Genomic DNA, 72,089 nt, shown 5'->3' with positions numbered 1-72,089 from the left:
TGCCCATTATCAATAAAAATATAACACACCTTACACATACCAAGTTTTTGGCGCCGTTGCCGGGGACACAAGGATTTTAAGAAAGTTAGGAATGAACGGCTTAATCATTTTTTCTTATTTTTCTGTTTTTTTAGGATTTTTTCTAGATTTTTCAGCTTCTGCAGACTTCAGCACGGGGTCGTGCCTGGTTGGACACGGGCCGTGCCCAGCATCATTACTGGCAGTTTTTGTTTTCTGAGTTACAGAAGGGTGACCACGGGGCCGTGGTAGTGCAGCACGGGGCCGTGTTGAACCTTTCAGTAACTGGGATCTAGAAAACAATCACTGTAACCCCGACTAAGGGCCGTGGTCAGCGACCACAGGGCCGTGGTGAGACTTCTGACCAACAATCTTTTTTGTTTTTATCGCAGGACTTGGAACCCAAGCGCAACACCTGAACTTCCTACGCAGTGCATGAGCTCCAGTTCCAATAAAGACGTAAAAGAACCTCTAGACGAACCCGAACGCTTTCTAAGAAAAAGACTTAAAGCTAAAATCTAAGAGAAATTTTTGGGGGACCCACTTCCAATGGCGGGTCAGCGTACCTTAATGGATTACCTACGGCCCACGGTAGGTAATCTCGGCGCCGCTATCAATGCACCGAATGTCGATGCCAACAACTTCGAACTTTGGTCGCATTTGATTCAAATGCTCCAAAACTCCGCAACTTTCCATGGGCTTGCGGACGAAGATCCACATTTACATATTACCAACGTTTTGGAAATATGTGATACTTTCCTGATCAACGGGGCATCAAAAGACGCCATCCGCCTCTAAATGTTCCCATTTTCACTAAAAGACCGAGCTAAGGCTTGGCTTAACACCCTCCCAAGTGGTTCGGTAAACACTTGGGATGAACTAGCCCAAAAGTTTCTATATAAGTATTTCCCTCCTTCTAAAACGGCTAAATTAATGACTGAAATTAATACATACTCACAAGAGGACGGGGAATCCTTATATGAAACTTGGGAAAGGTTCAAGGAGCTATTAAGAAAGTGCCCTCATCATGGTCTTGTAGTATGGCAACAAGTATCCACTTTCTATAATGGGTTGTTGCCACACACAAGACAAACGCTCGACTCTAGCTCTGGGGGACTTCTAGGTAATCGTCGCCCAAATGAAATTTATAATCAAATTGAGGAAATTGCTCAAAACAGTTTTCAATGGCACACTCCCCAAAATCTATTGCCCCGGGCGCCCATAAGGTAGACGAAAGCGCTTCTTTATAAGCCCAAATCGAGGCCCTCTCTTCAAAAATCAAAAAGTTAGAAATGGCAAAAACGGCCTCGGCTATGGCTTGCGAAAGGTGTGGTGGGCCACATGATAATTGGATTTGTATGAAAGAAATGGATAATCAAACGGAAATGGTTAACTACGTTGATAATAGACCAAGGCTGCCAGGTCCCCCAACGGGTACCTACAACCAAGGATGGCGTAACCACCCTAACCTTGGCTGGAGAAAACCCGGCAATAGTAGTAATCAACAAAACCAAAACCAACGAACAAACTTTCAACAACCAAGAAATAAGTCACAAAATTTTCTCTCAACAACAACAAGGGGGACGAGAGAGGCTCGAAGATACTATCTCCCGCCTCATCTCCGACATCGAAAAGAAAAACTCGGATCGATTCCAACAAATGGAATCGAGCTTTAGAAATCAACTAGCTAGTATTCAAAATATTGAAAAACAACTAAATCAAGTAGCCCAAAAATTCCCCGAGAGACCACAAGACACGTTACCTGGCAATACCGAGACCAACCCAAAGGCGCAAGTACATCTCATAACATTGAGAAACCGTACCGTAGGACCCGAGGAGGCTCCAATGCCTACATCCGACAAAAGACCACCCATTCAAACCACGACCTCACCAACACTCCAAAAAGAGACAACTCCTCAGCCAAATCACGAACCTACCAAGAAGCCCTCAGTGCCCTACCCTGGTCAGTTACTTCGCCAAAAGACCGATGAGCAATTCACAAAATTCGTAAACTTACTAAAACAATTGCACATCAATCTTCCATTTGTGGTAGTCCTCACTTAAATGCCTAAATATTCAAAATTTATGAGAGACTTTCTCACTCACAAAAGGAAAACTGAAACATTGCAATTAGTCAATTTAAGTGAAGAATGCTCCGCCGTGCTACTCAACAAACTCCCACAAAAGAAAATCGACCCCGGAAGTTTCACCATCCCTTGTTCCATTGGGAGATCACCTATACGCAATGCGCTAGCCGATCTTGGGGCTAGCATCAATCTCATGCCCGCATCAATGTTTGACCGACTCGGACTAGGTAAAACAAGCCCCACAAAGATGAGCATACAACTCGCCGACAGGTCTATCAAATACCCACAAGGTGTCGCCGAAAATCTATTGGTAAAAGTCAGAGACTTTATCTTCCCGGCCGACTTTTTCATACTTGATATGGAGGAAGACACTGAAGTACCACTCATTCTAGGAAGATCATTCCTAGCCACCGCTCACACAATGGTAGATATGAGTGGTGGGAAGTTAACATTGAGGGTAGGAGACAAAGAGATGGAGTTCAGGGTTATGAAAAGAGTAGAAGACGACGACCCGATCAACTACATGGATGTCATAGACTCAAGCTTGGATGATGCTCTCCGACGGTACAACATGGGATGCAAAACATCCCACTTGGGTAACATATGTCTGACTTCGGGTCTAGCCAAGGACCCTTATAAACGTGGCGCACCACGGAGGCATTACGCGGAACTATCCTTAGTTTTAGTTTAGATTAACTTTTATGTTTTCTAGTTTAGTTTTACTTTTCAGGAATAAAACACACTCGAAATGGTGGGGGTTACCAAGGGAAAGAATTGTAACACCCCGTGCTACGGAAGTCAAAGTCAAAGTCAAGATTGAAGTCAAAGGAAGAAAAGATTGCTAATTGCGATCTGTCACTCCTTGCTCAACTACTGTTTTGACTTCTTTGACTTGTAATTAATCTATTTTATCTTATTGCTTTAGTTGTATTATGTGGAGTACTTATTAATAATCGAGGTTTAATCGCTATTTATCGCATGTTTTATCGCTTTTATCGCTTATCGCATCGCAATCACATTCGCGCCTTGATTAATAGGTTCTGTATATTGTTTTACGAGTGTGTGTTACTTATGTGTTACTTGTGCATGTTTACATTATGTTTGTGGTGATTAATCGAAACGCAATCGCAAATCTATCGCATCGCAACTTAATCGCAAACTCTAAACACAAGTTATTAAAGTGATTGTATGTTAGATATAGTAGTTAGGTTATTTGTGTAACTAATGGGTAACTCTATCGCATCGCTTGCTCGAAACACATCACAATGCTCAGCATGCAAAACGAAACACCGAAACTCAACACGCAAAAACCCCTCGATCGAGTGGCCAATCGAACGATTGGCCAACCGATCGGATAGCCATCCGATCGGGTAGCCAACCGATCGAGCGACTATTCGACACTTGCTTCCCTTTCCTCTTTTGGAAACCCTATAAATACCTCCTGTCACATCATTATTTGTGATGTGACAGCTCTCCACTCGACCAGCCACACACAGTGATAGCCATCCTTAAATCACGTTTATTTCATCTAATATTTTTTTTAAGTTATATTTTGTGTTTTTCTTTTTTATTTGCAGTTTGTTTATTTCCAACATGTGCTTTTTCATTTTTATTTTATTTAGTAAAACCCATGAACAAGGATAATGGGAGTAGTGGTCGGTTATTGTAATTGTAGTTTAAATATGTACTAATGGAAAGAAGCAAGGGAGTGAGTTTTGAGTAAAGAATTTGTTTTGGTTAATTTTCTCTCAATGGATTTTGGGGTGAATTAATTTTTTTCCTTGCTAGTTCAAACTTGGCATGTTTGAATGGTGTTCTTGGAGCCTAGATTAGAAGCAAGTGGTGTATCTGTATCTTGATTCTCATTTAGTTTTGCCCTAATCGTTTCCTTGTGAGGTGTTTCTGTATCACAAGAGACCGTTAGATCTATCCATTTTATTTAGAGTTTTAATTTTCCTAGCCGTTACCGAACCGTTTGCTATCATTTGGTATCAGAGCCGAAGCGATCCGTTTCGACTCGTTATCTTAAAGAAAAAAAAACACTACTTTGAATTGTTTATTGTTTCAGAAAAATGTTCCTTACATTCATCATCAAATCTGAGAATTGTGAGTTTGAAGCCTCTAGAGGGATCACTTTTGCACCGTATGATGAGGAGCCCCGGTACGATGAATACGGGATCCTGCCAGATGAAGATGAGTGCATGTACGTGAGACAAGCTCTTTACGGGATTTCGGATCAAAAAGAAGAATCAAATGAAGTGGAGGTTGGATTTAATGATGAAGAAACATTTGCCTCCATCAAAGATGAACAGGAACCTATTGTCACTTCAATATCTACACAACCCAACGAACCAAAAAATGAAGAGGAATATGATGTTGAGCTGAAGTTACAACTAAAGGAAACCAAGGTAAATCTAAAAGCAGGTTATGATTTTGAATGTAACAATGAAGGACTTATGCAGATTTGGAAATCCACTAAAGTCATTCACATTTACAATTTCCACGTAACCAATATTTCCTTTCAAGTTGTACAAAACCCATTGCGGAGTCCGTGTAGATTTGGGTTTCGTTTCAAGATACGCACCGCTGGATACATAATGGAAATACCGCCTGAACCGCCCCCAATGCGAGATACAACGTTTGGTGCGGATGCGATTGTCCCAAGTTTGAGGACAAACTTTTTCGAAGACGGAGAGAATGATAGCCATCCTTAAATCACGTTTATTTCATCTAATATTTTTTTAAGTTATATTTTGTGTTTTTCTTTCTTATTTGCAGTTTGTTTATTTCCAACATGTGCTTTTTCATTTTTATTTTATTTAGTAAAACCCATGAACAAGGATAATGGGAGTAGTGGTCGGTTATTGTAATTGTAGTTTAAATATGTACTAATGGAAAGAAGCAAGGGAGTGAGTTTTGAGTAAAGAATTTGTTTTGGTTAATTTTCTCTCAATGGATTTTGGGGTGAATTAATTTTTTTCCTTGCTAGTTCAAACTTGGCATGTTTGAATGGTGTTCTTGGAGCCTAGATTAGAATCAAGTGGTGTATCTGTATCTTGATTCTCATTTAGTTTTGCCCTAATCGTTTCCTTGTGTGGTGTTTCTGTATCACAAGAGACCGTTAGATCTATCCATTTTATTTAGAGTTTTAATTTTCCTAGCCGTTACCGAACCGTTTGCTATCACACAGGCTCATCTTTCTCTCGATTTCTCGCGATTCTTGTAAGTTTTCAACCTAAATCTTGTACTCCTATGATCTACACACACTTCTTCATCTTTTTCTCTTTTGAATCTCAACTTTTAACCGTGAAATCAATGGAATTGAGGTGTTTTAGGGTGATGTCATCATGAAGTTCTTATGAACTTCAAGTGTTGGCCTAGTTCCACCAAGAACGACTTAGATCTGAAGGATTTCCACAAGATTAAACAATGTTTTCGCATAGATCTACACATATTCATGGTTATGAGGACTGAAAGATGGTTTTCAACTCTTTTACACTCAATGCACTCAAAACCGATAGAATCGGAGCTCTTTCTGATCTTTTACTCCTTCTTAGTGATGTGTTGGTTCGAGATCTGGTTTATATCCAAGAGACTACCGATTTCGGGTTAAACATGAACAACCGTCTTGATCAAAGTTAACTGGTCGGTCTAGGGTGATTCCTCTTCGATCGGACCACTTGGATCATCATGGGGTTTCTTTTGTTTGGCACGTTATCACACCGTCTCGATCAAAACTACAAAACTTTCAAAAATAGTCAAGTTCAAGACGATTTGGGTTCGTTGGGACGGATTGCCGCCCGATCGGATAGCCAACCGATCGGATAGCCATCCGATCGGCTTGCATTTGATTCCACACTTATCCATTTTCATAAATTTCAAAGATCATCAGTAGCTAACGGATTGCCAATCGATCATATTGCTATCCGATCGAGTGACCATCCTGCTGTGAACTTGTTCTCACTTAGTGTCCTACCAATCGGATTGTTATCCGATCGAACGACCGTTCGATCGATCGGCCTGAAGGGTAGAGATATTTCTCTGTTTTCAAAATGCTAAAACAAAAACTTCAAAGCCATCATACACAAACACATCCTTACCAAACAGAAGTCAATCCAATCGAATGGCCATCCGATCAGATGACCATCCGAACGGATGGACATACGATTGAATGGTCAACCGATCGGATAGCCATCCGATCAGGTTGCCACTCGACACTTATCACTTTTACCATTTTTACACACCGCTTATCGTTAGTCGCTATCATTAACTTTTCAGGATAATCTCTCAATGCTCCCTTAAATCCAAGAGAGTGTTTATTTACTTAAACACAATCTGTGAGTATACTCGAACCCTTTTTGTTTTATGCACTTTTGGGTGTTACATACGTTACTTATGCTAAATCACATTCGACACACAACGCAAACACTATTTATACGTTGACCGCTATTGCATGCTACGTGTTATTCGATGAATGCTTGTATGTTATGTTAACACAGTGATTGTTGCCTGACACCTTAGCAACGATAGTACTATAGTTTGGACTCAGCACCTGTCGTGGACAGGGGTTGTTAAGGGCTTTACTTCACGTGTCCCGGTGGGGATATGTGCTGCGCATTCTACAACTCGCAGTCATGTCTGTGCATATTTCTCTGTCGATAACCTACTTGCCTTCACTTTGTACATGTTACATGCTGGTTATGCGTAAACGATTTCGAACTCTATTATATCTATCAAACTTGTATGCTCACCTTTAGACTATGTGTATTGACCTCTATTTTAACGTATGTGACAGGTGCTTAGGATGTTTTGCTGCTATGTGGAATTCAAGCTAGGTTGGAGTCTTAGAAACAAACAATTAAATAAAATTTGAGTTGTCAGAACAGAATTCTTGTCTTTGAATTATCTGTAATAACTATGCTACTTGTTATGACATGGTATGGGATGTGATGTTTAAATAATTGGTAATCGTAGTTGTTATGGAAACTCCTGGACAATCTGTTTTGCCCAGTGCCGCGCCCCGATGTTTCCGTCATCGGTTGGGGTGTGAGAAGAATAACCCACACCCCATGCACAAAAACAGAGCCTCCCGACAATTTTCCTTCATTACAGCAAGTTCAGCACGGGGCCGTGCTCAGCCAACACGCCCCCGTGCCTGATCTTCTGCAGAAAATGCCCAGTACAGGTAACTGGAAACGGGGCCGTGCTCACTGAACACGCCCCCGTGCCCAGCCTTCTATTTAATATGATACTGGCAATCTGACCACGGGGCCGTGCTCGGACCAACACGGGCCCGTGGCCAAACTCTCAGTAACATAAAATTTTGTTTTTAAACACCTTTTTACACATTTAATCAACCGAACAACTTATTTTTGGGACACATTGAGGACAATGTGTAATTTAAGTGTGGGAGGGATGCTAAAAGCTTGAATTTTGCAAGTCCTAATAACAAGCCTTACACAAAACTCTATTGGAACCGCTAATCACCCCAAATTTTTTTTCGAAAAAAACTTTTCATTTTTTTACTTGTCTTGGTTTAATTTGAGAATAACAAGTTCTAAAAAGGTTATATTTTTACAAATTTACAACCAATAGTATTGTGATAAAAAAAACCAACATAAGAAAATTATGAAACGGCATGACAAATCTAGTCAAAATTTGATTATATATACTTGGTCATATTATAAACCCATTCCCACAATTAGTGAGTTTTGAGCCTTTATTGAGCATACAAGCATACATCTTTAAACTAAATGCTCATTTTTCGTTTCTTGTGTGAATAGTTGCTTGGTTCTTACGACTCTAGAACTTGTCACGGTGATACATTCCCGGTCCTTACCAACTTAAACCCAAGTAAGTAAATGATAGAGGCGTTAGGACTAACCCATTTTTCTTTCAACACCATTATTTTTCATTTTGTTTATTACCTACCCAAAATCCCCCTAGTTAACTCCTTTGAGCCTAAACCTTTTCATTTCTAAACCCACAAAACAAACACCCTTTACCCACCAAAACCTTTTTCTTTTAAACCCTTTATTTTAGTAAAAAGCTTGGTTTTCTTGTGACATTTCTTTATAAAAAAAATGAAAGTCTAGCAATAAACAGACAAGTTCCTCAAAGAAACTTTGTTTGAAAATGCTTAGTTTGAATAAAAGTCACAAAAAAACAAAAAGTTTTACGACGACCGATGCTTTTTACGCTTTTAGCCCTTTTTACTAACCACTAACCTAAAACCACCTACCTTTAGCCCAAGACTAACCCTTCCCCAAGTCCTCTTGATATTTACAAAGGTTTATAGTTAAAAAGAGGAGGATTGATTGCTTGGCAAGCATATGGTAGAAGTAAGTTCCATGCCGGTCTCTAGTGTTTCACAAAAATACATCTTCGGCCGAGTGTTGAGTGATCTCCCGTGAGGTATGTGAACTTGTATATAAATGGGATTTTAAAAAGTCATGTTATGCCCAAATAAATAATTTCTCTTATGAAACGTTCTAAGTAAATCATAACTAATAGGATTGTAAATAGTATAAAATAAAACCCAATAAAGATCTTGGATTCTCGACACTCAAGACAAGCCCAAAACTTCTCTTCTACCCTTTCCATTTGGGTGTGTAAGCCACAAAATAAAGAATTTTGCTTGAGGACAAGCAAAGATTCAAGTGTGGGGGTATTTGATGTGTGTAAAATGCAACATATAAATTACATCAAATGAGGCATAAAACTAACCCCTTTTTAGTACTAATATTGAAAAAAGTGTGCTTTTGTCTTCCTTTTGTATTTTCAGGACCAAATGAGGTTAAATGAACAAAAAGGAACAAATATGCGGCAAAAACTAACATAAATACAAAGAAAATGAATAAACGTGGCATGCCCGACCCCTCGACAGCATCTCCCTAAGCAAAAACAAGGAACAGAAGACTGACCACAGCCCGTGCCCATTGGACATAAGGGCGTGGTCAAGTGTTTGCAAAAAGGAACAAACTGTAGAAGCTTCTATGCCCACCACGAGGGCGTGCTCAGCTTAGCACGGGGCGTGGTTAACGCTAAGATTCGTATAATCTTGCAAATATTGGTAGTACAGATACGCTTCTGCACATGGGGCCATGCCCAGCGAACACGGGGCCGTGTGGATCCTAATACAGACAATTGCAATTAATGAAGGAAGAGAAAATGGTTGGCCATGGGGGCGTGTCCAGCGGACACGGGGCCGTGGCCGAGCTACTGTTCAGGCTATAAATAGGGGTGTTTGGCTCACTTCAAAGGCATCCCTTGGCAAACCACCTCTCTCCCACTTTGAAACCACTCCACCACCACTACAACACCCACATCCACCACCATCATCCATCATCCACCTTAGAGTGTGTGTAGTAGTCTCGGGATCCAAGATTGATCGTAAGAGTTCTTGTCAATCAATGCCCATGTTTGGCTAAGTTTCTTACATCACTTGGTGAAGACAAACATTTAATGTATTACTTTTGATTTTTAATTTTTTCGCACATTTTATTTGGTTTTGTATTCATGACTTTAATAACTAGTTTCTTATGTTGAAGGTGAAACTTTCTTATCATTTGTCCATGGTGTCTTGGCATTACTTTACTGTCTACATAAAGTAAAGATTTTCACCATTCATATCTCTACGGTCTATATAGAGATATGTTGGTTACTTGGTCGGGGGTTAAGGGAATAGTTTGGTAAGGTTCTTGCCTTGTTCAGTGTATAGATCCTGCAAGGACCTGGGTCAAGCATACAAGGACCTCCTTCAATACGCACTGGTATTGGATGGCGGGTGTGCGAATGACTTGATCCCCTCATATGTAAACTACTATTAATACACTAAACCGGCTACTTGGGATTGTATCCCTGCTGACTCAAACCACTTAGCCGAGGGTAACGTCACCTTCAAAAGAGGGGCCTACCACTTTACGCATTAATAACTTAATTAATTATCTTTCAATATTCCGACCCTTTGGGATTGTGTCCTTGGTGACTCAAACCACTGGGTCAAGGGTAACATCACCTTCAAAAGAGGGGCCTACTAATATAACTAAGATAATCTCTTAAAAAGTGCAAAAGTGCGGAAATCATCAAAGGATACATTAAAGGCGAGTCGGATCCACGTGATTCATCTTGTCTATCTGTTTTATTTTTTTTATTTTCAGCATTTTTAGTTTATTTTTCATGATTAAAACCTTTTTCTACAAATTTTAGTTTGATTAGACGTTGAGGATAAACCGGAATTAAAAGCTCTTGTGTCCTTGGACGACCTCGGTATCTTACCAATGCTATACTCGCTCACGATGGGTGCACCTGCCCATGTGTGTGTTTAGTGTTAGTAGAATATCGTGTTTAGTGTTAGTAAACAAATATGTATCTGTGAATGATTCTAATGTGGATGATCTTAGGAATGGCTAGAATGTAGATGAAGATGTAACTGTGAATGATTCTAATGTGGGTGATCTTAGGAATGACTTTGATATGGATGATGTTGAAAATAGGAATGAGAAGTGTACTAATGATGATGTTGAGGATATCCTAGGATAGATTGGACATGCTTCTGTTAATGACTTGTTTAGTGATGATATATCGAACCATCATCTGACCACATCGAACCATTGTTTGAACCATCAATCCATCATATGAACCATTGTCAGAACCATCGAACCATCATCTAAACCACTGAACCATAATCTGTAGATGAGTGAACCATCAACCGAACTCATGAAAACCCAATTCTATCACTAATTAATTTAAATAGATGTTAGATAATTAACAAACATATTGGTTGGTCGCTGTCACACCCTGGCTTTGCGGAAGCGTGGTTAATTTGGTGTGACTTCTTAATACCATAGCTTAATCATAACAAAGCTATATGAAAATAAAACCATGCAAGATCATCCATTGATTTAAGTTTTAAAACATAAGTAACACAACATTGTCTTAAGGCGTTGACTCATGCAACGGAAACTACAACCTGATAACATAAAACATTGTTCAGAAGACACAAACATCAACATGAAATAAACGCAGTTTAAGAACTGTGACTCATCCAGGAAAAAGTCACATCCCTTAAACTTGGATGACCTCGTAACTCTTATGCAGCGGGAAAACGTAACATACCGCGCCAGATCTTTAGTTCCCTGAAATACATCTAAGTTGGAAAAATCAACAAAAATTGTTGAGCGAGTTCATGTGTAAGTGAGTAATAAAACCTTTGTATGTATAAAATCCTGGTATGTAGCAAATAAGGAAAAAGAGATCACCAATGGTTTGCAAGGCCATTGATATGTGTGAAGTGCAAGTAGGAAGACTCAAACCTAGCATATTTTGTGTTGGGTACAAAGTCACCCCGAGGTCCGTTACGCTGGGCCTGGGGCTGGGCTCGCTACACCCAGATAGATCTACCGCTACTGTCCCTCGGTCCTACAATGAGGATTAATGGCCTCAAGTTGCGCCTACCCACTCACATGATCTAAATAATAACCCTCCTTACGCTACCCATACCATGTAAAAAGTACTTGTAATCATAGTAACATGTATTTCACCCCCGCAGTTTAGAAAACTAAAAACAATTAAGAGAAAAGGGGGACATGAACTCACAGTGGTGCGTCTCTAATAAGAAAATCTCCTGATCAATCTGCTGAGCGTCGACCTACACGTACTAATTTCTATTAGACGGACGGCCGTGCCTTAGCTTAAGGTTTAATGTCTTTGGGAAATAGTTAGACAACTATTTCGTGTTTACACTTCGTAATTATTTGGTAAATATTTTCCTTCCCAAGGATGGGGGCTTTAATACATGTGCGTTCGTATAACTTCGAAATATATTATTAAGTCTCACTTAAAAATATATTTTAGTTCTAACTCCAAAATATAAATATTTTTCCCAAAAATATTATATTTTATTTCACATAATTTTTCCAAAATAATACTCTTGTCAAAATACGCGTTCATTAGTATTTTTCCGAAAATACGTAAGTTACGTTTAAAGATCGGGTGGTATTAATTATACCGTTGTAACTTAATTATTTATGGTGAAGGCGTTCAAATTATTTTGGAATCATTAATATCTGGTAATATTATTTTTACCCTAAAAATAATATTTGTATAGTTCACAAAATAATCGTAAAAATCTCACAAGTGTTGTTATGAAAATATATAATACTAAATATATATTTATCAAGTTTTATTTTGTGAAAATCCCACCTCCGACACTTAGAAATGTTGTAAATAAAATCGTGGTGAAATTTACATTTTTGAAAACAAGTTAGAAACATATTTATAACACTTGTGGTGAAAATATTTCCAAGTGTTAGGTTTTTGGAAAAATTTCGCCAGAGTTTCCCTTGTAACTGGAGGTGGCCACACTTTCAAGGGTATCATTTTCTTTTATAATTCAAATCAACAATTTTCTCAGTCAACAATAAACAATATTCAAACCATCAAACTAGTCAAAATAGATATAAATCGCAAAAATACATGAACTTGTGGTTTATCTAAAATACGTAGTGACTTCCCATTATTTTTAGTGGATCTTTGTATAAATCAATCCGGTTTCTTGAAAGTCTCGTTTTTAAAGAAGTTACATCTTTACAACTTCTTGTCAACATTTACAAAAATAGTTTTTTTTGCAAAACTTTGTGTTACACAAGTGTCTACACACTTGTGTGTTTACAAAAATCACTCTTGTTCATGTAAAACCCGGTTTTAGAAGACATGATTTCTTTGACGCTTGGTCCGTTGAAAATACCACTTGTAGATCCGTAGATCTACTAGTTTGCAAGTCTATTTAATAAGAAATATATTCTTTACACAAGTTCATGCTTAATGTGTAGTAGTGTTCATCATTTAACCCCTTTTACACTTAAACATACTCTAGGTCATGTTTCATGGACATGACTTAGCCGGGTTAGATGACGATCCGAGCTACTACTAACATAGATCAACACTAAATAATCACAACAAAACAAGTCTTACAAGTTTTACACAACTCTAATGCTTTTATCCAACATGTTTAACATTTTAGTAAACTTTTAGTATGTTATCTTGCATGTTCATGATTTTTAACCGACAAAGTTCATTTTAACCACTTTAGAATAGATCAAGAAGGCGTTTAGAGTCACTTACTACTAGCTCGAGGCTAGGGAAGAAACTAGTCGAAAAACGAGTGGATAAAAGCAATGTAGTGAGGTCCTTCGCAATCCAAATGCACCGGGCTTCCTTATACGCAATCCTTAACCCTTGTAGATGCTTGAAATGGGAAGATGGAAATCGAAAGGTGGTGGTGGGATGCTTGTTGTTCTCGGCCGAAATGGACAAGAGAGGGAGAGAGTAGTGAATTTTTGATGTGTGTTGTGATGAATGAAAACTCTTGCCCCTCATGTTTACTTATAGTCCAACTTCCACTAATTATCCATTAGATTTTATGTCCTCTTGATATATGACACAAGGATTAAAATAATCAAGATTTGTAAGATGGTGTCCTCCAGGGGGACCGAATTCGTTAGGGGGGGGGGTATTTGGTTAGATTTCAACTAGGTAATTAGGATAAAGTTAAGTTAAGTTGGAGGTTACTTGGTTACTAGCATGTAGTAAGTTGTGACGGGTGTTAGGGTATTCGGGGACCCTAACTGGCTCAGAAAAAGAGAAACAATGTTGATGGTAATATTTTTATGTTCCGGGTATAGTCCGGTTGTTCGGTTGGATAGTGATCCGTTAAAGTGCTTAACAAAGCTTTAAAGTGTCGTTAATATTATTTTTTGTGACACAACTTATTCCCGACACTTTAGAAAGTGTCTAGTAATATTTTTCTCATGTTTTGGCACTTTATTAGTTAGCTTAATGTTGAATTTTTATTTAAAGTGCTGAATTTTGTATTTAAAGTACGTTTTAGGCACATCCGGTCACTGTAACTTATACCTAGTGACGCAGTTCTACAACCCTCTTTTCCCTACACTCTCTACTAGTGTAGTAAACTATCTCTGGCTCATACAGGCCTTAGAGGCAGTGTCTGCCTGATGCTGGCTATACCAGCATGTTTAATGGGTTATCCGTTCATTGTGCTACTGTGCTTTTGTGCATCAAGGTTGTCACTAAAGTTCTGTATGTAAATAATGGAGTGACAACAAATAAAGTATGATGCAAGTATGTTCATGTATCAGTATTCATGTAGCAGTTTATCCATAATTTCAAGCAAGCACAGTAACGAAGCAGTAATTAAATATTAATTAAGTCGTACGGATACCTGGTTTGGTGAGGGTTGTCACATTCTCCCCCCGTTAGAAAAATTTCGTCCCGAAATTTTAAGTTCTGCTTCAAGATGCAGGGTTCTTGGGAAATAAGTGGGGGTATTTCTTTTTCATTCGGTCCTCACGCTCCCAGGTGTATTCCGGACCATGTCTTGCATTCCATCGAACCTTGACGAGCTTGACACTGCTCCGGCGGGTTTTGCTCACTTTCCAATCCGTAACCTCAACAGGTTCTTCAACAAAATGGAGCGTGTCGTCAACATGAATCTCGTCGGTGGGAATGACAACGGTATCTTGAGTTAGACTTTTCTTCAGATTTGATACATAAAATGTATCGTGAACACCATTCAGCTCGGCAGGTAAGTCCAGCTTGTACGCTACTAACCCAATTCTTTCCAAAATTCTGAACGGACCAATATACCGCGGATTCAACTTTCCACGCTTCCCGAAGCGTGCCACACCCTTCCAGGGTGATACTTTCAACAATACTATATCACCTACCTCAAACTCTAGAGGTCTTCTTCTTCGATCCGCATAACATTTCTGACGATCACGAGCCGCCTTGATGCGATCTCGGATCTGTGCGATCTTATCTGTGGTTTCCTGTAACACATCAGGACCAACCAATTGCCTATCACCTGCATCAGACCAACAAAGCGGTGATCTGCACTTGCGACCATATAAAGCTTCGAATGGCGCGGCACCAATACTGGTGTGGCAGCTGTTGTTGTATGAAAATTCGACCAATGGCAAATGCTTATCCCGGCTACCGCCCAAATCCATAACACATGCTCTCAGCATATCTTCCAAAGTTTGTATCGTTCGCTCACTTTGTCCGTCGGTCTGTGGGTGAAATGCAATGCTCAGATTCAATTGTGAGCCAAAAGCTTCTTGGAAGGATTGCCATATTCTTGATACGAACCTTCCGTCTCTATCAGAGATGATTGAGAGGGGTACTCCATGGCGCGTAACGATTTCTCTCATGTAAATTTCAGCCAACTTGCTCGTATTATCCTTCTCCCTGATAGGTAAAAAGTGCGCAGACTTTGTTAATCGGTCCACTATTACCCAAATAGTGTCATGACCTCTTGGCGTTCTTGGCAACTTCGGAATAAAATCCATTGAGATTTTTTCCCATTTCCACTTGGGAATCTCAGGTTGTTGCAGAAGTCCTGAAGGCTTCTGGTATTCCGCTTTCACTTTAGCGCACGTTAAACATTTGCTCACATAAACAGCAACATCGCCTTTCATCCTAGGCCACCAATAATGATCTTTAAGATCTTGGTACATCTTATCCGCTCCTGGATGGATAGAGTACCGTGATTTGTGAGCTTCATCAAAAATAACTTTCCTCAATCCTCCAAACAGAGGAACCCAAATCCTTTTCATAAAACATAACGTTCCTTCCTCGTTTGGCAATAATTGCTTCTCCATCCCATGGAGATATTCTTCTTCAAGGTTTCTTTCCTTAAGAGCTTCTTTCTACGCGGCACGAATGCGCAAGGAAAGGTCGGTTTGGATAATCATCTCTAAAGCCCTAACCCTTATGGGCTTGATCCTTTCTTTTCGACTTAGAGCGTCGGCGACCACATTCGCCTTCCCTGGATGATACTTTATCTCGCAGTCGTAATCGTTCAACAACTCAACCCATCTTCTGTGTCTCATATTCAACTCCTTCTGGTTGAATATGTGCTGTAGGCTCTTATGATCTGTGAAGATTGTACACTTTGTACCATATAGGTAGTGTCTCCAGATCTTTAATGCAAATATCACTGCGCCGAGTTCCAAATCATGCGTGGTATAGTTCTTTTCGTGTACCTTCAGTTGACGCGATGCGTAAGCTATAACCTTTTGGCGTTGCATCAACACGCAACCCAATCCTTGGCGCGAAGCGTCACAGTATACCACAAAATCTTCTGTACCTTCAGGTAGTGCTAAAATTGGCGCATTGCAGAGCTTATCTTTCAATAGCTGGAACGCTTCTTCCTGTTTGATTCCCCAATCAAACTTCTTATCTTTTTGTGTGAGGAACGTCAATGGTTGAGCGATCTTTGAAAAATCCTCAATGAACCTTCGATAGTAGCCAGCCAAACCCAAGAATTGTCGAATCTCGGTTGGCGTCTTTGGCGTCTCCCAATTCTTGATCGCTTCGATCTTGGTTGGATCCACGTGAATCCCACCTTCATTTACTACATGTCCAAGGAATTGGACTTCACGTAGCCAAAACTCGCACTTAGGGAATTTGGCATACAACCGTTCTTTCTTCAGCAGCTCCAAAATAGCTCTTAGATGCTGTTCGTGCTCAGCCTTTGTCTTTGAGTAAATCAAAATGTCATCGATAAACACAATCACGAACTTATCTAAATACGGCTTGCAAACTCTGTTCATTAGATCCATGAAAACTGCAGGCGCGTTTGTCAACCCAAACGGCATAACTAGGAACTCGTAGTGTCCATAACTAGTCCTAAAGGCTGTCTTCGGGATACTCTCCTCTTATATCCTCAGCTGATGGTAGCCTGATCGCAAATCGATCTTAGAGTAAAATCTTGAACCTTGCAGTTGATCGAATAAATCATCGATTCTTGGCAGAGGGTATCTATTCTTGATTGTCAGCTTATTCAACTCCCGGTAGTCGATACACATTCGAAAACTACCGTCCTTCTTCTTGACAAACAGGACCGGAGCTCCCCAAGGCGAGAAGCTTGGTCTGATGAATCCCTTGTCTAACAACTCTTGAAGTTGTGTCGACAATTCCTGCATCTCAGACGGGGCAAGTCTATAAGGTGCCTTAGCCACAGGCGCGGCGCCTGGAACTAAGTCGATGCGGAACTCCACTTGCCTCTGAGGTGGCAATCCAGGCAAGTCCTCTGGGAAGACTTCTGGATATTCCCTCACGACAGGGATGTCTTCGATTTTCGGCTCAGCAGCTTTCTTGTCTACAATGTGTGCCAGGAAGGCAGCACATCCCTTCCGCAAACACTTTCGCGCTTTCAAGCAGCTGATAATTCTTAAAGGCGTATCTCGCTTCTCTCCGTGAACCACGATTGTTTCACCATCTCCGGTTGGGATACGAACGACCTTTTCGTGACAAACAATCTCAGCCTTGTTGCTTGATAACCAATCCATCCCTACTACCACGTCGAAGCTTCCCAACTGGACTGGTAGTAGATCCAAAGCAAACTCACGCTCTCCCAACACGATTACACAACCTCTGACAACTTCATTGGCCTCTACCAACTTTCCATTAGCCAATTCGATTGAGTAGGGAATATCTAACTTACTAGCGGCTAACCCAAGCATATTCTTAAACTCTAACGATACGAAGCTATAATCGACACCAGTATCAAATAAAACGGATGCATAGCATTGGTTTACAGGGAACGTACCAGTAACGACATTGGGATCCTGGCACGCTTCCCTCGCTTCGATATTGAAAACTCTTCCACGGGCTTGGTTCAATTCTGGGCAGTTCCTCTTATAGTGCCCAATATCACCACAGTTAAAGCATCCAGGTCTTTGCCCGTTTCCTCCACCATTTCCAGCTTGATTGTTGTTCTGATTACGGTTCGCATTACCAGCCTGATTCGCATTGTTGCCTCGATTCCCATTTCCTCCACTGTTTCCTTGTGGGCGATTTCCATTTCCATCCCGGTTATTGTTTCTATTTCCAAATCCTCCTTGGCCTCCCCGGCCAACAGTGGCCCAACAAGAATCCTTCGAGTGGCCAGTTTTCCCACATGCTTCACATACTTTTAAACCACATCGGCCAGAATGGTGACGCTGGCAGGTGTTGCACTTGGGATGGGTACCCATATATCCCTTTCCTTTCCTTCCAGTACTAGCTGTAACTTGAGCTGGCGTTCTTGACTCTCCTTTCTTATCAACCCCACTGGTGCCTTGTTTGAAAATCGAGAACTTTCTTTTGTTACCCCCGGTCGACTCGACATGAGTCTCTTTCTTCTTTGGCTCAGCATCAGAAAACTTGTTTAGGCGTATAGCCTCCTCTGTGAGAGCCACGCTCAGATCAATTGCCTCAGTGATTGTTGTTGGCTTTGAAGAAGTCACCATACTTATGATTTGAGGAGCTAGACCCCAAATGAAGCGCTCAATCCGCTTGAACTCTGGAGTGACCATATAAGGTACCACATGAGATAAGTCGTGAAACCTTTGAACATACTCAGCGATCTTCGGACCTTCCATCTTCAAATGCCAAAATTCAGTTTCCAACTTCTGAATTTCAGCGCAAGAGCAATACTTTCGGCGCATGAGCTCTTTCAGCTCGTTCCATGTCATTGCGTATGCAGTGGCTTCACCAAGTGTTTGGACTTGTAAATTCCACCAGGACAGGGCTCCGTCCAAGAATAGCCCCGAAATGTAGGTAACTTGCTGGTCTAGAGCACATTTGCTCATGCGGAGAACTGAGTCCGTCTTTTCGGCCCAACGAACAAAAGCGACAGCACCTCCGGTGCCATCAAAGTTGACAGGCTTGCAGTCTAGAAACTGCTTGTAGGTGCACCCTGCACATACGTTACAACATATGAATGGCATTAGCATCCTTGCTAGAGATATCCAATTGTATCATGGTATGCCTTAATGACTTAGTATTACCATGAGGCGGATTGTTGTTGCCAGTATTGCCAGGATTACTTCCACTAGTCCCTCCTTGAGAGGCGGCGTACTGTGCGATGGCAGCTGCGATGACTTGCTGAAGCTCTGCCTCATTGGTATGCATTGGTGTTTGACGTCTCGGCGGCATCTTCTAAACGATGTGTTTACGTGGGTCAGGCCATAGTAAAGTGTACGTATATAATGATAGTAATAGTACATAACATCTCATGTTATAAATAGACCAATCACATAACATCCCATGTTACAATTATATCAATCACACAACATCCCATGTTATAAAACATAAATAATCAATCAAACATCATATATGATGAGAATACTGCGATTGCATTGCCATAAATCGAGACCACATGGTAAAGTGTACAAGTACATAACTATAACATACAACATCAACGACTAAGGGCTACATCACCCCAGTCCAAAAATATATCAAATCAGTGTCAATACATCCATATACATATCAACAAAAGTCAGGATCAGGATGCAGTCTCCAAAAAGCTGTGCGGTCAGAGCAATCGCCGTCTTCTCACCAAAGTCCACCCGTGCTGTACTAAAGAGCTCTACACTGATGGCGGTGGAGGAGGGGGAAAATGGGAATAGAACAAATGACGCAGATGGAGCCAGTCCTCCTCCATGGCTCGCTGGGAACGCAACCAGGAAGCCATCTGCTGCTCTAGTGCCAAAAGACATGCAGCAGGGTCTGGTGACAACGGTCGAGGGGGCTGCGAAGTAGCAGGGTGGGTCTGACCCTGACACTGGCACGGCGGTGGCTGAGCTCTCTCGAGCTCCTGTATACGCCGTGTGAGTACTTCCTGCTGGACAACAAACGACATAAGAATGTCCTCAATAGAATACCCCATATGAAAAGGATGGTAGAGGTCGGATGGTGGCATAATAGGTGGTGACGTCCAAAGGAATGGCTCACTCGCTGGGGTAAAAGGTGGCACAGAAAACGGTGGAACAGGGGGAATAGCAGAAGAAAACTGTGGTATAACTGGGCCAGATGTCGGCACATGGCCGAAGGGATGAGCCGTGGAACCCTCTCCAGGTCGGGCTGGAGGTGTGTACTGAGCGAACGAAAAAGGGATATCCATGTGACGTGCATCGGTGGTATGTGGGGGAAAAGGTGGGAGCTCATCATCAGCATCAATCCACCCATTCTGGGTGTGCGCATAACGGGGATCAATATGGGTCGCGAATAGCGCATGATCGGGCTCCAAAGGAACAGGATCAGGAAGAGGAGCGACAACATCAGGCTCGGCGGGTACATCAGCGATGAGAGGGGCATCAGCCTGATCAGCAGCAACAGCATGATCACCCTCCAATAGTGGAGCATCAACAGGGTGATCATCAATGGGTAGATCAGCAATCACAGGGTCGACAATGGGTATGCCAGCATGAATAGGGTCATGCTCAAACACAGGGTCAGGAGCAGCTACCGGCTCGGGGGCCATGGCAGGTTCTGGGTCATCGAACTCCATCTCAAAATCTGCGTGGTCAGCAAACGCAGGGTCAACGGGGTCAACTGGGTCAACCGGGTCCTCCATGGGCGGATCCAGAGGTATAAACTCAATCTCCTGGTCCGGGTTAAACCCAGGTGGAAAGACAGGGTCGGAATCCTCATCAAGGTCGTGATTAAAGGCGAAGCTCGGGGCAGGGGCAACAGATGATGCTCTATCGGGATCTGAGGCATGAGAGTAGTGCTGCGCTCCCTGAGTGTGTGATGGTGCAGAGGCCACAGACTCGAAAGAGTCTGGGACGGGTGAATGAGCAGGTGACTCCTTAGCTGGAGCATCTGCGAGCAGCAAAAGACCACCGTCGGCTATAAGGGCCTCGCCCTCAATATCATCCTCCAGGGGCTCGTCATCAAACAAATCGACGTCGTCATCAGCGTCGGCGTCGAGGAGCATATCAAGAACAGGATAAGCGGCAAGAGGTATAGGGGCAGGGATCTCCACGAGCGGCAAATCCCCGGCAAAAGGGCCATCAGCGGGCTCGTCGACAGCATCGGGTAGCGCGAAGGGCTGAAAATCATCCTCATCCGTGCTGGTAACATCCGAAGCGTGTACCTCATGCTCTGATGATACTCGGTCGTCTGATACGATGGGCATAGGACCCGTAGTGTCCGACTCACCAGTGTGCCTGATGAATCCATGGTGTCTGTAACACAAACACAAATATGCACAAATAATCAATCATACAATCAGATAAACACATTAGTCACCAATTAAGCAATCAAATAGTTCTCCTAGTCCCACTAGCCTCCCAGCCTCCCAGACTGATCTTCCTAGTCCCACTAGCCTCCCAGCCTCCCAGACTGCTCTTCCTAGTCCCACTAGCCTCCCAGCCTCCCAGACTGCTCTTCCTAGTCCCACTAGCCAATTCTCCCAGCCTCTCAGACTGACTCTCTAGTCCCACTAGACAACTACCTCGGTCTCCCAGACCAAGCCTCGGCCTCAATGTAGGGTGATTTGAATACACACACGCTTATCATTTATCTGTGTAAGGTAAGTTTTCAACGACTAAGGACGAATCCTTAACCCCTATCTTTTTTTATCTAGTTCAATTGTTTATAAACCCATTTGATTACTTATATACCCATGGAACTCCTAACGACTTTTGACACCTTGATTCATGTAACAACCCTTAAAAAGACCGATAAATAAAACTAGAAGTGTGCACGATGAAACTTGATGGTTGATGAAATAACCCACACAAAAGTACCTTTATTAGACTCGCAATTAAAAATCGAACCATTTAGGATCAATACTCGAGCATACGCGATAAGCACCAGCACAAAAGTTGAGAAAAAATGCACGATTGAGTGAAAAAGGCGGTTGAGGACACGTGTCACATCGAGGCGCCACGTGTCAGACCTATGCTGGATACGTGGCAGGTCTAGGCTAGGCCGACCCTCTAGGCGACATGCGGAAGAAGACAATGTGTCTTTCACGACGCGCGGGAGAAGCTAGACTAGGCTATATAAGGCTAGGTCTGGGAGAAGTTCAGTTGCATCAGTTCGATTTCAAATTGACATTTCTTTCTTTCTCGAATTGTTGCTCTAGTACCAGATCCCCTAAACTCCAAAACGCTGCCCCGTTATTAACGTGATAACTCGAATCACTGGTACGGTACCCTGTCCGATCGATTAAAACGAGCCAACGAATGTTTAAGTGCTGCCTGAATAAGGCTATACTTTGTCATTCATTGTAGGCTTTGATCTCGTGATTATCGTTAAAGTTGAATTGAGTTAATACACTAATACGTGTGTATTGTGTGCTTAACTAGGAAATCGAGACTTAAACCAGAATGCTAGTACTGAAACCCTAAATCTGCAATGTGAGTCATTCTGTTTTACTCAAATAATTTGCAAAACCCTATTTGTTTTCCAAGTTGTATTTACAGTGATCAAGTTTTTGTATTCTGAAATTACTGCCGGCATGTGGGGTTTTGTATACACTACTTGATAAGCTTCGCTATTGGACAATTGAGGGCCAATAGTGATATGACCATACTCACAGGAACTGCCACATAGTGACAAATACTGATTGAATAATTGGAAGATATAAACAAATGTAAAAACCCTTAATGCGGTAATTATAACAATGTGTTTTTTATACAAATTGAATGAACTCACCTGTATTTTTCGCTGATCAAATGTTTTAAAACGCGTTTCAGGTGACTTACTGTGAAGAGAAGAAAAATTGCTATGAAGCACTCAAGTTTAAATAAGTGGCTATGTAAACCTGAATAAAACGTGTTTTGTAAACAAGGATTTATCCATGTGAAGATCCTTTATGTAAATACAGGTTTTATCCCACAAATTATGAAATGAAATTTTGGTGTTTTGAAAAATCCGATATTTTTCCTGACACCCGGTCCTGATAAGTTTTCCGCTGTGATAATTTTGCTCATGGCTCCCGCCTAGGGTAGGGTCGGGGGATGTGACTATTCGTTTCACCGATTGTCATTTCATGTACTTTGTAAATATTTAACTTTTGCAATATGTTTGTTCAAGGAGAGTGATATGAATCTCGAATATATTGGTAAACAAAACTTTGATAACCTATCAGGGTGTAGTACATTCTTTGTGGTATTTCCTATATATAAACACTCGGCTGCATTATAAAGGTAGTGTTAATCAGGACATATGAGTTTCATGTTACGATTATTCCTCCGATTTGTTATGCTTTGGTCAGTAATATGTCTCGACTCGACCCTGTTTCATGCGGTAGATTTATTCATTCTTAAACTCATTATCACATGTTCCGATGCTTATGATATATGTTAATGTTACTGTTATAATTGTTTCTAGTTAACTAAGATCTGTTACCCTAAGTACTCTGGCTCCTCCCGTGATGGAATCATCAGTTCATGGCGTCCCTAGGTACAAGTGTGGTTCATAGCTACTAGGAAGCATATGGATACATCCTAGGTACATTTATGGGGATGGATGTTGGGTAGGCCGACCCGCACAATCTCATGTGACTGATTTGTGGTTGTCACCCCTATTTAGCTTATGGGTACATCTGTGATACGATACTGTTACAATTAGTGTCATTTCTATGTTATTGTTAGTGTTATTATCCCGTTACTGTTATTATGCTATCGTGACTACTTGAGCTTATTATAAAGTACTAGGCATTCGGCTCATTCTGTAAACTTTATTTCCATAGAGGTTTACAGGTACTTTGGGCGGGGTGAAGAGAGAGGAATAAACATAGGACGCTATCTGAAGATGTCTATAACATATCTAAAATATTATGTATTTTGGCCTTTAGGCCGTGAACTACCTTTGAGTTTGTAACCTATGACTTTTATCTTGGTAATGAAACTATGGCTTCTGTCTCAATTCTCACTGATTTTGTGACACGCTAACCCTAACCGGGTTGGGGTGTTACATCTATTCTACCTGGTCAACTTTTATGAAAACGTTTCCACATTGAATCGATCTAAATGAACACTACAACAAAAAACCCTTATAGGGACGACACCTTTAGAGAGGACATAAGTCGTCTCTATAGATTACCCTATAGAGACGACATGTTGTTTCTAGAGAGGTTTCGTGATTTTTGAGTTAGGTTACCCTATAGGGACGACATGTCCTCTCTATAGGGTGAAAATATTTTTTTTTGTATTTTTTATATTCTCTAGTTTAATGAATTAGAAACCCATGTTTCAATGATTTTAATTTTATTGATTATCTTTTGTTAATGATCAATAAATATTGAAAATTAAAAAAAAAAGTTAATGATCACCTTATTAAAAGTTTTAACAAAAAGACTATGTAATAATAAACTATATTGTTATAAATCTTTTTGGAGGGTGAAATTCTTATTAATCGCATAAATTGAATTAAAACAAAGCCTATATTATTTTTCAAATACATATATTGTTAAGTTGCTAACTATACTTTTATTCCTTCCCTTCGTAAATGAGAAAAAAAAAAGCAAATGGAAGCTGATTGAAAAAAAATGGTTAATATTAGCAAAAACCAACGGCAAAAAATCTCTTTATAATTTGGGCACATAAAAGTTTTGCTCTACATGTCAAAAGAACATAAACAGTTCAATTTGTCATATTAAAGTCTCTGAATTTGTCTAGATTCCATGTATTTATGAAAAAAAGTATTTAATATTATGACCTTAATTAATCCATCAAAATGAGATTATATAGTTTATATCTTTTTGTAAAAAGTGAACACCACTACGTCACTTTTTTCGTAAATTTAAGAGGTAATGAGTCATTGTTTTAGATAATTTTTTACATGTACAAATATTCTATAGATTATTATTATTCAACGTATACAAAACTAAAGAGCGGCAACAGTATTTTCATTGTATTGGTTGATTTGGGCGGCCACATGCCATCCAATTTTTTTTTTTCAAATTGCGATTTTGTCCGTTTATATTTATAGTCATGGATGACACTCCCTATTGGCCCAACAAATTTACGATTTTATCCCGTTTGAAAATTACGATTTTACCATCAGTTTAAAATTATCCTTTTACCCTCACTTAAAAATAAATTTACGCTTTTGCTCTCAGCTAAAAATTTTCAATTTTGCACTCGGTTCAACGTTACGATTTTGCCCCATTTAAATTTACAGTTTTGCCATTAGGTTTTTTCCTTATAATAACGATTTTGCCATATGTTCAGAAATATGTTTTTACCCTCATTTAAAAATAAATTTATGCTTTTGCTCCCAGTTAAAAATTTCAATTTTGCCATCGGTTCAAAATTACTATTTTGCCCCGTTTAAATTTACAGTTTTTCTATTAGTTTTTTCCTCACACGGCTAAGTTACGATTTTGCTCTCGACCCAATTGGTTCATTTAATTTACGATTTTATCCCTGAAACAAAATTATGAATTCCCCCTCAGTTCAAAGTTACGTTTTCCCCATTGTTTTAATTTTTCTAGCAAAACTATAAAAGTTTTTGTTTTAATTGGTTGACTCGATTTATTTTTTTTTTCGTCTAAAGGAGCTGCCTAACACTCGCTCATTAGTCCTGAAAAATTACAGTTTTGCCCTTAGCCCAAAATTACGGTCTTATCATCGTTTTAGTTTTTTTCCTAGCAAAATTATAGTAATGTTTTTTTAATTGATTGAAAACTATTCGGCCATAGCCCCGCAATACGAGCGGGAAGTATCACCCTGCCATTGGTTCAAATGGGCGGCGAGCAATACCCATTGGAACAACCAGTTTATTATTTTATATCCATTTTAAAATTACGTTTTTGCCCCCAGTTAAAAAATACGGTTTTGCCTCAACTTCAAAATATGTTTACCCTTTTGCCCTGAGCTAAAAAAATACGTCGCCCTCGGAAAAAATTACGCTTTTACCCTCAGCCAAAATTACATTTTCGCCCCAGTTCAAAAGAAAATTTTATTTTTCCCCGGGCTCAAAATTACGAATTTACATCAGTTTATTATTTTTTACCTACTTTAAAATTACCGTATTGCCCATAGTTTAAAATTACGTATTTGCCTCCGGTTCAAAACAAATTTATGCTTTTGCCCCAGCTAAAATTTATGAATTTCCAGTGGCGAAGCTTGAAAAAAATGTTTCGGAGGGCGGAAGGTACCGGACCTAAAAAAAATTCTATGTTTGGGTCGGACGTCGGTGATTCGATTCGAGTCGGATCGGATCAAATATTAATATCAAATAAAATACGTTCTCAAACATTAAAACTAAGGTGGCAAAAACAGCTTTTAGCAGCAAAGCAAGCAACAATTTGTTTTTTTTTTTTTGTTTAACTGTTAGCAGCAACAGCTTTTAACTCCCAAGTCCCAATCTCTTTTACATTGGGTAATTTTTTTTGGGTTTATCATTAATGGGCTAAGTAATAAACATACAATCCAAGTTATAATGGGCTATATAAATAATTTTATTTAGGCTATATAAATATTTTTTTATATAACCAGAGGGGTCGAAAACGTATATACCAAAAAAAATTTAAATCGGGGGGTCGAGAAAAATATATACCTATTTTTTTTAAACCGGGGGGGGGGGGGATGGGGGGGCGAAAACGTATAAACCTAAAAATTTCTATACGAAAAATAGATACGTAACACTACTCCGCAAAAAGTTCGGGGGGTCGGGCACCCTCCCCCCGGCCCCTCATATCCTGCGCCTCTGTGAATTCCCCTCGGTTCAAAATTACGATGTCACCCTCAATTCAAAATTATGTTTTTGCCCCCAGTGCAAAATAAAAATATGGTTTTCCTCTAGCTAAAAATTAGGATTTTACGCTCGGGAAAAAAATTGATTTCCTCCCAAAGTAAAAATAAAAATATGACTTTTACCCCCAACAAAAAATCGTGTCAAAGAGCTGCGTAACACTCTTTTTACTTTTTATTTCTAGCAAAACAATACTACTGTTTTTTTTAATTGGTTGAGAATTATTCGACCATTGTCCCGCAACGCGTACAGGGCATCACCTAGTTCTATACAAGTGTAAGGGCTTTAATATAGCAAAGCTGGGTTGAGTGACTTTCTTTTTTTTTTTTTGCATGTGCAGAATCTTTTATACAAAATATGGTGAGCCCCTGAAAAAGTTTGAGTTAAATGCTTGGTTGGTCCCTGTGGTTTGTCAAAATTGCAGACTTGGTCCTAGTGGTTTACTAATTACACGCTTGGTCCCAAAAGTTGTTAAAAATGCACTCGGTTGGTCCCCAGCCCTAACATCAGTTAAATATCTCAGTTAAGTCCATGTTAAATGACCAAAATACCCTTTCTTATTAACAAAACCCACTGTATATCACCATCATCATCTTCATCAGGTGTTTAAAAGCACACACATCGATACACACAACCACTTCACACTTCACACTCCCAAAGCCTCTCCAATGGCTTTACTCCTCTGTTCCCTCATCTTCATCCTCACCTACGGCGAGACAACATCCACAGATCCACCGTCAAAACCTACATTTTGACACCGGAATATGGTCGGAGAGGCGGAGCTTTTTTGATCTGAATCTGGGACCGATTCCGAAGCGATGGAAAGGCGTTTTCCAGATCAGAGTACGTTTCAATTCGACAAATTGTAACCGGAAGATCATCGGAGCTAGGTTTTTCTCCATCGGGCAAAAACATAATTTTAAACTTAAGGCGAAATAATAATTTTTGAAAGGGGCAAAAATGCGAAATCGTCATTTTTAGAAACGGAATGAACAGTGATTTAGTATTTATTTATTTAATTTATTTTAAATTAAATTAGAATGAAATGAATAGTAACATGATTAAGAGATGAGCAAATGGTATCGGGTATAAGAAAACTAATTGCAAAAGTGTAAATTTAAACAAGACAAAACCGTAATTGAACCGACGGAAAATTTTAAATATTTAGCTGGGAACAAAAACGTAAATTTATTTTTATGTGGGGACAAAAACATATTTTTAAACTGATTGCAAAATCGTAATTTTAAAATAGGGTAAAAATATAAAGGTAAAAGATCAAATAAAAATAAAATAAACGTACGAACTGTACGAATTGAAAGAAAAGTCAAAAAGTGGCGGTGGCAATATGGTAATTATCAGCAATTTCAATAGTACTGTACTGGGGAAAAGCAAAAAGCATCTGTAGGGTAATTTTGAGCATCAATAGGGTAATTTTGAGCATCTGTAGAGTAATTTTGAGAAATGTAGGGTAATTATCAAATTACTCTAGTAGAGTAATTTTGACTTTTGTAGGGTAATTTTGGGAAATGTCGTGTAGAGTAATTTTGTTAGCATTTAGTTATGGGGTTTAGCTTTATGGTTTAGTTTTTAGCTTTTAGTTTGGGTTGGGGGGGGGTTAGGTTTTTTTAGGTTTTTGGGGGTGGGGGGGGGGGGGTTTAGGTTTTTTTTTTGGGGGGGGGGGGGTTAGGTTTTTGGTGGTGGGGGGGGGGGTTAGGTTTTTTTAGGTTTTTGGGGGTGGGGGGGGGGGTTAGGTTTTTTTAGGTTTTTGGGGGGTGGGGTGGGGGGGGGTTAGTGTAATTTTGATAATTACCCTACAATTTTGATAATTACCCTACACGACCAAAATTACTCTACTTGAGCTTTTACAAAATTACCCTACAGAAGTTCAAAATTACTCTACTAGAGTAATTTTGAAGTTGCTGATAATTACCAAAATGCCACCGCCACTTTTTTGACTTTCTTTCACTTCGTACGTTTTGTACGATAATTTTATTTTCACAAGAACTTAACTCAAAATATAAATTTATTGGGTCAATAGGGGAGCGCCAGACACTATTACCCTGGCCACCCATTTTAGCCAATAAATGGCCACAACTAGCGCCGCCGGAGCCACGCCGTTCGCCGCAGATGACGAAGATGATGCAGATGATGATGATGGAGATGAAGATGATGATAGTGATGAAGATGATGCAGTGGGTTTTGTTAATAAGCAAGGGTATTTTGATCCTTTAACATGGACTTAACTGAGATATTTAACTGATGTTGGGGCTGGGGACCAACCGACTGCATTTTTGACAACTTTGGGACCAAGCGTGTAATTAGTAAACCATTACAGAAATTTCAAGTGAAAAATTAATAGGTGGTTTATAGTTTTTTACTTGTTAAGCATCCATAATAAAAATAAATTGAGTAAAATCTGCTACTTTAATTTCTTTACATGAAATAAAACCATTACAGAGGCAAAAATGTGACCTTAATAATGTGCATAAAAAAAAAAAAAAAAAAAAAACGATCTGGTAAACAAATAAAATTCAGAAATAAAAAAGGTAAACAAATAAAATTCAGATTTTTTTTAAATGTGACCGTATGACAATAATCAACAATGGTGTGTCACCTTCCTTCTCTAAGATTCCCATTGTTCATAACCTCCGACAACATTGTGGGTGTATTTTCAGTTGAGGTTGTTGTGTTGGTAGTTGTCGTCGTAGTTGCAGTCGTCATGGTTGTATTTTCAGAAGAAATAGGTTCTTCATCATCGAACGTGTTGGTGATATCATTAAAATCCCAATCCGTCAAGTAACTTGGTTTTGTTGTGACCGGAGTTACTTCAACGTCGCCGGATAGCATGGCAATCACACGCGACATTGCTGGTCTTGACGTTGGCGATGCTTGAACGCATAAAAGTGCTACCCCTAGCATACGAGTAGCTTGTTGTTCATCAAAAGATGACAAAGATGGATCTATGAGGTCCAAATGACGGTTGCTTTCGTATAGACTCCATGCCTGAACAAAAAACGTTAATTTTTTATTAAATTAAAGAAATTATTATTCATGTTGGTACAACTAGCATGATCCTGTTCCATTGGTTAGCAGAGTATTGATGGGTCCCGTGAGTCTTACAATAAAAGATTCTCACAGATACCAGAAAAGCAACAGAGTATTGACATTGGTTAGCAGAGTATTGATAGGGTCAACTCAAGTTATGAAACGGGTCAAAACGGGTCAAAACGGGCCAATCTTAAGAAGCTTGCTAACGTAAAAAAATATAGTGGGGTGAACAATGAACCCATTTCGATACTTCATTTTCTAAAACGACTCGTTTAAACCCTGTTCATTCTAGTCAAAACCCGTTTTGACCCATTTTGATCCAAACCTGTTTTGAACTGTTACCCAACCCGTCCATTTTGCCAAACTTAGCTCAAATACATCCCCAATCTACTAACCCAGTGTAGCAGGTACTTCTGTTCAGGATCCACTTTCTCGTCATAGTTGGGCCTCCCGCTAAGAATCTCCAGACAAACAACTCCAAATCCAAAAACATCAGCCTTCGATGTTAAATGCCCGCGCATTGCATACTCTGGTGCAAGATAGCCGCTATACAGGATCCAGGATACAAATAACTAGTTAGTAGATAATAAATTGAGTAAAATGCCATTTTCGTCGTTGAGGTTTGGCTAGTTTTGCAAATTTCATCCAAAGGTTTGTTTTTTCCGTATTTGGATCCAAAAGGGTTGAAATCTTGCCATTTTCATCCGGCTCGTTAACTCCATCCATTTTTCTTCCTCAAGTCAGTCTTTTTTTTGTTAGCTTGAAGGGCAATTTGGTCTTTTTCAAGGGTATTCGGTCTTTGTACATAAAGTGAAAAAGACCGAATTGCCCTTTAAGTTAACAAAAAAGACGGAAATACCCCTGACTCAATGGAGAAAAATGAATGGAGTTAACGAGCCGGATGAAAATGGCAAGATTTCAAACCTTTTGGATCCAGATCCGGAAAAACAAACCTTTGGACGAAAGTCGCAAAACTGGCTAAACCCCAAAGACGAAATGTCATTTTACTCTAAATAAATAATAACATGGTTCTTTAGCAAGGCTAGAAGAACTCACATAGTTCCAGCAACACGGGTACTCATGTGGGTTCGCTTATCATCGTATAATTTTGCTAATCCAAAGTCTGATATTTTGGGGCATAACTCTCCATCAAGCAATATATTACTCGATTTTACATCGCGATGCACGATTCTAGGCCTTGATTCCTCATGAAGGTACGCCAGTCCCTTTGCCGTGCCCAAACATATATTAAAGCGAGTTGACCAGTCAAGGTGCACTTTGGTTTTCCCTATTAAGATATCAACATATCAAGATTTTGACATTATGATTAAGATCACAAGATAGAACAATATATAACTAGAATATGAATATATGATCAAGGCTGCATACCAAAGAGTGCTTGATCAAGACTTTTGTTTTCAAGATACTCGTAAACCAGAAGTCTTTTAGATCCTTCGATACAAGAACCATGCAACTTCACAAGGTTCCAATGTTGGACCGCTGAAATGGTTGAAATTTCGGTTATAAACTGACTCCTTCCATGGTGTGATGCTACCGACAGTCGCTTCACTGCTACCACCCTTCCATCGTTCAGCATCCCCTATGACATGTTACGAGTTTTCATTAAACACAACCAAATAACAATTATGTGTGATTTATTTTAAACGGTAAATTTTGGTTAATATCAAACCTTGTAAACAGGTCCAAAGCCGCCCTCTCCTAACAAATTTGAACTACTGAAATCGGCAGTTGCGGTTCTCAGTTCCGCATAGGTATAAGTTTTTACTTTCGGCCCCATTCCAAGAATCTCTACTAAAAATGAAAGGAAAAAAGGGTAAGGACTAGGGCTGTAAACGAACTAAGCGAACACGAACAAGGCCATGTTCGTGTTCGTTCATTAAGGAAATTAACATGTTCGCGAACTGTTCACGAACGCATACCGAACATAAGTTTATGTTCGTGTTCGTTCGTTAAGGAAATTCAATTGTTCCCGAACAGTTCGTGAACACTGGTCTCGAACACAAACGAACGCAAGCAAATAAAAATGAACGCAATAAAAAATGAAAACTTTGTTATCCTTAAACATTGGATATAAGTAGTTAAATACAACCATCAAATGATAAATCAAAACACAAGAAATTTACCACACCACCAAACGATCAATAAAGTTTAACAAACTTAGACATAATTATCCCCAAAAATGTCTTAGAATGTCCAAATTTTAACTAACTTAAAAAATAAGGTTTTAAGTTTTCAATATGTTTAGATAAAAGGTATATTACTTTTTTTTAATATAATCAAACGAACATATTACCGAACGTTCACGAACGCAGTCGAACGAACGAGACCTGTGTTCGTGTTCGTTCGCTAAGCTAACCGAACGAAATTTTGTGTTCGTGTTCGTTCGTTAAGCTAATCGAACGAACATAAACGAACTTCCCGCCGAACGGTTCACGAACTGTTCGCTGAACGTTCGGTTCGTTTACAGCCCTAGTAAGGACTCCCTCCAAGATACAAAAATGATTAAAAAAATACTATGAAATTAAAATCTCACCATCTTCTTCTGCATTTTTTGACCTTTTCCTTTTCATGTACACACCAAAAATAAAGAGCAGAAGAATGACGGATGTCACGGCAGCTACAATACCGACGATCATTCCAGTTTTGTTTGACTTGCTCTTGACTTTGAAATCTGTAATTAAAAAAGTTAGCAATCACTAGAATCAGAAAAGAATATATAGTATTATAGTATGCATGTATGTATTCATGTTTGGTACCAGGAGAAACTCTTATGGCAGAAATTAACGGCCCGTAATCTCCTTGTTCGGGTATGCAACATGTCCCCTTCCCGGCCCAAAACAGATGAATTTCGAGATAACTTTGTGTCACAATAACATCAAACTTCTTTTCAAGAGCTCTTGCAATACCACCTGCCTCCTTTGATATGTCAAAATCCTTCTGTCTACGATTTCCCTAGAGAAAATGACAACGTATTTAACTCGTATTAAAAAATTACAAGAAAAAAAATATTTAAATTATGTTTTAAAACATATGAGGGCATGTAGGCAAATTTCTTTTACACAGATGGTCCCTATGGTTAACCAAATCTTTGGATTTAGTCGCTAGCTTTCCAAAAGTACACTTGTGGTGCCTACGATTTGCACTTTATAAAGCATTTAGTCCCCAACTTTTGCCAAAAGTACATGGATGGTCCTTGTGGTTTGCACTTTGTAAAGCATTTAGTCCCCAACTTTTAGTGACTAAATGCGTTACAAAGTGCAAACCACAGGGACCTTCCATGTACTTTTGGCAAAAGTTGGTGATTAAATGCGTCACAGACTACAAACCACAGGGATCATACGTGTACTTTATTAAATCCAAAATTTTGGTTAACCACAGTGACCATCCGTGTACTTTACTCTTTCTTTTATGTCTAACCTGGATGTAAATATCAAAGAGACGCCTCCCGTGACCCTGCCAGGTGTTAGGGGTTCGGTTAAAAACGGTCTCTGCAAAGAAAAGGGTTATAGTATATGGCCCGTTTTCCAGCCCCAAACCATAGTATCTAAGAGATCCTGGAGACTTTCTAGAAGTTCTGTAAAGTTCTGGATATCTTGTGTTATCGACTTGGATCGATGTGGAAACTATAAATGACGGGTCATCTCGGTCAATGACAATGCCACCATTGCTAACTGCCCATTTTTCTTGAAACAAATCGTAGGAAGCCGGTCCAAGAGTTGTTTTGTTCTCCGTATCGAATAATACGTTGTTGAGGGATCTTATTTCTGAGCCACCACACTTGATCGCAAAGCTGGTATCTTTAGCATGCAACAAAGATCATCATCAATCGCCATATCATCATTTTTAAGTAACCTTGATGAATTAAAAATTCTTCGAGGATAAGAAACAATGAACTTACAAGGTGTTGTGTTCCTGTTGCAAGGAAAGCCTCGCTGAAGACAGTTTAATCCTGGGAAAATACTACAAATGGAGATACAATTATTCAAAATAAAAGGAATGACGATATGAAACTCATCAAAACTTTTGAGTTATTTGCCACATAAGCAGTCCATGTCAGCGAAACTTTGACTTTTTTGCCACATAAGCAGTCCACGTCAGCAAAAACTAACTGGGTTAACTTTTACTTAGTATTGGACCACCGAGGGAAGTTGAGATTATTAAAATCCAATTTTTCTAAATTATTTCTCTGGTTCTTACAAAGTGCATGGATGCAGTAAATCTCTCGGAACAATGACCGTACAAAATATAGAAAGGGTATTTAAATGATTACCTTACGTTTGTGCTGTCAAATTTAAAGTTATTAGCCACCAAATTCCTGAATAAAAACAGGCAAACATTTCAAATTTAAAGTTACAAGCCACTAAATTCCTCAAAGTTGATGAAGAGAAATTAACATACAATTGCAGATTAGCCATTGACCATGTTGGAATCACCCATCGAGGAAAAGATCCCGACAGATGATTGTAAGACAAATCTCTGTAAAATAAAATTCATTAAATCATGAGAATGAAATTTTTAAAAACTTGTTTAAAGAACAAAACTCATGAAAAAACACAACGTATTCTTATGTAACTGATAAATCTTAAAAAAATACTAATGACCGATAAATGTTCAAACAGTTGTAATCAACTTACATGTTCTGAAGATTCGTACTTTTGTCGGGAAGAAGGGAACCGGACAGGCTGTTGTTTCCTAGGAACCTGACCACATGAAGAACGATAAACAGCTTTGTATAAGAAAGAAATACAAAATTCGAAAAATAAACGACTTCCTATAAGAGAAACTGTTGCGTTTATCAGATATTGTAGATTTGTAGGGGAAGATTTAGTAATAACTTACAAAGAAACTAGGGAACTCATATTCATTAATGTTGGTGGAAGCGAACCATTTAAATTATTGAAGCTTAAATCCCTGCCAAAGAGAATAAATAGTGCATGAAATACAGTAGTAGAAATCCAATACAATAACGGTTTACTGCCTTTAAGAGAACTATGCATAAAAACTTACAATGTTTCTAGCTTTTGCAATTGATTAATGTCAGTCGGAATAGGACCAGAAACTAATGCGTTTCTTATAACTCTAGTCAAAACATTAAAAATACGGTTAGTAACTTAGTATAGTATATGTTGGAAAACTCCACAAGAAGATAGACATACAATTATATATATATTTGCATGTCAAAGAGATTTGTGTGTCTTACAAGTCAGTTAGATTCTTTAAGTTGCCGACAAAATCAAGAGATGAACTCACATTCTGCAAATCACTTATTCGCCTACAAAATGTCATGTATGAAAATTTTAACGTAACTGAATAACCAAAGGAAGAGATATCTATAAAGACAGAGAGAGAGAGAAGCGTGTAACGCACAAAGAAGTCAACGACGTTAAATTTGAAAAACTAGCTGGTATAGGACCTTCGAAATTATTCCCTTGAAGTCTCCTATAACATCAAACATCTACAAAATGAGTAACTTATACTTTTTTAACGTAACGAAAATGTGCGCTATAACCATTCTTACTCACAGCCTCTCTAATTTTGTCCAGTTGCCTATAAACGAAGGTATCTTTCCGGAAAATGGGCTGTCTGAAGCCCACCTGAAGGCAAAAACAAACGAATATAATATATACGGTTTTCACTTAATCCAAAGAGATAAAAGAATATTAATGGGACGAAAAAAAAGTACATGACACGCATATCTATGAGGTTGGCGAATGTTGAGGGAATCTCGCCACCAACACCAGAACTGTCGAGGTAACTGCAAATTTTCGTTAAGATTGTATGAATTAGCTTCCTGTCGGATACTACGTTATGTATGTGTGTTTGCATATAGCATTCATGTATTTAAACGAACGTACATTTGTTGCATCTTGACTAGATTTCCGAGTTCTGGAGGAAGAGTGCCTGAAAAATTATTGGAACTCACAGCCCTGAAATAAACATACAACTTTAAACCATACGAAAATATGTAAATAACTAACTTTTTTGTATAAACAAGGAAATAAAAGAATTATAAGTACAAAATGACATAAAGAGTTACTTACAACATTGCTAGTTCTTTAAGGTTTCCGAGCTCCTTTGGTATTGTACCAAAAAATCGATTGTGGGCAAGTGACCTGTTAAGAAAAATATAATATCATAAGCTATAACTATATGTCAGTATTAGTAATAAATATATTAATAAACATTCTACACTTACAAGATCACCATATCCGAAAAATTTCCGAGGAACGGAGGCAAGGTACCGGTGAATGCATTCTGATCAATTTTCCTGCAGAAGCGAAAGATGTAAGTGATTGCACGTAGAAACGATACCATCACTGTGATAAGGAAAAGGAAAATGCATACAATACGGCTAGATAAGTTAGAGCAGCAAGTTCTTCAGGAATAACCCCTCGCCTGTTAAGTTGAGTGACTTTCCTGGATGCATAAGATGAGAAGTTTGAGGATACCATTTTAATAACAAAAAGAATTAAGATAATTAGTTAAAGGACTCATAACAGCAAAATAAACTAGGAACAATAACACAAATAGTCATGTTGACAGAAGAATTTTCCAAAATAGTCATGGAAATATAGCACTTCACTAAAGTAGCCAGCTGTTTGCCCTCATTTCCATCAATTAGAAGCTGCTACATCAGTTCTGCCGTTGAGACGGCTAGGATTTAGCCAACATTTTTGGCCGCCGGCTTAGCCCGCGGTTTTGACAAAAGCACGAGCTTAGCCTGCTGTTTCGAAAGTGTGGGCTAAGCTGTTCTTTTTGGAGACGGCCAAAATTCAATGACTATTTTTGAACAAAAAATTGTCAACCGGACGATTTTGGTAATCTTCCCAATTATTTATCCAACAACCCAACCTGTACTAGGAAATTTAAAAACATTCAAAAAGTGTCTAGTCAGCTATCACATCATAAAAACACTCATTCTTCAAAAACACCAAAACCCACCCAATAAGAAAACTAAAAAAAAAACACTAAAAATATTGTCACATTATTAGACTGTCCGGTATGGGGATCGTCCCCGGTTTGTTCTGGTCCGGCGCCGGGCCAAACACCGCGCCGCCCCCTCCGGCTTCGTCCTGGACGTCCTCTTCTGGACGTTGGAGACGCTCCACATGAAGACAAAAACCTTGCCTCCCCCTCTCTCACACACCTATAGATACAATATATACATATACATTTTAGGTCCATCCTCCCATTTCCATACCTCCATCCTCTTTGCTCCATCCTCACACCCATCCTACGTGGCGCCTACGTGGCGGATCATCCTCCAAAGGAGGACCATCACCATACCGCATAGCCTTACGACATTCTTAATTTTTAACCGCTCATTTTCTTTCTCTGTCATAAACATGAAATGATGATCTGACAAAAACACTAAAAAACATGCATCTCCCAAAAACATCTATTGTGGATGCTCTTAATTTAACACCAATGCCTCAGCAAACATCATGGTTTTCCTGAACACACCTTTATACATAAATTCACAACAGTGTTGAGTGTAGTTACACGACGAAAGATAAAGACTGGCAGTTGGTAAGGTAAAGAGAAGCCTTACAGTTTAGTAATATGGCAAGTGGAGTTGTTGTCGAATGTGCAGTTGCATTCGATGGATGGGTTGTTGTAAGCCACGTCGAAATCTGGTCCGAGGGCTGTTCCGCTACATGGTTCTCCGCTTATGTTCCATAGGTTCCTTGGAATTTGAACGTCCCATTTTTGAAATATTGAGTTTAACGCCCTCACTGTTGTACCATTGTTAAAGTCAATATACTTGTGACATACAAAATAATGAAATATCCCCTCATAATCGATTGGGAACAAGATTTATGAACATTTTTTTAAAGTGTTAATAAAATAGCATATCAGTTTTATTCTTCTAATTATAAAGAACATAAAGAGTCTTTTTTTAGAACCAATTTTATGTTAAAGGTGAGCGGGACACTACTCGGGTACCCCTTGCGAGTTGTATTGTGACCACGGGATCACTGTTGCCACCTTTTCGGGTAGGCTTGGTAGGTTGTGGGTCCGGGTAGAAGTCACCGAAGAAAGGTCTCCTCATTTGACCGTTGGGTTGGTCAACGTAGGGTATTTTTCAATTAATGAAAAATGATTTAGGATACTTGGAGTGGCGTCACTAATTAGGGTAGTTGAAAGTAAGTTTGAAGTGGCCAAATCTCATTCGTGAAAGGAGTGCTCTATGAGAATCGCATAAAGAACTTGAACATGACTATTTAATGAGGTAGTGGATAGGTAACTGAATGCTTATGTAACCACCTTTTGTATCACACTTAGATCATGTGTAGTGGGACGTTTTTTTTTTTTTAAATTCACAAAAAACGCCCAAAAACGCCCAACACCCATTACATAGGGCGTTTTTTTTTTAAATTTCAAAAAAGCCCCCTTGGCGTGGTTTAAAGCACGCCCAACACCATTCTCCTTGTCCAGTCATCTTTGATCTCCTTTACACTCTGTTCCCGAGTTAACTTAACGAGGGATAAGAAAAGAAAGCAAAAGTGAGAAAGGAAAGGATGAGAAAGGAAAAAAAAAGATGTCTTTCCCACCGTTTCCTTCCAAATCGGAAGGAATGAAAAATTAAAGAATTTAGCCTAATTTTCCTGTCATTTCCTTTCTTTTCCTTCCTTAAATGAAACTCGGGAACACGACATGTTTTATTTTCCTTTCTTTTCCTTCCTTAAATGAAACTCTGGAACACAAAATATTTTTACTTTCTTTTTGTTTCTTTTCCTTTCCTTCCGTTAGTAAACTCTGGAACACAGTGTTATTGTTAACCAATGAGATTTTTAGTTGTTTTTTCTTTATTTTATTTAATGCCCCGATAGTGCCCAATAATGCCCCATCCCCACTACACCCATTTTAGAAAACGCCCAATAATGCCCCTTTGCTGACTGAACCGCCACATGGCGTAAAATGTCATAGGGTGGGGGCATTATCTTCCCCTACCACTACACATGGTCTTAGAGCAAAAAGTAAAAATGCATTATGAAATTATCACAGTTTTCAAATTTTTTTCCTAAAATCGACGTTCTCAAGGGGCATATAATTAAAATTTTATATAATATATAAACTTCAAAATTTATTAGGACGTACACTAACTGGTAACTGGTAGTGTGGTCGGTCATCAAACCGGTACTACTATCAAAACATTGCTACTGGAAAAAAAAACATATCTTGCTAGTATTTCATTTTATTACATTAAATTATAATTCAAATTCAAATTATAATAAAATGAATCACAAAGGTCATACATGCATCTTAACATATGCATTGAACTATAGAACGTGGTGACACATGCTAAACTATTTTATATATCTACAAAAAAATCTCCTAAACATATAGTTCAATATTTAATCTGAAATGATTTAGTAAACACAATAGGTAAGTCTTCCAACTATAAAATCAACAAATACAATAGACTTGTTAAAATGTCAACCATATTCTGATATGGTAAGAATATCAATGGATACGTGATACAATCTCTCGTAAACGTGGCATATTATAAAAGAAAAAAGAAAAGAAAAAGTAGATATGCAAAAATATTTTCACGTATAAATAAAACAATAAAAAGTACCACTTTTGATAATACACAAATATTTACAATAAAAAGTACCATTTTAATATATTCCAAGTACTTTTAATAATACACGAATATTTACAATAAAATTGCCCTATTAATAAAGGGAATTGGCCTGTAATAATATCAACTATACGTTATTTGCCATTGTCAGTCCCACATTTGAATATTCCCATGTCAGTCCCACCTTTCACGTATTTTTCCTCCATCGGTTCTCAGTTAAAAAAACTTAACGGAGTTAAGTTTTTTTTTGCCGAATTACAAACTGACGTATTAGGGCATTTGACCAGAACGAGGATACGGGTCTATTGATGCAAAACTTACCTCGAAACAATTCCAACAACAAAAGCATCTAACTGAACGATTTCCATTTTGCTTATTAGTTAAGAGATTCTCTTAATTGGTTAATAGAGATTAAATGAAATTAAATCAATTTATATCTAATAGTCACCAAGAATACTAAAATGAATTTCAAGTACATAACAAAAAAGCTCAGCCATGACCCAGACCTGCAACAAAATTGTTTGACTAACAAGTAATCAACTAAAGCTCAGCCATGTTAACTCTAAAGCTATAAGGTGTGGTCATGACCCTCATGATCACCATGACCTTCCATGTCAGCGTCATGTCACCCATATCTAATCCATCATCTAAAACCACTACCCTAAGGGTGTTGTTATGACCCAAACCATTATTCTCTCAATATCAATTCCTTACCGATGTTTGATGTTTTATGTATCAGGTTGATGTCGGTTTTTACCTTGATGTACCGAGATCGAACAGGACCGTAACAGCATTTTGATAAAAGATAGGTAAATGGAAAAAAAAAAACTTGTTGCGTGGCAAGTTTTGAATGAAAAGGACACTATTCATTAGATAAATGAAAAAAAAAAGCTTGCCACATGGCAAGCTTTGAATGGAAAGGGCACTATTTATTAGCTTTGCTTTTGAGAATTTTTAATATATAGTAGAATTTTCAAGTACATAACAAAAAAGCTCAGCGATGACCCAGACCTAGACCTGCAACAAACAAAATTGTTTGACTAACAAGTAATCAACTAAAGCTCAGCAATGTTAACTCTAAAGTTATAAGGTGTGGTCATGACCGTCATGATCACCATGACCTTCCACGTCAGCGTCATGTCACCCACATCTAATCAGTGGCGGACCCAGGAATTAGTTGCTGGGGGTGTGGATGAGTGGTTCAAGCATATTTTCGCGGGGTGCAGTCGGGTTTTTTGCCTAAAAAATACACTAAATTTTCTTTTTCAAGGGATGCGTCCGCCCACCCTGAGTTTCACCTAGGTCCACCCCTGCATCTAATCCACCATTTAAAACCATTACCCTAAGGGTGTTGTCATGACCCAAACCACTATTCTCTTATTTTAATTCATTTTAGTGAAAAGGAAAAGGAAATATTGAAAAAGAAAAGAAGAGTCATGGTTCCCATGGTTTAATCCATGAAAGATTTGAACTCATGAAGTCATGTTTGAAAATAGCATGCTTAACGAGTGATGCATTGCACAATTTTTTTTTTAATATGGGTTCACCTAAAATTTATTTATGGGTTCCTATAGAATTTTCTGTATAGCTTTTCGCTAAAAATTACAAACCCAGTGGGTTCTTAGAACCTGGTGTTTTAACCTAAATCCGCCCCTTCACAAAGACCATCTACATACTTTTAAAAGTTTAGAAACTAAATCCAAAATTTTGTTCAACCTCAAAAACTATCCGTGTACATTAATACAAAGAAAAAATATGTTTAAAATAAAGAAAGACTACTAAAAATAACTATTTGATCTAGAAAAAGATTCCTTCTGATAGTCTATACTTACCAAAAATAAAGTCGCCAATTTTGACCATTTATCAAACTATTTTGATATTTTGTTTTTGAATCTATTAACAAAAAATAATATTACTTTTGGACATTTGACAACTCTCTATGTCGGCAAATGAAACCAGGTAGGCTTCATCAAATCAAACATTAATTCGGTTAGTTAATCTAATACTTTACTTTCAATTCGATTTCAATTTTCAAATCAAACAAATCGATTAATGCAATGAAGTGTTCGGATCCAAAACAAACAAAAACCGGCTGAATCACAATAAAGATCGAAACAGTTGAAAACTAGACTAAAATATGAAATATTCGAGCTAATAAAAAACGGTAAGAATTGAGAAAGAAATAGAGAGAGAGAGAGAGAGCGTAGTACCTTCGGAAGGATCTGTTCGAGGAGCAGTTTGAGCATTCGATATATAAAACTCGATTATGCAAATAACAAAGATGATGATGATATTCGAAAGCGGTTGAGTTGGTGCCGGAAACTTGAACCGGAGAATCATTGCATGTGTTTTGTTGTGATAATTGAGAGGAAGGAAGACAGAAGACTTTAAACAAAGGTCAATGAGATATGTATATGTAGTGTAGGTTTGAGATATGTATATGTAGTGTAGGTTTTTTAACTTATTGTGAAGGGGCGGGGCGTTGGGCTCCCACGTGCGGGGGTGTAAATGAAGGCTTTTCAATTTTCATTGGCACCCACTATTCCTACGCTTTTACTATGTATTCTCGTAACAAGATGGTATAGTAGTTAATTATGTGATTTTCTTCTCGAGGTTCTAAGTTCAACTTTTACTAGCATTATTTTAAAGAACATTTGTGGTGACTATAAAGTTTAGAACTAGGCCTCTCTATGGTCGTCAGTTCATAAAAAGAGCTGAACTGGGTATTACCGCAGTGGGCCTTCGGCCAGACGGGTTTTCCCCGGAACTGGTGGCTTTGTGGCTCGGATATGCATCCAACTCTAACCCTTATAAAGTAAGGGATGTATTTGTTCGATTGAAGGCATCCCATTATGCATATCCACTTATTTAGTTGGTTGTTCAAAAAAAAAAAAAAAAAACTATTCCCACACCTATATATTATTCTTCCTACACTCTTTTTCACTATATATATAGGGTTAGGTTCATTAGTGAACAACCCTTTAATAGTGAACACCAATGAACTAATCCTAACCCTTGATTATCAATAAACAAGTGTATACACAAGTGTAAATCATCTAGAGATTTTTAAACAATGGCAAGATTGTAATTATAATGTTATGACTTCCATTTAAAATAATTGACAAAAACGTATTTTCGTCTTCTGTAATTTGCATTTGTTAAACAATTTAATCATAATCCGTAGAATCTCACTAGTTTCTGTATATACAAGATACACAGCTGTTAGCGTATTGATGCGTGTGAAGTGTCGTATAGTTTTAATGTATATTTTAAGCCCTTTAACACTTTTTAGCCAAGTTTTAAATTTATAAAACACGATATTTACTAACACTAAACACACATATGGGCAAGTGCACCCATCGTGAGCGTAGTATAGTGTTGGTAAGATACCGAGGTCGTCCAAGGACACAAGGGCTTTTAATACCGGTTTATCCTCAACGTCTAATCAAATCAAAAGTTTAGAAAAAGGTTTTAAACTAGAAAATAAAAACTAACTAAAAAGCTGAAAAATAAAATAAAAATAAAAACAGATAGACAAGATGAATCACTTGAATCCGACTTGTGTTTAGTGTAACCTTTGATTATTTCCGCACTTTTGCACCTTTTAAGAGATTATCTTAGTTATTGTAGTAGGCCCCTCTTTTGAAGGTGACGTTATCCTCAACCCAGTAGTTTGAGTCAGCAAGGATACAATCCTAAAGAGTCGGATTATTGAAAGATAATTAATTAAGTTATTAATGCATAATGTGGTAAGCCCCTCTTTTGAAGGTGACGTTACCCTCGGCTAACTAGTCTGATTCAGCAGGGATACAGTCCTAAGTAGCCGGATTAAAGTTTTAATAGTAGCTTACATATGAGGGGATCAAAGAGTTTGGACCCCCGCCATCCAATACCGGTGGGTATTGAAGGAGGTCCTACTAAATTTGACCCAGGTCCTTGCAGGATCTATACACTGAACAAGGCAAGACTCTTACCAAACCATTCCCTTAACCCCCGACCAGGTAGCCAACATATCTCCATATAGACCGTGGAGATATGAATGGTGAAAATCTGTTATTTTATATGGACAGTAAAATAATGCCAAGACACCACGGACAAATGATAAGGAAGAATCACCTTCAACATAAGAAACTAGTTATTAAAGTCATTAATACATAACCAAATAAAAAGTGCGAAAAGATTAAAAATAAAAAGTATTACACTAGACACTTATCTTCACCAAGTGATGTAAGAGACTTAGGCAAACATGGCCTTTGATTGTCAAGAACTCTTACGATAAATCCTGGATCCCGAGACGACTCACACACTCTATAATGGATGATGGATGATGGTGGTGGATGATGCTGTTGTGATGGTGGTGGTGGGTGGGTGAGGTGTGAGAGAGGTGGTGTGCCAAGGGATGGTTTGCAAATGAGCTAAGCACCCCTATTTATAGCCTGAACAGCAGCTCGGGCACGACCCCGTGTCCATCCTCGTTCTCTTTCTTCATTAATTGCAGTTTGTCTGCATTAGTTGACCACGCCCCCGTGTCTGCTGGGCACGACCCCGTGTGCAAAAGCGTATCTGTACTATCAAAATTTCCTTAGATTCTGCGAATCTTAGAGTTGACCACGGCCCCGTGTCCGCTGGGCACGCCCCCGTGGTGGGTGATAGAAGCTTCTACAACTTTGTCTTTTCTGCAGACACTTGGGCACGCCCCCGTGCTCATTGAGCACGGGGCGTGTTCAGCCTTATGTTCTCTTGTTTTTGCTTGGGAAGATGCTGTCGGGGGGTCGGGCATGCCACGTTTGTTCCTTTTTTTGTATTTATGTTAGATTTAGCTGCCTTTTTACTTCTTTTGTTCATTTGAGCTCATTTAATCCTGAAAATACAAAAGGAAGACAAAAACACACTTTTTTCTAACATTAGTACTAAAAAAGGTTAGTTTTATGCCACAATTGATGTAATTTATATGTTGCATTTTGCCCACATCAAATACCCCCACACTTGAATCTTTGCTTGTCCTCAAACAAAACTCTTTATAATGTGGCTTTACACTCCCAAATGGAATAGGTAGAAGAGAAGGTTTTTGGGCTTGTCATAGAGTGTCGGGATTTCCAAGATTTTTATTAAGTTTTATTTTTATTTATTTACAATCCTATTCGTCATGATTTATTTAAAACGTTACATAAGATAAATTACTTATTAGGGAATAACATGCCTTTTTAAAATTCCATTTATATACAAGTTCTCATACCTCACGGGGGATCACTCAACACTCGGCCGAAGATGTATTTTAGTGAATCACTCGAGAGCGGCATGGAACTTATTCCTACCATAAGCTTGCCAAGCAATCAATCCTCCTCCTTTTTAACTATACACCTTTGTAAATATCAAGAGGACTTTTTGGGTGAAGGGTTAGGCTTGGGTTAAAGGTAGGTGGTTGGGTTAGTGGTTAGTAAAAGGGCGAAAGGCGTAAAAAACATCGGTTTTCGTAAGACTTTTTTTTTATTTTGTAACTTTTTATCTTGATGAAGCACTTTTTTCAAACAAAGTTCTTTTAGATAAACTTGTTTGTTTCTTTCTTTTGGCTTCATCATCATCATTTTTTAAGGAAGTCATAAGAAAAACCGAGCTTTGTTACTAAAATAAAGGGGTTAAAATGAAAAAGGGTTTTGGTGGGTAAAAGGGTGTTTGTTTTGGGTTAATAAATGAAATGGTTTAGGCCCCAAAGGGTTAACTAGGAGGATTTTGGGTAGGTGGTAAAAAAGAAAAAATAATGGTGTAGAAAAAAAAGGGTTAGTCCTAATGCCTCCATCATTTACTTACTCGGGTTTAAGTTGGTAAGGACCGGGAATGTATCGTCATGGCAAGTTCTAGAGTCGTAAGAACCAAGCGGCTATTCACACAAGAAATGAAAAATGAGCATTTAGTCTAAAGATAAGTATTTGTATGCTCAATAAAGGCTCAAAACTCACTTTTTGTGGGAATGGGTTTTTATGTGATCAAGTATATATAATCAAATTTTAACTAAACTTGCCATGTCGTTTCATAATTTTCTTATGTTGGTTCTTTTTATCACGACGCTATCGGTTGTAAATTTGTAAAAATATAACCTTTTTAGAACTTGAAATTCCTAAATTAAACCTAGACAAGTAAAAAAATGAAAATTTTTGAAAAAAATTGGGGTAATTAGCGGTTCCAATAGATTTTGAGTAAGGCTTGTAATTAGGATTTGCAAGATTCAAGGTTTTAGCATGCCCCCACACTTAAATTACACATTATCCTCAATGTGTCCCAAAAATAAGTTTTTAGGTTGACTGAATGTGTAAAAAGGTGTGAAAAAGCAAAAATTTATGTTACTGGGCGTTTGGACACGAACCCGTGGTGTCCGGGCACGGCCCCGTGTTCAGATCGCTAGTAACAGAAATTAGTACAAAGAAACAGAAGCCTGGGCACGGGGGCGTGTTCAGCGAACACGCCCCGTGTCCAGTTACCTGAACTGGGCATTTTCTGCAGATGGTTGGGCACGGGGCGTGTTGGGTGAGCACGGCCCCGTGCTGAACTTGCTGTAATGAAGAAAAATTTGATGGATGGCCCTGTTTTAGTGCATGGGGTGCTGGTTCAAGTTTCCCTCGGTATCCTTCACCATCCTGAGTGTGTTTTATTCATTACAACATCATCCAAACACCAATTTAACTAAAACCATCATTCCATCTAATAGAGAAAATTACATAATAGTCCTAGAAAATTGAAAACAAAGTAGAAAAATAAAAGTTAAAGGTCCTAAATTAGATAGGTCAAGTGATACATAAAATCATCCTAAGGAGCTCTACTTTTACAATAGGAACCAAAATTCCGGAAATTGTTTTCCGGTATCTAAAAGCTTTGTAGAACTCCGAGCCGAGGGGTGCTCCCTAGATGTTGTTAAAGCCATTCTTCTATCTCTCTCGGGAGGAAGAAGGCGACTTCATTTTCCTCAACATCTTGTGGAGGGGGAGTGACACCAACCGGGACCCCTTGTAGTATGTCTCGAGGGGGTTCCGGGTGTATGGCGTACCATTCGGCCGGTATGATGACTTCCGGTACTACATTCCATGCCTTTTGGGTGATAATTGGCACCAAAGGAGGAGAGGCGAGAATGTTCAACCTTTGGTGCAAAAGGTTGACCTCCCGAAGACATCCCTCTAGTCCCACCGTCAAATGATTAATACGGTCGACCAATGCTTCTTCCACCGCCGTCATCTCATCAATGGCTTCTATTAAGGCGTAAACGTAGTCCACAAGAGAATCTTCAACCGTTGATGACCTCCTCCCTTGTCGGTTGTTCCTGGAGTGCGACGAAGATGTTCCGCTAGTTCTGCTCGCCATTCTAAGAAAACAGACCGAAAAGAGTTCAATTTTTATGGAATAGTACCTCGGACACGGCCCCGTGCTCAATGAGCACGGCCGCGTGTTCAAATGTCTGCAAATTTTTGGGACAAGGAATCTTGGAGTTTTAAATTATTTTAAAGGTTTTCAAAGCATTTTTAAGCAGAAATAACTTAAAATACTATTGTAGAACTTATTTTTAACAAGATTCCTTGAACAAAAATCTTTCAAACATCACCTTAAAGCTTGGAATCATGGTGACTTTAACCTCTAATGGAGGTATTGAGTGAAAAATTGAAAAAGAAGGTAATGGACAAAAGAGGAAAGGACAAGATGGTTGTTGAGAACCTTCTTTTAGAAAATACCTAGGATGGTATGTGTGAAGATCCCCCCAAATCGTTGTCCCTGGAGTGGTCCAAATGTGCAGGATTCTTGGCTGTATTTACAGAAAACGACAGCACGCTGCACACGGCCCCGTGTCGGCTGGACACGGCCCCGTGTGCAGGCGAGGTTCTGACACATTTTGTCCGTATTCTGACAAAAAGTCAGAAATGAATCTTTTGGTGGACACGGGGGTGTGCTGACCTGGGCACGACCCCGTGTCTAGAGGCTGTTTATCAAGTTTCGTCTATTTCTAAGGAACTTATCCAGATCAGGTGGTTCCTTACTGGCTGGAACAACCCCAAAGTGCCTAAGATACCTTAATTGCTCTAGATTAAGACGAGAACGCAAGAGGTTGTCGGTGAGGGTGATTCCTATGCTAAATGTAGGTGGACAAGTCCAACCCTTACCCGGGCCCTCATTAAAGAAGGTGTATGCCGAATCGCCCAATGTATGCACCGAACAAAGTCGATGGAGAGTCCTTCACGGCACAATCGACACAGGGACGACTATCGCTCAAGTCCTCGCTAGAGTTAGAGGTAATATCAGGAACAATGAAGTTGTTTTTATTCGAATGTGATCCCAACAATTCTTCTTGGGTATCGTCTTGGGATGAATTAATGATATCCATCCTAAGCTCTTTTAACCAATTAAGAATTAGATCTTCGAATTGAAATAGTTCATTGAGAAACATTTCTCCTAGAAGGTCCGGTTAAGAGCATTCGAGGGAGAGATAGAGATTATTTTTACTTTCGCCCCTCTTAAGGCTACAGGAAAACAATGGGTCTATATAATGGGGCTTATAATTTAGAAAATAACATTCTAAATCTTTATGAGGGCCACCACATATTTGACACCATATACCATAAGAGTGCTAAAAGTAAAAAATATCAGTATCACTCATGTTTGTGTCAGAAATTACCAACCGTCGTGATCTTACGGTTCTGTTTTCAGTAACTGAAACTTGGGCACGGGGCATGTTGAATGGGCACGGCCCCGTGTTCAGCTTACTGTCTGACTTAAAACAGGATTGCCAGTTCCAAAGATTGGGCACGGGGCGTGTTCAGCGGGCACGGCCCGTGCTGAGTTCTGCAGAAACTGAAAAATTAAGAAAATTCTAAGAAAAACAGAAAAATTAGAAAAAACGATTAGGCCGTTGATTCCTAACTTTCTTAAAATCCTTTTGTCCCCGACAACGGCGCCCAAACACTTTTTAGCCAAGTTTAGAAAAAGGCACCCATCGTGAGCGTAGTATAGTGTTGGTAAGATACCGAGGTCATCCAAGGACACAAGAGCTTTTAATACCGGTTTATCCTCAACGTCTAATCAAATCAAAAGTTTAGAAAAAGGTTTTAAACTAGAAAATAAAAACTAACTAAAATGCTGAAAAATAAAATAAAAATAAAAACAGATAGACAAGATGAATCACTTGGATCCGACTCGTGTTTAGTGTAACCTTTGATTATTTCCGCACTTTTGCACTTTTTAAGAGATTATCTTAGTTATTGTAGTAGGCCACTCTTTTGAAGGTGACGTTACCCTCAACCCAGTAGTTTGAGTCAGCAAGGATAAAATCCTAAAGGGTCGGATTATTGAAAGATAATTAATTAAGTTATTAATGCATAATGTGGTAGGCCCCTCTTTTGAAGGTGACGTTACCCTCGGCTAAGTAGTCTGATTCAGCAGGGATACAGTCCTAAGTAGCCGAGTTAAAGTTTTAATAGTAGCTTACATATGAGGGGATCAAAGAGTTTGGACCCCCGCCATCCAATACCGGTGGGTATTGAAGGAGGTCCTACTAAATTTGACCCAGGTCCTTGCAGGATCTATACACTGAACAAGGCAAGACTCTTACCAAACCATTCCATTAACCCCCGACCAGGTAGCCAACATATCTCCATATAGACCGTGGAGATATGAATGGTGAAAATCTTTTGTTTTATATAGACAGTAAAATAATGCCAAGACACCACGGACAAATGATAAGGAAGAATCACCTTCAACATAAGAAACTAGTTATTAAAGTCATTAATACATAACCAAATAAAAAGTGCGAAAAGATTAAAAATAAAAAGTATTACACTAGACACTTGTCTTCACCAAGTGATGTAAGAAACTTAGGCAAACATGGCTTTTGATTGTCAAGAACTCTTACAATCAATCTTGGATCCCGAGACGACTCACACACTCTATAATGGATGATGGATGATGGTGGTGGATGATGGTGTTGTGATGGTGGTGGTGGGTGGGTGAAGTGTGAGAGAGGTGGTGTGACAAGGGATGGTTTGCAAATGAGCCAAGCACCCCTATTTATAGCCTGAACAGCAGCCCGGGCACGGCCCCGTGTCCATTGGGCATGGCCCCGTGTCCATCCTCCTTCTCATTCTTCATTGATTGCAGTTTGTCTGCATTAGTTGACCACGCCCCCGTGTCCGCTGGGCACGACCCCCTGTGCAGAAGCGTATCTGTACTATCAAGATTTTCTCAAATTCTGCGAATCTTAGAGTTGACCACAGCCCCGTGTCCGCTGGGCACGCCCCTGTGGTGGGTGATAGAAGCTTCTACAACTCTGTCTTTTCTGCAGACACTTGGGCACGCCCCCGTGCTCATTGAGCACGGGGCGTGTTCAGCCTTCTGTTTACTTGTTTTTGCTTGGGAAGATGCGGTCGGGAGGTCGGGCATGCCACGTTTGTTCCTTTTCTTGTATTTATGTTAGATTTAACTGCCTTTTTACTTCTTTTGTTCATTTGAGCTCATTTAATCATGAAAATACAAAAGGAAGACAAAAACACACTGTCACACCCCAACCGATGGTGGAAACATCGGGGCGCGGCACTGAGCGAAACAGATTGTCCAGAAGTTTCCATAACAATTAACAATACTATTCAATTTAAATAATACGTCCCATACCGTATCTCGAACAGTAAAATAAATTATTACAGACAAAATCTAGGCAAGTATTTCTGTTCCGACAACTCAGAATTAAATATAACAATTTATTCGTCTGCTTCTAGAGACCCTAGCTGCAAGATCTACAGACAACTATGCTCTAGACGCTTATTCTAGCCTCGCCTTCCTAGCAGATAAGCCTCCTAATTGCCTGTCACATACGTTAAAATAAAAGTCAATACACACAGTGTAAAGGTGAGCATACAGGTTTGATAGTAGCATATAGAGTTTAAAGTAGTTTACGCATAACCAGCACGTAAACAGAGGAAAACGAAGCATGTTAATTATCGACACGGATCTATCGATACCAATGACTACGGGTTGACTGCCCGGGGCAGTTCGCAATACATGATTACCACCGTAATCCATGCAAGTAATTGTCCTTAACAATCCCCGTGTGAACGGGTGCTGAGTCCAAACTATAGTACTATCGTCGTTAGGGCAGGTAGACAGCATTCCATGTGTAAACATAATAAACAAGCATTCATTAAGTCACGTATAACATGCGGTAACGGTTAACGTATAAAATGTTGCGTAGTGTGTTCGATGTGATTTTCGTATAAGTAACGTATGTAACACCCAAAAGTGCTTAAAGAAAAAAGGGATCGAGTATACTCACAGCGATTGGTGGATTGAAGGGAGCGTTTGAGAGTCGGGTTAGCCTGAATTATCGATAGCACAACGATAAGCAATGCGTAAAATGGAAAACAAGCGTCGAAGGATCGGGCAGTGGGTCGATCGGATTGCAGTCCGATCGGACAGCTGTCCGTCCGGTTGACAGTCCAATCGGAGAGTTGTTCGGTCGGACGGAAGTCCGATCGGATGGCTGTTCGAGTGGATTGTTTCTTCCTTTGAGTAGGATGTGTTTGTGCATGATGTTTTGACTTCTGAAGTTTTTGTTGTAGCATTTGAAAACATTGAAGTATCTTTACCTTTCAGGTCGGTCGATCGGACGGTCGTTCGATCGGCCGGCAACCCGATCGGTTAGGTACCTCAGCAAAACAAGTCTCAGCAGGGTGTCATCCGATCGGACGGCTGTTCGATCGGGTGGCACTCCTAGTGCGTCGAACATGTTGAAAATCGATTAAGTGTTAAAGTATAGTATCTCATGATCCGAAGAGTAATCCAATCGGACAGTAGTCCGATCGAACAACAGTTCGTTCAATACTCCACTTCAAAGAAATTGATCAAGTGTGGGACCCATGTGCTAGCCGATCGGCTGACTAGTCGATCGGCGGACTGTCCGATCGGTCAGCACCCTGACCTGGTCGGCTTGTTCGTCTAACACTTGGTGGATCTGTTTGTTTTTCGTTTTGTCGAGGTACTTTGACAACGAGTCAGACCACAGAACCCTCGTCTTTACTTGGTTCTCCTGATCGGACAGGAATCACCCAAACCCGGTCAGTGAACGGTTCGGGACGGTTGTTTAACGTTTAACCCGAAATCGGTGAACCTCAAGGATAGGATCCGGATCTGGAGCCACGCAACCACCGTAATGATTAGCAAGTTGGCTCAAGCTCCATTTCTATCGGTTTCGAAGGTATTGAGTGTATAAGATTGAGAAACTTGTAACTATTTCCTTCAACTCTTTTATCCTCTTAAAAAGGTTTGGATTTATGTGAAAATGTTTAGATCTTACTAGAGATATTTGCTTGTTTATGTGGAAATCGGTTAGATCCAAGTTATTGTTGGTGGATTGAGGCTAAAACATGAAGTTATTCAAGAACACCATGATGACATCATCCTAGAACACTTGAATCTTGATGATTTCACGGTTACAAGTTAAGATTTGAAAGATAGAAAGGTGTAGGAGTGCGTGTAGATCAAGAAAGTACAAGATTTAGGGCGAGAACTTACCGGAATTGAGAGAAATCGAAGAAAAAGCAAGTTGAGCGTGCTGGTCGGACAGAGGTTTCCAAAATTGGAAATGATGACAATGACAGGGGTATTTATAGGATGCCAAAAGAGGTAATGGCTGACCGATCGGACAGGCAGCTCGATCGGACAGCAGTCCGATCGGCTGGCTGTTCGATCTGCTGGTAGCCTGATCGTTCAGTTGCCTGATTCGAGTGTTCGGTGCGACGATTTTTGATGTTTCGGTTACGATTGCGACCAATGAGGATACGATAGAGTTTCCTATTCAAATTACTTTTAATCCCAACTATTTCATATCTTGCGCTGTCTCTTCGCCACTAATTATCATACTATATCTACATAAAATCATCCTTGTTTCGATTCGATTGAGATTGAGTTCGATTGCGTTTCGATTGATTCCACACATACATAAAGTAAACATGCATAAGTAACACATAAGGCACACACACACACACGTATAACGATAACCAATTACTGTGATATTCGAGTTTCGAGTTCGATGATGATTTGAGTAGTTCGATTATTGATCAATTAACTTTATCGCATTGTTACTTCCTGCTATTCAGAGTCGTAATGCGGTTCGTACTGATAATTAATTCAATTACTTCGATTTTAGCAACTTACTCCACATAATACAACTAACGTAAAAACATAAAAATAGATTAACTACAGTCAAAGAAGTCAAAACAGTGTTTGGTCAAGGAGAGACAGATTGCAATTAGCAATCTTTTCTCCCTTTGACTTCAATCTTGACTTTGACTTTGACTTCCGTAACACGGGGTGTTACAGCCTCCCCTTGTTTAGGGAATTTCGTCCCGAAATTAGGTCGAAGATGTAGCAAACAACTGTGGGTACTTTGTCTTCATGTCGCTTTCGAGTTCCCAAGTGAACTCCGCGCCTCGTTTACCTTCCCATCGGACTTTCACAATAGGAATGCGCAAGCGCCTGAGTTGCTTGGTTTGGCGATGCATGATTTCGACAGGCTTCTCCACGAAGTGTAGTGTTTCGTTTATTTGAAGGTCGTCGAGAGGTACAAATAGATCATGCTCAGCCAGTCATTTTCGGAGGTTTGACACATGGAAAATCGGGTGGACGTTACTAACTTCCTCTGGTAGTTCGAGTCTGTAGGCAACTTTTCCGATCCTTTCTAGAATCTTAAAAGGTCCAACGTATCGAGGCGCTAGTTTCCCTTTCTTGCCGAATCTGACCACACCCTTCCAAGGTGATACCTTTAGGAGTACGTAGTCGCCAACGTCAAATTCAAGGGGCTTGCGTCGTCTATCGGCGTAACTTTTCTGTCTACTTCGAGCTTTCATCAAGTTGTCTCGAATCTGGAGGACTTTGTCAGTCGTTTCTTGCAGTAGCTCATGACCGGTTAATTGCGAGTGACCGATCTCGTGCCATACAATAGGCGATCGACATCTTCTTCCATATAAAGCCTCGAATGGTGCCATTTGGATGCTGGTATGATAACTGTTGTTGTACGAGAATTCGACTAATGGCAGGTATTTGTTCCAATTACCACCGAAATCTATGACACACGAGCGGTGCATGTCTTCAAGAGTACGGATCGTTCTTTCAGTCTAACCGTCGGTTTGAGGGTGGAATGCCGTACTTAGATTAAGCGTAGTACCAAGGGCTGCTTGAAACGTTTCCCACAATCGCGAGGTAAACCGAGCGTCACGGTCGGATATGATGTCACGAGGTGTACCATGATTACAAATGATTTCATCGGTGTAGATTCGGGCTAATCGTTCTACCTTATAGTCTTCCTGTATTGGTAAAAAGTGGGCTGATTTGGTTAAGCGATCAACAATAACCCATATGTTGTCGTGACCTGATGACGTGGGCGGAAGTTTGGTTATGAAGTCCATAGCTATACTCTCCCATTTCCACATAGGGCTTGGGGGTTGCTCGAGTAAGCCAGGGAGCCTTTGATGTTCAACCTTGACCCTTGCAAAAGTCAGGCACTTCCCAACATAGAGAGCGATATCTCTTTTCATTCCCGGCCACCAGTACTTGTAACGAAGATCCTGGTACATTTTATCAGCACCGGGATGAATAGAATACCGGGATTTGTAGGCTTCGTCCATCAAAATCTGCCACAAATTGGTCCGCTTAGGGATCCAAATTCGGTCCAGAAAGTGGAATATCCCATTTGACTTGCTTACAAGCTGAGCTCCATCGTGATAGATTTGTTCCTTCTTCAACGTGTGTTGATTAAAACAGGCATGCTGGGCTTCGCGAATGAGAGTTTCAAGATTGTATTGGGCTTGGGTATCACGAATGCTGAGCAAATAGCTTCGTCTGCTGAGTGCGTCGGCAACGACATTTGCTTTGCCTGGGTGATAACGAATCTCACAGTCGTGTTCGTTGAGAAGTTCTACCCATCGGCGTTGACGCATATTAATTTCTTTCTGATCAAAGATATGTTGTAGGCTCCTATGATCGGTGAAGATCGTACACTTGGTACCATACAGGTAGTGTCGCCAAATCTTTAACGCAAAAACAACTGCGCCTAGCTCGAGATCGTGGGCTGTATAGTTCTTCTCGTGGATTTTGAGCTGACGAGACGCGTACGCTATAACCTTGTCCCGTTGCATGAGAACACAACCAAGACCAAGGTTGGAAGCATCACAGTAGACAGTGAAACCGTCATTCCCGTCGGGCAACGTAAGAACAGGAGCATTGCAAAGCATGTGCTTGAGGGTTTGGAAAGCAGACTCTTGTTCAGTTCCCCAAACAAAAGACCTGTCTTTATGCGTGAGGGCGATAAGCAGCACGGCAATCTTGGAGAATCCTTCTATAAATCGTCGATAATAGCCCGCTAGTTCGAGAAAAGAACGGACTTCAGACGGGTTCTTTGGTGTAATCCAACTCTTAACTACTTCAATCTTTGCGGGATCAACGTGAATATCTTGACTATTAACTATGTGACCCAGAAACTGAACCTCCTCTAACCAAAATTCGCACTTGGAGAATTTGGCATAGAGTTGATTCCCCTGGAGTAGTTCGAGAACCAAACGTAGATGTTGTGCGTGTTCGGCCTTCGATTTGGAATAGATCAAGACATCGTCGATGAACACGATGACGAAACGGTCGAGATATGGTTTACACACACGATTCATCAGATCCATGAAGACCGCGGGTGCGCTGGTTAGGCCAAAAGGCATAACAACGAATTCATAATGGCCATAACGAGTACGAAAAGCAATTTTGGGTATATCCTCTTCTTGGATGCGTAGCTGGTGATAGCCTGAACGTAGATCGATCTTCGAGAAACACGTAGCACCTTGTAGCTAATCAAACAAATCATCGATGCGAGGTAGAGGATAGCGGTTCTTGATGGTTAACTTATTCAATTCCCGATAGTCAATGCACATCCTGAATGACCCATCCTTCTTTTTGACGAAGAGGACTGGTGCGCCCCAAGGAGAGGTGCTCGGGCGAATAAAGCCTTCCTCAAGTAATTCCTGGCGTCGGTTCGAGAGTTCACGCATTTTGGACGGTGCAAGTCGGTAGGGAGCTTTGGCAACAGGGTTGGCTCCAGGAATGAGGTCGATACGGAAGTCGATATCACGACTTGGCGGAAGTCCAGGAAGATCATCAGGGAATACATGAGGAAATTCACGGACCACAGGGACGTCTTTGACTTCTGTCTTCCTTTTCTTTTCCTTCTCCGCTACTACAATGTTAGCCAAGAAAGCTCTGTATTCCTTGCGGAGATACTGGCTAGCTTGGACGCAGGACATAAGTTTGAGTCCATTCGAAGTAGTTTCGCCATAAACACACAGTAAATCACCATTCGCGAGCAAAAATCGAATCATCTTGTCGAAGCATACAACTTCAGCGTGGTTTTCGCGAAGAAAGTCCATGCCTATTATGACATCAAAACTTCCGAGTTGCATTGGGATAATGTCGATTGGGAAGATGTGATTGTTGAGCTCGAGAGTACAATCACGAATAATAGAATTTACGGCGACAGTTCTTCCGGTAGCGACTTCAACATCGAATGACGAGGAGAGATAAGAGCGCTTACGACTAAGAAGCTTTTCAAATTCGAACGACACAAAGCAATTATCGGCTCCAGTATCAAACAAACATGATGCATAAATACCATTCACAAGGAACGTACCATTGACCACGTTGTTGTCGGTCTGGGCTTGGCGCACGTTGATGTTAAAAGTTCTGGCGCGTGCGGCTTGTTGTTGTTACTGAGGCTACTGCTGCTGGTGAGGCTGCTGCTGCTGGGGCTCTTGTTTCACAACCTTGTTCGGGCACATGTTTGCAAAGTGGCTAGGATCACCACATGCAAAGCAGACTCGAGCGTTGATCGTGGGTGCCTGAGTCGCGTGTTGGCCTTGCGGGGCTGGGAGTAGAGCTTGATGAGCAGTAGCAGGAGCTGCAGTGTTACGGGGACCATAGCGATAGCTGGCAGTGAAATGGCCGTACAGATTGCAATGAGCGCAGAAACGACAGGCGAGACCCACCGGATGATGATATGAGCATGTCGGGCAGAGCGGGTGGGGGCCTGTGTATGCACGCTTTGCTGGTGGTGCATAGGTAGTTGGGGCTGGATGGTAATGGGGCTGCTGCTGGGCCGGCACAGCCTGGAGAGAAGCAGCAGTGGTAGTGGCAGCACAGTTCTTGTTGCTGGAGCTGCTGTTGTGCTTCTTCTTGCGGCGTGATGACTTCGATGGTTGAGCGGTGACGGTGTCGGCGGTCGGTGCAGTGGTGGCTTGGTGTAGAGACTTGGAGGGCTTATCCCAAAAACCAGCTTTCACTCGCTTGTCATTGATCTCGGCGACAAGCAAGTAAGTCTCTTCAATTGATGATGTCTTCGCGGCATGAACAAAATCGGCAACACAATCGGGTAGAGCTCGAATGTACTTCTTGATTGCTATCTCTGGCGTCTTGACTTGGTCGGGACAGATAATGCTGAGCTGCTTAAAGCGAGCAGTCAAGGCAGCGTTGTCTCCATACTTCTGCTTAATGTTCCAAAACTCGTCCTCCAGCTTTTGGCGTTCATGGGGAGGGCAGAATTCGTCCATCATAATGGCTCTCAGCTCTTCCCAGGTCAGCTCCTAAGGTGCATCATTCCCGCGTTTGTTTCGTTCGGCCGTCCACCAGTCTAGAGCTCGGGACTAGAAGACGCCGGTTGCATTTAGGGTACGGAGATTTTCTGGACAGCCGCTTTGGCACAGAGTGACTTCGACGGAATCGAACCATTGAAACATAGCTGTTGGGCCATCTTCTCCGGTGAATTCCTTTGGTCCGCATGCCTTGAACTGTTTGAAGCTGAAAACAGTCTTGGTAGCATCTTTGGGAGCTTCAGTTCTCGACTCCTCAGATGATTTGCTAACGTTCTTATACACTTCACTCACCGCCTTTGCTACTTGCTTGGCGATGATAGTAGCAAGACGCTTGTCTCTCTTTTCTTGGCGGGTAAGTGGGGTTCGACGTCCAGATGACGACATTGTCTGCAACAGACATCGTCGTAGGTCTCAGACACATCGAAATCGAATCTCGCCTCACACGTCAACTGCTTACTAAAGCTTAGGAACATAGTCGCATAATGGCATAATCACATAAACACACAATCATTGATTCACAGAGGAACACATAAGCACATAGACACATAAGCACATAATCACATAAGCACGTAAGCACATAAGCATAGAAGCACGTACGCATTTTGTCATAGAGGCAGTCAGAATACAGAAACCTATCATTCAAAGTCTGCGATTGCTCGAATATAGCGATTACGTCTATCGTAGCGATTAGTATAGCGAGTATCATGGCGTAGAACGTTGCTTATAGTAGTAACGATTTGTTAACGTTTTGAGATAGAAGAGCAATGCGGGTCGTGTGTGTTGGTCGAAATGAATGTAAAAATCGAATAAATTTCAAAATTTTAAACACATAAATAGCTAAACACATATAAAACGTAGAATCAACAAGTCATTAGAGTCAGCAGTTGCGGGCTCAAAATCGAAACACATAAAAATCGAGGGATAGATTGTCTGCGGCTACTAGACATTGACTACCCAAAGCGATTCGACTATTCCCAAGGATCCGTCGTACACATGTTTGACTTTCAGGATAGGGCCTCTGCCTCGATTCTTGGGCATCCGGCGCAGATCCCTTTAGTTGTACTGTGAGTTCAGATCGTTGGAGTCCATCGAGACTTTGGTGAGAGTTTTGGCAAAATCTATGGACAAGTCATCAAGGTTAGGGTTTCACCCCTGGCTTGCTAACTTTCCCTGGATTTTAGTAAAATAGAGGAGTGTATTCATCAAAATATGGAATTCACTCTTGGTTTGGTATAATTCTCCCCGTTGATAAGTAAAACGTGGGTTGATCAAGCAAATTTTTAGTCGAGAATTTTGCGGTTTTCACACCTAATCTCGACTAAATCGCTCGTCCTTTAGTCAAAATTTTCGAGTGCAGTGATAGTGTAGCATAGGCGAGAATAGCGAAGAATAGTAATAAGCTCATACATAGTCCATTTAGGGACATGCACGAATCAGTCTATTGGGTCCTAACTATAGTCTAGGTCTCTAAGACATCGACTCGGACTAGGTCGAGTCTTGCCTAATTCCCTATAGTTATGGCTCTGATACCAATCTGCCACACCCCAACCGATGGCGGAAACATCAGGGCGCGGCACTGAGCGAAACAGATTGTCCAGAAGTTTCCATAACAATTAACAATACTATTCAATTTAAATAATACGTCCCATACCATATCTCGAACAGTAAAATAAATTATTACAGACAAAATCCAGGCAAGTATTTCTGTTCCGACAATTCAGATTTAAATATTACAATTTATTCATCTGCTTCTAGAGACCCTAGCTGCAAGATCTACAGACAACTATGCTCTAGACGCTTATTCTAGCCTCGCCTTCCTAGCTGATAAGCCTCCTAATTGCCTGTCACATACGTTAAAATAAAAGTCAATACACACAGTGTAAAGGTGAGCATACAGGTTTGATAGTAGCATATAGAGTTCAAAGTAGTTTACGCATAACCAGCACGTACACAGAGAAAAACGAAGCATGTTAATTATCGACACGGATCTATCGATACCAATGACTGCGGGTTGACTGCCCGGGGCAGTTCGCAATACATGATTACCGCCGTAATCCATGCAAGTAATTGTCCTTAACAACCCCCGTGTGAACGGGTGTTGAGTCCAAACTATAGTACTATCGTCGTTAAGGCAGGTAGACATCATTCCATGTGTAAACATAATAAACAAGCATTCATTAAGTCACGTATAACATGCGGTAACGGTTAGCGTTTAAAATGTTGCGTAGTGTGTTCGATGTGATTTTCGTATAAGTAACGTATGTAACACCCAAAAGTGCTTAAAGCAAAAAGGGATCGAGTATACTCACAGCGATTGGTGGATTAAAGGGAGCGCTTGAGAGTCGGGTTAGCCTGAATAGTCGATAGCACAACGATAAGCAATGCGTAAAACGGAAAACAAGTGTCGAAGGATCGGACAGTGGGTCGATCGGATGGCAGTCCGATCGGATAGCTGTCCGTCCAGTTGACAGTCCATCAGACAGTTGTCCGGTCGGACGGAAGTCCGATCGGATGGCTGTTCGAGTGGATTGTTTCTTCCTTTGAGTAGGATGTGTTTGTGCATGATGTTTTGACTTTTGAAGTTTTTGTTGTAGCATTTGAAAACATTGAAGTATCTTTACCTTTCAGGTCGGTCGATCGGATGGTCGGTCGATCGGCCGGCAACCCGATCGGTTAGGTACCTCAGCAAAACAAGTCTCAGCAGGGTGTCATCCGATCGGATGGCTGTTCGATCGGGTGGCACTCCTAGTGCGTTGAACATGTTGAAAATCGATTAAGTGTTGAAGTATAGTATCTCATGATCCGAAGAGTAATCCAATCGGACGGTAGTCCGATCGAACAGCAGTTCGTTTAATACTCCATTTCAAAGAAATTGATCAAGTATGGGACCCATGTGCTAGCCGATCGGCTGACCAGTTGATCGGCGGACTGTCACATGTATGTAAATTCGTAATATGCATATGTGTATATTCATAACGATATACATATGTGTATATCCATAACAAAGAACATAATACGTATGCTCATATACGCAGATTTGTATTTGTAAACAAAATATTTCCAATATAAAACATTTGAAAGAAATAATTAAAAATGAGAGAGAGGGGGAGAGAGAGAGAAAGAGAGATAGATAGATAGTTAAGAGATGAGAAAATTAAGGGATTTTAACTAAAAATATACGGCTAATGTTAATCTTACCCTTTTAATCTAAAAATGATCAAGTGCCAAGATTAGTTCATTCAATTCACTCTCAAGAAGTTGTTCACTCTTAAACCTAATCCTATATATATGGGAGAGGTCACACCCAGATACTTTATGTCACCCGGTGGGCCCGGATGGGGTATACGTGACGAGATTGATATCAAATACACAAACGGCACAGCAGAAGTCTTGGATTTAAAATACTATTACAAATAAAAATGTCCGAATGTTCAAAATATAATACAGACGGATATTGTATCGAAATATCCACAGGCGGATCGTAAATGTGCAAAATGAAATAACAGACTAATAGGCTTCTTATGCAAAGGAGTTGCAAATTCCTCTTAAGCATTACCAGCACTTCCAGCCTATTTCGTAACCTTGCAACCTGTCACTTAGTCTTTTGAAGAAACGTCAGTTTACACTGGTAAATACAAATAACCGACACATTTTGAAAATATTTCAAAATTGTTTTAAGTGAACAAGGCACATTCAATTCTTATAAATAACTTGGGACAATAAGAAATATCTTGTATATAGTTTTACATGCTTGTCAATACATATGGGACCCGGTACAGAAATCGATAACATGATTAACTGACATGCCAATTTAACCCATAAAAGGTATCCCCAATATGGGTAGAAAAATATTTTATATTAGCATTAGCATCTTTCGGGTGTATGCCTACACCCCATGCTTCGGTCATGACCATTTGCAATTAAATGAGACGAGTATATTCAGGACACGGTCGCATTAACCCCAATATTTATGTTCTCAAGCAAAATAGACTAAAACGGGTTATGCGGATTTTCTAGACACAATCCAACATATGATCCCATACCCGACCAAGCGGTAATAATTTACCGTATCCCAAGCCCGTATAGGGAAAATATGTTAAGAGTATTTACCTAGCTTTAAATAAGTCTTACAATGCAAGATAATATAATAAGCACAGCCGTTATCAATTTAACTAAGCTTGGTTGCAATCTACTGGAATACCTTAGTCTAGAATTAATGGTATAATAACCAATTAGTTAACGGGTCTTATTCAAGTCATAGAGTTGGGCAGGTTAACTTAAAATAGTAAAAATGGTACGATACGATAGATTAAGCGATGACAGGATAGAATGTAGTTTAAACCCTCACAAGTACTAAGACTTGTATAATATGGGTAAACATTATAAACTTAGTTAAAGGAAAAAGTTAGAAAATCATGCACACTAGATGTATGACGAAATGCCTAAGTGAAGTTTTATATGTTAAAAATGTATAGAAAAATGATGATGAGAAACATATGATTTGATTCATTTCAAATATGATGGATATGGTCATCATAATAGTAATTTAGTGCATATAAATCGGGTTGTGCACTATAGGTGACTTGAGGGATAAACCGGGAGACCAAGCCGGAGGTGATACTCGACTCAAGGGAAAGCTTTAAGGTACGCGGCTAAACGCTTCGTTGTTATCATTATCTATCTTATTGTAGTTAAAAATCGTTAATATGTAAGAAATTGAGATTTGGTATTGTTTGGTTTGTCCGAAATAAAGGACTTATAAAGGCAAACCAAACGGATCGAATAATGTTAAGTGCAAATCGGGTAATGGGAGTACTTAATCTGTAAACATTTAGCCCGGGGTTAAGGGTAATAATATACTAAACACGCAAACCGGTAATGGAAGCGTTAGTGTAGAAATTATTAACTCGGAATCGGGTAGAAGGGATGTGTATTATCCCAAGGTATATATATAATTACAAGTGATTGAGTCTATGTACTTGAATCACTAATGGGTTGAATAAAATCAAAAGCGCAAACCAGAAATGGAAGCGCGAATGTGTAAAATAAAGAACCCAGGAACGGGACATCCTATTATGATTTAAATCCTAGCCGTAAGGATAATGGGTCAAGTAGACTTCAAAAGAATAATTGGTAATTATTCTAACAAACAATACGCATAATCAGGTTTCCGACATTGCATATTAAATGTGAATGTTTGTATGAAAACGTTTCAAGATTTAGAATAAGAGGTATGTAGATTTGTATGTGTTTTCTGGAGTCCTGAGTTATGATTTTCGTGTTCGGAAATCAATTTGGATCAAATGGGTCAAATTCCAAACACAGCAGCAAAATGGGAGAACGAGAGGGAGTCGCCCACGCGGCTGAGAGCCGTCGCCGACGCCACCTCATTTGTTCATCACCATCGACGCCCTAACCCATTTTTTACGGCGAAATGGTGTCAACGCCATTTGCACACAGCGTCGACGATACAAAGAGATGCCTTCGCCGACGCCGCATCTGTGTTACGAAATCCTGATTTGTTTATTTAAACATACAAATCTTGTTATTTGTTTTATTCGAGTTATAATACTAATGTGTTGCATAATTTTTCAGTTCTAGGTTCGTAAACGCTTTTGGATGGTGATCAAGCTGCCGTTAAAGAACCGAACACAATGAAGAATTTAGCTTCCGCATCTTTTGTCTAGTCTTATCTTTGTTTTGTAATCAATGGTGTTTTGGAAATACTTTATATAACTGAACGGTTGTTTTTAACCGACATTATTATCTAATGTATAATACTTTCATATAACATTATGGAAATTGTTCTTAAAAGAGTAGATGTTAGTTTATATTTATCAAAAGATTGATAAATAAATAAAGGTCTTACAAATTTTCTAACCAAAATCACCATGCGTCTTTCAACTCAACAAGTTCATACACTTTCTAGCGTCAAGTTAACATAACTTTCAATTATCATAAGTTAGTCCATCCTTTTGACCAACATAATTCATGTCGAAACCCACTTCTAGTCACTTAAGAATACTTATCAAAATCCATAAATTGTTTAAGTAATTCACACATACAAGCAAGTATGATGATTATGAAAATCTATTCATCATCAATTTTATTACACTAACAAAAATATTAAACTCAAGGTTACCACCTTCAAGTTCCTCCATATACTACTCATCACCAAAACATAAATTACTACATACCTTATGATCTCCAAGCTTAGATGATCACTAATTTATATTCATGCATGTGATTTGGCCCCAATTCACCTTTCAATTTGTTAGAACAAGATGAACTAGGGTTTTTCCCCCTTCTTTTCTTCTCCTGGTTCGACACACACACACATATGTGTGTGTGTGTGTGTGTGTTTTTTGTGAACTTTGCTTTTTAATAAATTCAATTTCAAATTGCTCCACTTTAGTCCCTCATGTTTTAGCTTTGTTATAAAAGACCGTCGTTTAGTCAATTTACTAACACACGACATGTTTTTAACTAAGTTAATATTCCTAGTTTCCTACTTCCCGTAAATTATCAACGATTATAATAATTCTATTTACTAAGTTCGGGGATGCTACAACCCGACTTAGATTATGTGCCGATAGCCCGGATCTTTTATAAACCTTAGTTTTCTAAAAACATTTACTCGCTTTTATTTAACATTACTTTATTTATTTAAATCCCAATGTTTACGGATTAACTTTTACCACTAACGGTATTTTACCCACTCATCCCCAATTAATTTGGTTTAATTACCAAGTCCGTTTTTGGGGTGTTACAAAATTGTTGCAACCATTGAACAATTCAAAGGTCTAGAAACCATAACCCTAGATGAGACAATTGGAAGATTTAAAGCCTATGACAAAAGGACCAATCTAACGGATGAAAGCCTAGTGGACAATCAAGACAAACTTTTATACTCAGGTCGTGGGAGACGTTTTGGAAACCATGAACAAAGAGGATCTAAATCATCACAAAGCAATTCACATGATGAAAAGTTTAGACAAGAAGAAAGAAGAGGAAGTATCACACATGATAATTCAAGGAAGAAGGATGAAGGTTACGATAGGAGGAATAGAAACCGTTGAGATGATCCCTGTTTTAAGAAAGATATAAGATAAGTGGAGTGTTGTAATTTCCATGAGTTTGGACATTATGCAAGAAACTACCCTCAAGAAAAACAAACAAGTAGGGATGGCAAAAAAGCCCAAGCCCGACGGGTATACCCAAAACCCGAAACATACAGGCCGGGTATACCCGAAGCCCAATGGGTATGGGTGGGGTATGGGCTTAAAAAAAGAAAAAAAAAGGGGTACGGGTATGGGTATGGGTATGGGATTTAGTGATACCCGCCCGATACCCGGCCCATTTACCCGAATAATACCCAAAAGTATCATATTATAGATTTCCATATATATAAACTTAGTACACGTACTTATTACCTTCTCTATAGTCATATATGGATATGTATTTGGCAGGTGCTTAGTGAACAAATAACTTATTTTTGAGCATGTATATTGGATATAGAAGCTATCACCCTTTATTATGTGGATGTTTATGCAATTAGGTGGTCTTAATACAATTACTTAATTAAGTAATCGTTTTGATTTAGTTTAGTATATGTGGTATGAATCTGATATGTAAGTTATTAATCATATTTTCATTTGTTATAGTCATTAGAATAGTAAATTATATAAACATCAAAGTAAAAAATTGCACATTTGTCCCAATGGGTATTTTTATGAAATTAACGGGTATACACGATACCCGCGGGTATGCCCGATACCCGACGGGTAACGGGCCGGGTATGGAACAAAGAATTACAACCGGGTACGGGTCTAGGATTACCAATACCCGACCCAAGCCCGGCCCATTGTCATTCCTAAAAACAAGCACATGCAAGGAGAGCTAAACTTGGTACAAGAGGACGAAGAACCAACACTATTGATGGGAGTTATCGAAGACCGAAATGGACGGGTTTAGTCACTGAAAGAGTAAAGTATATCAAAAAGAAGGTTTCAAAGATCTAAGTTTTGAGACAAAAGGTAACATAAGAAGGGAATTGGAGTCTTGGAAGTTAGATATGTTTCATGCCTTTGATTTGGGGTGAAGAAACTGTTAGATTTCTGACTTAGGGTTTCGAAGAATGAAGATAAGTGTTCATAAAATGAATTGATAATCAGAAATGTTATGACACATACGTATATATATACATGTGATGTAATGTAAAATACATCTTTATTCGCGTCCGGTTTAGTCGTTAGATATTCGTTTTTGTCCGTTTTTAGCGTAGAATGTACATACTTTTGATATTTTGTGATTTCCAGGTCTTTACAGCCAAAAGGAGCAGAAACGAGTCAAATTCTGGAAAGGCGAAAGGCTGGATCGGAAAACGAGGGCTCGAAAGTATGAACGAAGCTAAAAATCAATTCTGGAGCTTTCAGGCGGGCCGCGTAAGCTAACACTACCTTCTTACGCGGGCCGCCTGAACTTAAAAGAAAGTTTCTGGTATTCACCCTTATACCGGCCGCGTAAACTCAAGACTAATGTTTACGCGGGCCGCGAGGAAGCTGTTTTCGTGCAACCGACTCAACAACCAACGGCTAGTAGGGTTTTTTGAACTTATAAATCATCATCATCCTCAACAGCCGATGACATTACGAATTGGAGTTTCTTGGAGTACCATTGAAGGCTGTTGAAGGTTTTGGAGCATCTTGGAAGCTTGGAATCATTCGGGTATACTTCGGGAGCGTTCGGGAGTGAAGATTCGGGTTTAATCATCCTTTATCTTTCGTTTTCGTTCGTTTAAACTTTATTGCACGATGAATTCAGTTTATACTTTGATTGTGATTATGTTCTTGATGATGTTTTCCGGCTAAAAACCTTTAACTACCTAGGCATGACAATAGTTTAAATAAAGTTTGGATTTTTATTCGGTTTTTGCGTGGTTTATGGATTTTTCTTGTATTGTAAAGGCTATGAAATTTTAACTTGGTGTATATGCATGCTTGATATTGTTTTATCACTATTTATTGCTTCGTATAATCCTTGGTGACGGTCTATATCACATAATAGGGTTGTGCTAGGGTTCTTGATTTAGGTGAGTGTCTATATCACATAATAAATCGTTAACTCTTTATGGTGAAATTACGTAACTAACCTTAGAAGTAATATTTGGTAATTTAATAAAATCAAGTGTTCTGCTAATCTTGTAGCTGTGAGGCTCGAGGTTATTAATAGGTCTCGGTTTGGTTTATAGCTAGGTCTAAGAAATTGGTCTAGTCCTTAAACATTCTCTTGTCTATTAAACCAAGATTAAAATCCATAGTTGCCTTAGACTTTCGCATCGTCTTATTTAGGCACTTTCAAGAAACTAGAGGACTGTGAGGAAATTTAGAAAACCGGTAATCATAACAGCCTAGGTAGTGCCACAAGAATCACCTTGAGAGGGATTGAGGGGCTTAGTTGGTATCTTAATAGGTTTAGCATTTAAAGATCCCGGTTCCATACCACAAAACTATCGAATAGAAATCCATTCTGAATTAAACTTGCGTCTAGCCTAGGTAGTCTTCATCGCCACTGGTCAAAGCCTTCGTTCGAGTTCGTGTTTAGTATTTTATTAATATTCTAGTTTAATATTTTATTTAGGATTTTTAGAACCCCCCCCCCATCAAATAAACAAATTAGTTAAGTCGTGTCAGTTTTTAGTCTAGATAGAGTCTTAGCGTAATCATTAGAGTCTCGTGGGTTCGATATTCGGACTTACTTTAGCTATACTGCATTGATCGGTACACTTGCCGGTTGTGTGGTTTTAGTTTTAGATTGAGTCTAGGTTTATAAATTTAAAGCTTAGAGTGTCTAGATTTAGGGTAATTTTAGTTTTTTTTATTAGACCACTTATAGAACATCAACATGAATAAAGATGGCAGTAACCGTCGTATACTAACTTAGGTTAAGAGAAATAAATGGCAATAATAATAATAATAATATCTAGCTTATAACTATGCATCTAACACCCTCCCGTAAGCTAGATCATTTCAGATTCATGTGCAGCATTCCCTTTAAGCGAGTGAAGTCCTTCGGCTGCAATGCTTTCGTCATAATATCTTCCATTTGATCTTTTTTTGCACAAAAGACAACCGCTACTTCCCTTTTCTTAATCAAGTCCATGATAAAATGATACTTGACCCTTATGTGCTTACTTTTACCATGATACACCGGATTTCTAGCTAGGCAGATAGTTGATTTATTATCACAGAATATTGGAATTGAGTAGTCTTGTTTTCCTTGCAGATCATCTAGAATTCCTTTAATCCATAATGCTTGACATCCAGTTAAAGATAGAGCCATATATTTAGCTTCTGTTGAAGACAATGCTACCACCTTTTGTTTCTTTGATTGCCAAGATATAGGACCAGACCCTAGATGAAAAATATATCCAGAGGTACTCTTACTGTCATCTATATTTCCTGCATAATCACTATCACTGAATCCCATTAGATGTTTATTTCCTCCTTTAGAATATGTAACTCCTTGTTCCTGGGTCCCTTTGATGTATTTCAGTATACGTTTTGCTGCTTCCCAATGACTTTTCTTTGGGCACTCCATGAACCTACTTATTTTGCTTACTGCAAACATAATGTCTGATCTTGTGTTGGTTAAATACATCAAACTTCCGACTAAGCTACGATATACCCCCTCATCAACAAACTCTTCTGGATCATCTTTAGACAATTTTAACCCATATTCCATTGGAGTGGACACTGTATTGCATAGTGTCATCCTGTATTTTTCCAATAGATTTCTCATGTACTTCTTTTGTGAGAGAGTAATATTACCATTATCATACAAAACTTCCATGCCAAGGAAGTAGTGTAATCGGCCATATCCATCATTTCAAATTCCTTTTTCATTGAATTTTTGAATTCTGAAATTAATCTCATCGAGCTGCTCGCTATAATTAAGTCGTCTACATATAGACATATTACAATCTTTCCTTCATTGGTGTCTTTGATGTAAAGAGTTTGTTCATAAATGCATTTTTTAAATTCGTTTTGAACGAAATATGCATCTATTCGACTGTACCACGCCCTAGGAGCTTGTTTTAGACCATATAGAGCTCGTTTGAGATAACATACCTTTTTTTCCTCTCCCTTTTTAACATAGCCTTGAGGTTACTCTATGTAAACTTGTTCTTCCAATTTACCGTTTAAGAATGCAGTTTTTACGTCCATTTGATGAAGATGCCATTCATATTGAGCTGCGATAGCCAACACTAATCAGACCATTTCAAATCTAATTACTGGAGCAAATACTTCTTGATAATCTATGCCATATTTCTGTTTGTATCCTTTTACTACCAACCTGGCCTTGTATTTATCTACATTTCCTTTTTCGTCATACTTTGTTTTATAGATCCACTTAACACCAATCGGTTTTTGATGTTTTGGAGGATCTACAAGTTCCCATGTCTGATTTTTATGAATCGACTCTATCTCTTTATCCATTGCTTCCATCCATCTCGGGTCTTTACTGGCTTCTTCATAAGATGTTGGATCAGCACTTGTATAAAGAACAAAATTTACAACTTGATTTTCGTTGTATTTCTGTAACACCTCTGCTTCCGTGAGGGCTCTAGAATCTTGATATATGTTGTTGAGGCTTCTCGTGCGAATGACTTCATTCTCAGAATCTGATGAAGATGAATCATTCTCATGCTGCTGTGCAGATTCGGCTGCAGAGACGTTCTCGTTGTGTTGATTGTGATTTGTCCCCTGATACTGTTCCTCGTCTTCTTGCGTTGTAGAAACACTGTGCTCGTGTTGTGCACTAGATACTGGTTCGCTTTGTGTCTTGTCTGATCCATTATCTTCTTGAGTTTGATCCTGACCAGTATCAGGTATTACAAATGGAACATCAGATGTTTCTGAATCAATAACCCACCTTTTGTTTTCATCAAATATTACGTCACGACTTATGATGATTTTATTGGTTTGTGGATTATACAGTTTGTAACCTTTACTATGTTCACTGTATCCAACAAAAAACGCCTTTTCCATTTTTTTGTTTAACTTATCTCGATGTTGTTTGGGAACATGAGCATAAGCTAAGCAGCCAAACACCTTGAGATGCTCTACATTGGGCTTGTTGCCATTCCATGTTTCGTAAGGAGTCACATTGGGTCTTGTCTTTGTGATTGTTCGGTTCAAAATGTATGTGGCACATGCTATTGCTTCTGCCCAACAACAATTCGGCAGTTGTTTGATATTCATCATGCTTCTGCTCAGTTCCATTAACGTTCTATTCTTCCTTTCTGCTACCCCATTCTGTTGGGGAGAATAATTGTTTGTGAGTTGATGACGTATCCCGTTTAACTTCAGGTAATCTTGGAATGCCTTACTACAGTATTCTCCTCCTCGATCAGTTCTTAGTGTTTTAACTAAGTGATCGGATTGTCTTTCATTTAAGGCTTTAAATGTTTTGAAATAATTTAATGCCTCCGATTTGTATTTGAGAAAGAATACCCAAGTTTTCCTTGAATAATCATCGATAAAGGTAATGAAATACCTGCATCCTCCTATCGATTCAGTTCTCATAGGCCCGCATATATCTGAATGAACCAGTTGTAAGGGTTTATTAGCTTGCCATGTGGTTTTCTTTGGAAACGCTTTCCTTGCCTGTTTTCCTGAAACGCATCCTTCACATATGCTCTCATTTTTCATGATTTTTGGTAATCCGAGTACTAGTTCTTTGTTTCCCATACTGATTAGTGTATCCATATTCACATGACCATACCGTTTATACCATAGAACTGACATATCTTTTGTTGTCATGGTCATTGCAAAGTTTAGATCACTACCGGGACGAAGGGGAAACATTTTATTACTCGTCATTTTAATATCTCTTATAGCTTCATCACTTGCATCCTTGATGATGCATCGATCCTTTTGAAACAAAACTGTATACCCTTTTTGTATGAGTTGCCCCACACTTAACAAGTTATGTTTCAAACCTTTGACGTAAAATACATTCGGTGTCTTTCAAATTTGTCCTTTAATTGAGATAGACACTTCACCGCTGCCGAGCACTTCTAATCTTTTGTCATCGCCTGTCCTCACTTCTTTCTTTAAAGATTCATCCAGTTTGACAAACAAGTCCCTGTTTCCTGTCATGTGATTACTACATCCGCTATCTAAATACCAACAGTCATCTTTGACTTTCTCTTCCATATTGAAAATCATGAACATCGTGTCATCTTGTTCATCGATTTCATCGTCTTTATGAATTAACATATTGTCAGGCTTCTCGCTTTCATCCTTCCGCTGACAAGACTTGGTTGTGTGGCTTAATCTTTGAAAATTGTAACATCTAATAGAGTTCATGTTTCGACCCATAGTTTTACCGCGTCCTCTTCCTCCTACATCATTCCGTGATTGTTTGAACCTATCTTGATTAGAGTTCTGCATTTGAAATGCATGTTCTATTGAGTGTCCTCATATCGTTTCAATCTCAGTTCATGAGATTGAAGAATTCCCATTAATTATTTAGTCGAAACATCCTCTAAATTTTTCGTTTCTTCCACAGCAATCACCACCGACTCGAAATTTCGAGTCAAACTTCGTAGAATCTTCTCTACGATTCGCTGTTCGCTAATTTTCTCTTCATTCATTCGTAATTGATTAACAATAAGGATTGTTCTATTGAAATAATCTTCAATAGATTCTCCTTCTTTCATTTTCAGTGCATCAAATTCACATCGAAGAGTTTGGAGTTCAATTGTTTTTACCCGGTTTTCTCCTCTGTAAGATTTGTGCAGAATACTCCATGCTTCTTTTGATGATTTTGCAAGGGCAATCCTTTCGAATATAGTATCATTTACTGATTGAAAAATGATGTGTAGTGCCCGTTTGTCCTTCTTGACTGCATCTTTATACGCTGCCGTCGCCTCCTCAGTGGGATTCGTTCCCAGTTCTTGAATTCCTTCATCAACAATGTTCCATAATTCTTGCGATTCAAACAAAACTTTAATCTGAATGTGCCAGTGATAATAATTCTGTCCAGTAAGTTTGGGGATCTGAGTTTGAATTCCTTGTGCCTGATTCATGTTTTGATCGAGATTTGTGATTTTGTGGATTTGATCGATGTGGCTCTGATACCACTTTGTTAGATTTCTGACTTAGGGTTTCGAAGAATGAAGATAAGTGTTCATAAAATGAATTGATAATCAGAAATGTTATGACACATACGTATATATATATATATATATATATATATATATATATATATACATGAATAAAGATGGCAGTAACCGCCGTATACTAACTTAGGTTAAGAGAAATAAATGGCAATAATAATAATATTATCTAGCTTATAACTATGCCTCTAACAGAAACAAGGACTCCACTGAGGAACAGAGAAATAGAATTTGAAAGGTAGATGCATGAAAGGAAAAGTGATTTGCAGACGTTATACAGAGAGATGGAAAAGTTGAAGTTAGAAAGAGTATAGTTAGATTGAGCAAAACATGACTTATTTGCAAATCACCAAGATGATAAGTAGTGTGGGGTCTATGTTCAAGAAGAAAATGGATGCAAGGGATATGGAAAGATGTCATCCACAAATGTATAATCAGTAGAAAGCAAGATTGTCAACGATGCTAATTCAAATTACAAAAGGAAGAAACTTGAAGCACAAGTTGACTTACCATCCAAAGACGGACTACTTAAAACGAAACAAGATGGTGTACAAGTTAAAGATGATACTCAAAGAAGGTGTGAAGACATGAAGGAGTTTGCATATTCAAGGCAAAGTTTGTGCTACAAGTCAAGAAGATTAGGATCAAGAAGTCAAGCAACTAATAGGGGGAAACCAAAGTTCAAAGACAAAAATCTTCTACAACATACTTGTGATAAAGCACATGATGGTGATCAAGACATGCAAGAGGATCAAAGAGCAAGTGAAGAAGATCAGGAGGAAAATCAAGACTTTAGTCTATTGGAGAATGAAAATGTTAAAGCATGAAGATGATCACGACATGGATTATTAAATCGGGGGGAATACTGAAATATAATTCTATAATCCATTGGGTCTAACTTAATGGGGCATTTATGTAAGTAGTTTAAAGTACAT

General features: G+C 39.3%; 1 protein-coding gene and 1 non-coding gene across 3 annotated transcripts; both read right to left on the bottom strand.

The window, feature by feature from the left end:
* Positions 1 to 945: 945 nt before the first annotated feature.
* On the bottom strand, positions 946 to 1,052 carry LOC118489800. Its single transcript, XR_004887814.1, has one exon. It is a non-coding gene; the product is annotated as a small nucleolar RNA R71 (small nucleolar RNA).
* Positions 1,053 to 29,068: 28,016 nt separating this feature from the next.
* LOC110927098 (probable LRR receptor-like serine/threonine-protein kinase At1g56140) lies at positions 29,069 to 41,732 on the bottom strand. Of its 2 annotated transcripts, none has more exons than XM_022170704.2 (24): positions 41,532 to 41,732; positions 37,285 to 37,468; positions 36,078 to 36,149; positions 35,929 to 36,000; positions 35,774 to 35,845; positions 35,588 to 35,659; positions 35,416 to 35,487; positions 35,255 to 35,326; positions 35,100 to 35,171; positions 34,933 to 35,004; positions 34,740 to 34,811; positions 34,572 to 34,643; positions 34,367 to 34,432; positions 34,131 to 34,208; positions 34,003 to 34,047; positions 33,631 to 33,692; positions 33,150 to 33,529; positions 32,489 to 32,684; positions 32,266 to 32,403; positions 31,402 to 31,523; positions 31,101 to 31,311; positions 30,768 to 30,999; positions 30,107 to 30,257; positions 29,069 to 29,666 (listed from the first exon to the last, which is right to left on the bottom strand). In XM_022170704.2, the coding sequence occupies exons 1-24, from the start codon at positions 41,659 to 41,661 to the stop codon at positions 29,274 to 29,276; spliced, it is 3,108 nt and encodes a 1,035-aa protein (XP_022026396.1). In that variant the 5' UTR covers positions 41,662 to 41,732; the 3' UTR covers positions 29,069 to 29,273. The 2 variants fall into 2 exon arrangements, with proteins under 2 accessions (XP_022026396.1, XP_022026397.1); XM_022170705.2 differs by having other exon boundaries at positions 31,402 to 31,520.
* Positions 41,733 to 72,089: the final 30,357 nt, after the last annotated feature.

Source organism: Helianthus annuus, chromosome 2 (assembly GCF_002127325.2).
Source record: "Helianthus annuus cultivar XRQ/B chromosome 2, HanXRQr2.0-SUNRISE, whole genome shotgun sequence".
Lineage (NCBI taxonomy): Eukaryota > Viridiplantae > Streptophyta > Magnoliopsida > Asterales > Asteraceae > Helianthus > Helianthus annuus.
Note: the sequence above shows the minus strand (reverse complement) of the source record. Positions and strands in the feature narration are given on the sequence as shown.

Bases quoted from the DNA above. Each gene is read 5' to 3' on its own strand.
- LOC110927098 (XM_022170704.2), bottom strand. From the start codon at position 41,661: ATGATTCTCCGGTTCAAGTTTCCGGCACCAACTCAACCGCTTTCGAAT. The intron at 35,846-35,928 runs GTAAGTGTAGAA...TTTTCTTAACAG, and splicing joins TTTTCGGATATGGTGATCTT to GTCACTTGCCCACAATCGAT. The intron at 33,530-33,630 runs GTAAGTTCATTG...TGCATGCTAAAG, and splicing joins CAACAGGAACACAACACCTT to ATACCAGCTTTGCGATCAAG.